Source organism: Leiobunum rupestre, chromosome 1 (assembly GCF_980474605.1).
Source record: "Leiobunum rupestre chromosome 1, qqLeiRupe1.1.hap1, whole genome shotgun sequence".
In the NCBI taxonomy this organism is placed as follows: domain Eukaryota; kingdom Metazoa; phylum Arthropoda; class Arachnida; order Opiliones; family Sclerosomatidae; genus Leiobunum; species Leiobunum rupestre.
Window position 1 is genome coordinate 3808526 of NC_143384.1, and position 72089 is coordinate 3880614.

The 72089-nt window shown below is 34.6% G+C and overlaps 1 protein-coding gene across 1 annotated transcript; it reads right to left on the reverse strand.

The window, feature by feature from the left end:
- Window positions 1-8222: 8222 nt before the first annotated feature.
- Window positions 8223-46811, reverse strand: LOC149960424 (uncharacterized). Its single transcript, XM_090175891.1, has 3 exons — window positions 46695-46811; window positions 8313-9888; window positions 8223-8252 (listed from the first exon to the last, which is right to left on the reverse strand). Exons 2-3 carry the CDS (start codon window positions 9876-9878, stop codon window positions 8223-8225), a joined length of 1596 nt encoding a protein of 531 aa, XP_090032017.1. The 5' UTR covers window positions 9879-9888; window positions 46695-46811.
- Between the last annotated feature and the right edge of the window lie 25278 nt (window positions 46812-72089).

Sequence of the window (72089 nt, forward strand, 5' to 3'; positions counted from 1 at the left end):
TTCTTTTAAATTCAGTATTTGGGTTCTTTTAAATTCAGTATTTGGGTTCTTTTAAATTCAGTATTTGGGTTCTTTTATATTCAGTATTTGGGTTCTTTTAAATTCAGTAGTTGGGTTCTTTTAAATTCAGTATTTGGGTTCTTTTAAATTCAGTATTTGGGTTCTTTTAAATTCAGTATTTGGGTTCTTTTAAATTCAGTATTTGGGTTCTTTTATATTCAGTATTTGGGTTCTTTTAAATTCAGTATTCTGGTTCTTTTAAATTCAGTATTTGGGTTCTTTTAAATTCAGTATTTGGGTTCTTTTAAATTCAGTATTTGGGTTCTTTTAAATTCAGTATTTGGGTTCTTTTAAATTCAGTAGTTGGGTTCTTTTATATTCAGTATTTGGGTTCTTTTAAATTCAGTATTTGGGTTCTTTTAAATTCAGTATTTGGGTTCTTTTAAATTCAGTATTTGGGTTCTTTTAAATTCAGTATTTGGGTTCTTTTAAATTCAGTATTTGGGTTCTTTTAAATTCAGTATTTGGGTTCTTTTAAATTCAGTATTTGGGTTCTTTTAAATTCAGTATTTGGGTTCTTTTAAATTCAGTATTTGGGTTCTTTTAAATTCAGTATTTGGGTTCTTTTAAATTCAGTAGTTGGGTTCTTTTATATTCAGTATTTGGGTTCTTTTAAATTCAGTATTTGGGTTCTTTTAAATTCAGTATTTGGGTTCTTTTAAATTCAGTATTTGGGTTCTTTTAAATTCAGTATTTGGGTTCTTTTAAATTCAGTAGTTGGGTTCTTTTATATTCAGTATTTGGGTTCTTTTAAATTCAGTATTTGGGTTCTTTTAAATTCAGTATTTGGGTTCTTTTAAATTCAGTATTTGGGTTCTTTTAAATTCAGTATTTGGGTTCTTTTAAATTCAGTATTTGGGTTCTTTTATATTCAGTATTTGGGTTCTTTTAAATTCAGTATTTGGATTCTTTTAAATTCAGTATTTGGGTTCTTTTAAATTCAGTATTTGGGTTCTTTTAAATTCAGTATTTGGGTTCTTTTAAATTCAGTATTCTGGTTCTTTTAAATTCAGTATTTGGGTTCTTTTAAATTCAGTATTTGGGTTCTTTTAAATTCAGTATTTGGGTTCTTTTAAATTCAGTATTTGGGTTCTTTTAAATTCAGTATTTGGGTTCTTTTAAATTCAGTATTTGGGTTCTTTTAAATTCAGTATTTGGGTTCTTTTAAATTCAGTATTTGGGTTCTTTTAAATTCAGTATTTGGGTTCTTTTATATTCAGTATTTGGGTTCTTTTAAATTCAGTAGTTGGGTTCTTTTAAATTCAGTATTTGGGTTCTTTTAAATTCAGTATTTGGGTTCTTTTAAATTCAGAATTTTGGTTCTTTTAAATTCAGTATTTGGGTTCTTTTAAATTCAGTATTTGGGTTCTTTTAAATTCAGTAGTTGGGTTCTTTTAAATTCAGAATTTTGGTTCTTTTAAATTCAGTATTTGGGTTCTTTTAAATTCAGTATTTGGGTTCTTTTAAATTCAGTATTTGGGTTCTTTTAAATTCAGTATTTGGGTTCTTTTATATTCAGTATTTGGGTTCTTTTAAATTCAGTATTTGGGTTCTTTTAAATTCAGTATTTGGGTTCTTTTATATTCAGTATTTGGGTTCTTTTAAATTCAGTATTTGGGTTCTTTTAAATTCAGTATTTGGGTTCTTTTAAATTCAGTATTTGGGTTCTTTTAAATTCAGTATTTGGATTCTTTTAAATTCAGTATTTGGGTTCTTTTAAATTCAGTATTTGGATTCTTTTAAATTCAGTATTTGGGATCTTTTATATTCAGTATTTGGGTTCTTTTAAATTCAGTATTTGGGTTCTTTTAAATTCAGTATTTGGGTTCTTTTAAATTCAGTATTTGGGTTCTTTTAAATTCAGTATTCTGGTTCTTTTAAATTCAGTATTTGGGTTCTTTTAAATTCAGTATTTGGGTTCTTTTAAATTCAGTATTTGGGTTCTTTTATATTCAGTATTTGGGTTCTTTTAAATTCAGTATTTGGGTTCTTTTAAATTCAGTATTTGGGTTCTTTTAAATTCAGTATTTGGGTTCTTTTAAATTCAGTATTTGGATTCTTTTAAATTCAGTATTTGGGTTCTTTTAAATTCAGTATTGGGATTCTTTTAAATCCAGTATTTGGGTTCTTTTATATTCAGTATTTGGGTTCTTTTAAATTCAGTATTTGGGTTCTTTTATATTCAGTATTTGGGTTCTTTTAAATTCAGTATTTGGGTTCTTTTAAATTCAGTATTTGGGTTCTTTTAAATTCAGTATTTGGGTTCTTTTAAATTCAGTATTTGGGTTCTTTTAAATTCAGTATTTGGATTCTTTTAAATTCAGTATTTGGGTTCTTTTAAATTCAGTATTTGGATTCTTTTAAATTCAGTATTTGGGTTCTTTTAAATTCAGTATTTGGATTCTTTTAAATTCAGTATTTGGGTTCTTTTATATTCAGTATTTGGGTTCTTTTTAATTCAGTATTTGGGTTCTTTTAAATTCAGTATTTGGGTTCTTTTAAATTCAGTATTTGGGTTCTTTTAAATTCAGTATTCTGGTTCTTTTAAATTCAGTATTTGGGTTCTTTTAAATTCAGTATTCGGGTTCTTTTAAATTCAGTATTTGGGTTCTTTTATATTCAGTATTTGGGTTCTTTTAAATTCAGTATTTGGGTTCTTTTAAATTCAGTATTTGGGTTCTTTTAAATTCAGTATTTGGGTTCTTTTAAATTCAGTATTTGGGTTCTTTTATATTCAGTATTAGGGTTCTTTTAAATTCAGTATTTGGGTTCTTTTAAATTCAGTATTTGGGTTCTTTTAAATTCAGTATTTGGGTTCTTTTATATTCAGTATTTGGGTTCTTTTAAATTCAGTATTTGGGTTCTTTTATATTCAGTATTTGGGTTCTTTTAAATTCAGTATTCTGGTTCTTTTAAATTCAGTATTTGGGTTCTTATAAATTCAGTATTTGGGTTCTTTTAAATTCAGTATTTGGGTTCTTTTAAATTCAGTATTCTGGTTCTTTTAAATTCAGTATTTGGGTTCTTATAAATTCAGTATTTGGGTTCTTTTAAATTCAGTATTTGGGTTCTTTTAAATTCAGTATTTGGGTTCTTTTAAATTCAGTATTTGGGTTCTTTTAAATTCAGTATTTGGGTTCTTTTATATTCAGTATTTGGGTTCTTTTAAATTCAGTATTTGGGTTCTTTTAAATTCAGTATTTGGGTTCTTTTAAATTCAGTATTTGGGTTCTTTTATATTCAGTATTTGGGTTCTTTTAAATTCAGTATTTGGGTTCTTTTAAATTCAGTATTTGGGTTCTTTTAAATTCAGTATTTGGGTTCTTTTATATTCAGTATTTGGGTTCTTTTAAATTCAGTATTTGGGTTCTTTTATATTCAGTATTTGGGTTCTTTTAAATTCAGTATTCTGGTTCTTTTAAATTCAGTATTTGGGTTCTTTTATATTCAGTATTTGGGTTCTTTTAAATTCAGTATTTGGGTTCTTTTATATTCAGTATTTGGGTTCTTTTAAATTCAGTATTTGGGTTCTTTTAAATTCAGTATTTGGGTTCTTTTAAATTCAGTATTTGGGTTCTTTTAAATTCAGTATTTGGGTTCTTTTATATTCAGTATTTGGGTTCTTTTAAATTCAGTATTTGGGTTCTTTTATATTCAGTATTTGGGTTCTTTTAAATTCAGTATTCTGGTTCTTTTAAATTCAGTATTTGGGTTCTTTTATATTCAGTATTTGGGTTCTTTTAAATTCAGTATTTGGGTTCTTTTATATTCAGTATTTGGGTTCTTTTAAATTCAGTATTTGGGTTCTTTTAAATTCAGTATTTGGGTTCTTTTAAATTCAGTATTTGGGTTCTTTTAAATTCAGTATTTGGGTTCTTTTAAATTCAGTATTTGGATTCTTTTAAATTCAGTATTTGGGTTCTTTTAAATTCAGTATTTGGATTCTTTTAAATTCAGTATTTGGGTTCTTTTAAATTCAGTATTTGGATTCTTTTAAATTCAGTATTTGGGTTCTTTTATATTCAGTATTTGGGTTCTTTTAAATTCAGTATTTGGGTTCTTTTAAATTCAGTATTTGGGTTCTTTTAAATTCAGTATTTGGGTTCTTTTAAATTCAGTATTCTGGTTCTTTTAAATTCAGTATTTGGGTTCTTTTAAATTCAGTATTTGGGTTCTTTTAAATTCAGTATTTGGGTTCTTTTATATTCAGTATTTGGGTTCTTTTAAATTCAGTATTTGGGTTCTTTTAAATTCAGTATTTGGGTTCTTTTAAATTCAGTATTTGGGTTCTTTTAAATTCAGTATTTGGGTTCTTTTATATTCAGTATTAGGGTTCTTTTAAATTCAGTATTTGGGTTCTTTTAAATTCAGTATTTGGGTTCTTTTAAATTCAGTATTTGGGTTCTTTTATATTCAGTATTTGGGTTCTTTTAAATTCAGTATTTGGGTTCTTTTATATTCAGTATTTGGGTTCTTTTAAATTCAGTATTCTGGTTCTTTTAAATTCAGTATTTGGGTTCTTATAAATTCAGTATTTGGGTTCTTTTAAATTCAGTATTTGGGTTCTTTTAAATTCAGTATTCTGGTTCTTTTAAATTCAGTATTTGGGTTCTTATAAATTCAGTATTTGGGTTCTTTTAAATTCAGTATTTGGGTTCTTTTAAATTCAGTATTTGGGTTCTTTTAAATTCAGTATTTGGGTTCTTTTAAATTCAGTATTTGGGTTCTTTTATATTCAGTATTTGGGTTCTTTTAAATTCAGTATTTGGGTTCTTTTAAATTCAGTATTTGGGTTCTTTTATATTCAGTATTTGGGTTCTTTTAAATTCAGTATTTGGGTTCTTTTAAATTCAGTATTTGGGTTCTTTTAAATTCAGTATTTGGGTTCTTTTATATTCAGTATTTGGGTTCTTTTAAATTCAGTATTTGGGTTCTTTTATATTCAGTATTTGGGTTCTTTTAAATTCAGTATTCTGGTTCTTTTAAATTCAGTATTTGGGTTCTTTTAAATTCAGTATTTGGGTTCTTTTAAATTCAGTATTTGGGTTCTTTTAAATTCAGTATTTGGGTTCTTTTAAATTCAGTATTTGGGTTCTTTTAAATTCAGTATTTGGGTTCTTTTAAATTCGGTATTTGGGTTCTTTTAAATTCAGTATTTGGGTTCTTTTAAATTCAGTATTTGGGTTCTTTTAAATTCAGTATTTGGGTTCTTTTAAATTCAGTATTTGGGTTCTTTTAAATTCAGTATTTGGGTTCTTTTAAATTCAGTATTTGGGTTCTTTTAAATTCAGTATTTGGGTTCTTTTATATTCAGTATTTGGGTTCTTTTAAATTCAGTATTTGGGTTCTTATAAATTCAGTATTTGGGTTCTTTTAAATTCAGTATTTGGGTTCTTTTAAATTCAGTATTTGGGTTCTTTTAAATTCAGTATTTGGGTTCTTTTAAATTCAGTATTTGGGTTCTTTTATATTCAGTATTTGGGTTCTTTTAAATTCAGTATTTGGGTTCTTTTAAATTCAGTATTTGGGTTCTTTTAAATTCAGTATTTGGGTTCTTTTATATTCAGTATTTGGGTTCTTTTAAATTCAGTATTTGGGTTCTTTTATATTCAGTATTTGGGTTCTTTTAAATTCAGTATTCTGGTTCTTTTAAATTCAGTATTTGGGTTCTTATAAATTCAGTATTTGGGTTCTTTAAAATTCAGTATTTGGGTTCTTTTATATTCAGTATTTGGGTTCTTTTAAATTCAGTATTTGGGTTCTTTTAAATTCAGTATTTGGGTTCTTTTAAATTCAGTATTTGGGTTCTTTTATATTCAGTATTTGGGTTCTTTTAAATTCAGTATTTGGGTTCTTTTAAATTCAGTATTTGGGTTCTTTTAAATTCAGTATTCTGGTTCTTTTAAATTCAGTATTTGGGTTCTTATAAATTCAGTATTTCGGTTCTTTTAAATTCAGTATTTGGGTTCTTTTAAATTCAGTATTTGGGTTCTTTTAAATTCAGTATTTGGGTTCTTTTAAATTCAGTATTTGGGTTCTTTTATATTCAGTATTTGGGTTCTTTTAAATTCAGTATTTGGGTTCTTTTAAATTCAGTATTTGGGTTCTTTTAAATTCAGTATTTGGGTTCTTTTAAATTCAGTATTTGGGTTCTTTTATATTCAGTATTTGGGTTCTTTTAAATTCAGTATTTGGGTTCTTTTATATTCAGTATTTGGGTTCTTTTAAATTCAGTATTTGGGTTCTTTTAAATTCAGTATTTGGGTTATTTTAAATTCAGTATTTGGGTTCTTTTAAATTCAGTATTTGGGTTCTTTTAAATTCAGTATTTGGATTCTTTTAAATTCAGTATTTGGGTTCTTTTAAATTCAGTATTTGGATTCTTTTAAATTCAGTATTTGGGTTCTTTTATATTCAGTATTTGGGTTCTTTTAAATTCAGTATTTGGGTTCTTTTAAATTCAGTATTTGGGTTCTTTTATATTCAGTATTTGGGTTCTTTTAAATTCAGTATTCTGGTTCTTTTAAATTCAGTATTTGGGTTCTTTTAAATTCAGTATTTGGGTTCTTTTAAATTCAGTATTTGGGTTCTTTTATATTCAGTATTTGGGTTCTTTTAAATTCAGTATTTGGGTTCTTTTAAATTCAGTATTTGGGTTCTTTTAAATTCAGTATTTGGGTTCTTTTAAATTCAGTATTTGGGTTCTTTTATATTCAGTATTAGGGTTCTTTTAAATTCAGTATTTGGGTTCTTTTAAATTCAGTATTTGGGTTCTTTTAAATTCAGTATTTGGGTTCTTTTATATTCAGTATTTGGGTTCTTTTAAATTCAGTATTTGGGTTCTTTTAAATTCAGTATTTGGGTTCTTTTATATTCAGTATTTGGGTTCTTTTAAATTCAGTATTTGGGTTCTTTTAAATTCAGTATTTGGGTTCTTTTAAATTCAGTATTTGGGTTCTTTTATATTCAGTATTTGGGTTCTTTTAAATTCCGTATTTGGGTTCTTTTAAATTCAGTATTTGGGTTCTTTTATATTCAGTATTTGGGTTCTTTTAAATTCCGTATTTGGGTTCTTTTAAATTCAGTATTTGGGTTCTTTTAAGCGTTAAAACTTCCCCGTGCCAAAACGCTTCACGTGACGCGTGTTATAATTGAGCTTACCTCATAAACAGATACTCTTACGGTACGATTCGTTTCGTTCATTGCTTCTTAATAACTAGAAAACTATCGCATATTAATAGTAGGAAATTTCAGAAATCAAGCACAACGTGGATTTATATTTCCGCGTACCTTTGGTGCCTACTTCGTATTCCCACTACACCCCACTTATCACAATCACTGCAATACAGGCTGCGGATCCCGTTACAGCAATCCGCAAACCGAAACTTTAATTACAGAGAAGTTATAAAAGTTCAGTGTAGTGGGAATACGATGTAAACGACGACCTTAATCAATCTGTCAAAAACTTATAACAAGCTGAGTGTAGTGGGAATACGTCGGAGAAAAAAATATGATTTTAAACATGTTACAGCTGTAAATCGCCGATCTTTGACGGGCCCTAGCGGCCAAGATTTTGATTTTTGGAAGTTGTGCCCGGCCAGACTTTTGTTCACCATGGTCAGAAGCAGTGCCGTAACTAGCCTTTCGTGGGCCCTGTGCAAGGTCTTAATTTTGGGCCCCCATTTTATAGAAATCACAGGAAGTCAATTTATGGGCCCCCATATGGGTCGTGGGCCCTGTGCGGCCGCACCTGTCGCACCTGCCTTGTTACGGCACTGGTCAGAAGTACCATACATACCCAAATTTTAGCAAAATTGGCCGAAGGACATTTTTCCATAGGCGCTGTGCGGGTTCCTTTACAATAGGTGAATCCGCTCTTTATCTCGCTACTTAAGTCTTAAGGGCTATTGCCAAAAATTTCTTTCAACATATTGAACAAAGATAATAATTTTAGATATTTTATTTAAGTAAAAAAACTGAAAACAAACGAGTTTCTTCAATCGCCGAGAAAAATAATTTATCTTCACCAAGAAATTATTTACGAAATTAGAATGTAAATGGACAGAGTAAAAAACTAAACGAAAAAGCAAAGGTTAGAAAAAAAATAGTGGCTTAGTTTTAAAATATACGTTCAAGATTTCGCTGATACTCTGTCAAGTGTCTTACTGAAATATTTGAGGAAATTCAAGTCGCTAAGATCAAATACAGACCATATCGATTTTATTCAAAATAAGTTTTATTTCTCGAAAAACGTTTTTTAAATTAGTTTTCAAAGATGGAATTTCAGTTTGGAATTTCTGCCTTTCCACGGCGAGTTCCGCTTCTTTCCGCTGGCTTTCATCCACTGTGTGCGCTAATTGTTGCAGAGCACCTTCGTAAGCGAGCTGGGATTGGAAATCTTTCGCCTTCAACCGTTTCAAAATTCGAGTCTTCTCTAATTTCCGATTCAAATAGGTCAGAGTGTCGGTTTCTAGCGCCAAAGAGGTCTCAGTTATTTCCAAATTGACCGCTAGGTCGTTGAATTCCAAAACTAGAGCCGACAGTGTAGCCATTTTAGTGTTCAGCTCTTCGATGTCGGTGGTATCCAAGATTCGTGAACAAAGTTCCTGATTCATCGACCCCATTGTGGACAACGGGTACTCTACAGTCACGTCACTGTCCGAATCGTCATGGGAATTGTCGTGTTTATTTACCTCTAAACGTCCTTCATTGGTTGCACCCTTTGCAACTGGTGTTGGATTGGCTGCTTGTAGTGGCATCAACAGAGCTTTTATATTATCAATGAGCTTTATTTCCTTTTGAACATTGAAGCATTTTTTGTTCAGAATGTCCATCGGTTTATTGCCTTCTTCATCAAGGGCATCCGTGTTAGCTCCATTCTTCAGTAGAATCTCTACAATCTGTTGATGACCACCTTCGCAGGCCAAATGCAACGGTGTCTCTAGTTTCTTTGTAGCAATATTGACATTTGCGCAGTGTTCAATGCACTGATTTACTATGTCTCCATTACCATTTATGACGGCGTAGTGCAAAAGTGTGTAACCGTCGTTATTCTTTTCGTTTGGGTTGACCTTGTTTAGTATCAGGAGTCGTACCAGGTTTTCGTCATTTTTTCGCGCCGCCACGTGGAGTAAGTTATCACCATTGACCTTAATGTTTGCGTTGCCTCCTTTGTCGAACAGCAGAGTGACGATGTCCGTGTGACCTTTCTTCGTAGCGAGATACAGCGGATTCCTCTCGTGATTCTTGTGTTCGTAGTTGACATACGCACCCTTCTCTATTAATAACTGAACAATATCCCGATGACCTTTTTTCGTCGCTGCGATCAGCGGACAGTAGAGGCCATCCTGACATGTTTCATCTAGCGCCTTTTGCCCCAGAAGCGCCACGCATTCGTCGTAGTTCCCTTGAAGCGCTGCGTGGTAGAGTCGAAGAGAAAGCGGGAATTCCTTTTCAATCACCTCCACTATTTGAGCTTGATCTAATGCCTTAGCTATGTCCAGAGGCGTTTCATTTCTTCTATCCATAATTTCCAGACTAGCTCCGTTGTGAAGTAGAAGGCGGACCACTTTTACGTGTTTCTCATTGACAGCCCGCATTAAAGGAGACCAACCGTTGATGTTAGTCAGCGTATTTAGTTTGGCTCCGTTTTCCAGGAGGGCCTTGCAAACGTCGTAATGACCTCTTCGAGCCGCCCACTGCAAGGGACTCCATCCGGATAAATCTGTCTCATTAACGTCGGCTTCATCTCGAATGAACTGCAGCACCTCATTTAGATCTTCTGGACCCCGTTTGATTATCTCTATCAAGCTCATCATGAGTTAATTTCTAAAGAAAACAAATAGATAAAAATGAAGTTTGAAAATGTTCATTAGAGCTAAGAATAGCTATTTTCCAAATACGTTTCGCGACGGAAATGCTTTAATTAACACGACTGTTATTATTACAACACAGTCAAACAATTTATTTTATCCCTTTTTTAGCGAATTGGCCAGAAATTTCACTCAAATATAAAATAAGTTAATGCAACCGAAAATGCAGTTAACAAATAATAGGTACCAATTAAAATAAAATTTACCCTGTCTCACCAATGAACATACGTAAAGCTATAATAAATATAACGTTACTTATGATAACACGCAATTTGTATGCCGGGGTTCGTATACGCTGTCCATAAAAACTTACTTCTCAATAAAAATTAAGTTACGCATTTACATATCTAGGTTAAATTTAGCCCCAGCTAATATATATATAACTTTCATGAAAATCAGACTTAACCTAAGAACCTTTATATTTACCTTTAATATTTACCAATAAAACCAAAGGTTGAAGTAAAAATAATCCTGACCTTCCCAACAATATTTAACTTAATTTTGATTAAAATATGAAATGCACAAAGCGAAAATACGAAAAACAGTAAAATGGACAAACCCCCAAATCTTAAGCTCAGATTCAAAGACATTTTATTGGGATAACGAGGCCGGTAAATGTACCGTCGAACTAGATATCGTTGAAATGTATAACCTTAATTGGGAAAATGTTGTGTGCGACATTGCGGAATCTGCAACGACACTGTATGTGAAACCAATACGCACAAATCCCTCGGATTGTGTGTAAAGACGACTATATTGGAGAGCATGGTGCCATCTATTAATGGCACAGAAACCTAAGTCATCATAGCGAAACACTAAGGTCGTCAGAGAACCATTGCAGAGTATTATAATTTATGAACTTTATACTCTAGTTCAGTGACGGCGATTCCGTAGGGGCTCTTTGGCTCGAGTCCCCACAGAAAGAAAATAGGGGAATCGGGGAATCAGGCAAAAATTTATAATCTCACTGCCTATATTTGGGTCCGAATTCAGTCTTTTTACAGATGTGAATTTGAGATTGCAGATGCGAGTACCATTAAGATGATATAACCGTAAAATTGATTAGATAGATTCGTCCAAACAGATCGCCGCGTCATGTACCCTATTTTACCTAAAATACCTTCGTAAAGTATGCAGAGGTGGGCAAACATTCTGAGCGTTCATTTTTGATAATCCTCTCGAAACGAGTGAGCACTTCAAATACGAAGGTCGGTTGGTCTTGTTAAGCGAGAAAGAGAAATTGAACCAGCTCAGGGTGATCGCCGATTAGTTCGCTCAGTCAGTGTTTGTTCACGGCGCGGTGATCGAGATCGGCCGATCGACGCGCTAGCCTGCTCAATTTTAAGCGCCGCTTCCCCTAGCGGCGGGATAATTCGTTCACTAGAAAGCTCTGACGGCGGGTGGAGTGTGGTCGCGCCGAGAGAAGCGGTAGTTTTTTAACATTGTAATTACTCATCCCACTGAACGACGGGTTTGACTGTTTCCCGGAATTCGCTCAAAGCGCTGTGAGAAAAAAGTTTCATTTCTAATAAATTATTTCATAAAAAGTGCATTGAATAAAAAAATCGACAATAAAATATTATTTGAATATTTTTTTCTCATCGCGCTGTGAGCGAATTCCGGGAAACAGTCTACCCCGTCGTTCAGTGGGTTGAGAATTAATGGGAACGGAAGCTAAAATTCAAAATAGCGAAACAATAACGTCGTCAGAAAGCCATTATAGAGTATTATATATAGACCACTTTTACTCTACTTAGTGAACTTTAACCAAAATTATACACCCCATATAAAATATATTGTAAACAATTACTATAATTGAAGTTATTGACCAATTTACACACGAGCCAATCAACGCGAAGCGTATTTTTATGTCCCGCCTTTTGGGTGAAAATGTAGCTTCAGCATCTTGTTTTGATTTGGACGCTAGCGACATCTGTTGAAAAAATAGCTACTTAACTTAGAGCCGACACTTGCTTTAAGCCTAGACGTCACCAACACTAGCAGAAAATAAACAAAGCAGCTCATTGTTTACCATTTGGTATTCTAAATACTATTGGTTTACCATTTGGCATTCGTATTAGTCTTTGGTAACCATTTGGTATTCGAAATACTATTTGTTTACCATTTGGCATTCGTATTAGTCTTCGGTAACCATTTGGTATTCCAAATCCTTTTGGTTACTATTTGGCATTCGAAATACTATTTGGTTATTGTTTTTTATTCGAAATACTCTTTGGTTACGATTTGGTATTCGAAATACTATTAGGCACTCGAAATACTATTTAGGCATTCGAAATACTATTAGGCACTCGAAATACTATTTTGGCATTCGAAATACTATTAGGCACTCGAAATACTATTTAGGCATTTTAAATACTATTTGGCATTTAAAAGTATTTGGTATTTGATTGGTCAAATGGAACTATTTTTTCATCCGATATAGTCAATTAAAACTATTCGACGTTTTAAGTATCCGTTTTGTAATTTGATATGGCTAGAAAAATTACTTTATATTTGATTCGATCCCCAATAAATGGTATTTGCACACCTCTAGTAATTTAGAATAAACAACTATAAATTAAAATACTTAAAAATAGCTATATAATAAAATACTTAAAAATAACTAAAAATTAAAATACTTAAAAATAACTATAAATTAAAATACTTAAAAATAACTATAAATTAAAATACTTAAAAAATAACTATAAAATAAATAACTATATTATGAATAACTATATTATAAATAACTATAAAACAAATATAGTTAATTTATTTTAGTAATTTTATGGTATGAAATAATTAAAATAAATATACCATAAAACAATTGAAATATATACACCATAAAACAATTGAAATATATACACCATAAAATAATTAAAATAAATAAATTATAAAATAATTAAAATAAATAAATTATAAAATAATTTAAATAAATTTACAGTAAAATAATAAAAATTAATATATAAAAAAATTAAAAAAAATTAAAATTAATATACAAAAAAATTTAAAAAAATTAAAATTAAAATATACTGCAAAATAATTAAAATAGATATACTATAATATAAATAAAATAAAATAAAATAAAATAAAATAAAATAAAATAAAATAAAATAAATAAATATATAAAATAATAAAAATAAATATACAAAAAATATAAAATTAATAATAAAATTATAATATAGAATAAAATAATTAAAATAGATAAACCCAGAATGTATTTATTTATACCTCGGGAGAATGTCTATGTCGAGACGTTTTTAGCCTTTCTCTCAATCCACCCGTTGGTCCCCCCAGCACGCTCATCCGCTTCAAATAAAACGAATAGTCCCGGTATTTCATTGGCTGCTTAAAATTTACTTCACCTAACGGGAAGGAAATCAAACGCCGGTGACGTTTTGTCTTTCCCCCGCCCTGAGGCGCCCCTATGGTAGGGCCGGCCCTGGAAAGAGACTTTGGGTGTTTTTCCTATTACCGAAGGGCGATTGGGAACACAACACGAAGGAATTTTGGGTATTTTCAACAAAAAATATTGTTACGTAAGTACTTAAAATTAAAATTAAAACTTTAAATCATAATAAGAAAAATGATTTATATATATTACTTAATCAAATACGATTCAGCGTTAACCAATCATCAAGGGTTCGAATTTCCCGCCGCGAAATTGGTTTTAAAAGACAACCAATCTTAAATCCGACAAAGCTTAACTATTCACATAAACTATTTTACATTTTTTTTTAAAATAGAGCTAATACCCAAGGCACCACCTTCGACAACATAAACAATGTTGCTTGTGCGTTATCAAGTAACAGGTGTCCGGGTTACAATGCGTAGAAGGGTGGTGGCAAGCCCTTCATGCCACGCGAGACAACCGTTGAAGTATTTGAGGGGTTATTTATGGAAATTGATCTTTAATTTGTAACCCAAGCATAAATTAACTCTAATTTTTCAATATTTAAATAACTTTCAGTAAATTGAACTCATTATGGTCAAGTTTCGCGCCATAGAAAACCATGTTTTTTATATCGTAAAAGTAGCCGACTTTAAGGTCCGGAGGTGGCGCTCCCCGACGGCCGACGAAGACAATAAAAACACACTTTCGATTCGCCCCAAAACACGGATTTTACATTATTTGGGCAGGCCGCCTGGTGCTAGCGAAGTGAGCATGGGCAGTGGACCATGACTAAGCCTTGGTTAAAAACGTATTTTAGTCCCTGGTTTAACAGTTTATAGCCTCGTGAACTAAGGCTGAACTTTTCATTGTGACAGGCCCGTAAAAATAAATGTTGCCCCCTCAAATGAAAATTTTATTTGCCCCCCACCGGCCCCCTCAATCTAATCCATTCCCTCTTAAAGAATATTATCTGCCCCTTCATCTTTATTAGTTTTTTAAACTTCTATTCGTTGAAATTTTCCTTTTGGACCACTTGTCTTTGTTTAAGGTTTAGATCGTTATTTATAGGTAACTAAGTTGCAGAATGGTCTGTTTCAGAAAGGAAGGTTTTTTTGTTGATCACCAAAAATATTTCACGGCGCCACTAATTTTCGAAATTAGGTAACGAAAAAATGTGCCCCCTTACAAAAAGCTGCTGCCCCCTTAACGAAATTTTTCTGGCTACGGGCCTGCATTGAGAGCCACCGTAGTGTATCAGATAAAGATTGTTGTTTATCATAAAATACTATCTAATAAATATCTAAGCATTAACAATACTTTCACAGAGTTGATATGATTTTATTAATAATAATTCATTTAATTAGTAACGAAAATAAACATTTTGTTAAGTTTTAGCGAAATTGGTGGTGGGTACGTAGAAATTAAATATTCCAGCCGCGAAATCTCGGAATAAATAAAAATTGAATTTGCTAAGCGATCTAAATTGTCAGGATTTAATTCGAAAACCACGCCGCAGTTAAGCGCATAATCTCAAATGTCGAACTACAACGAACACGACAATACTAACTCCGCCAGCTTTATTTTACCAAGAATAAAAAAGGCGTTAAATTAAAAAGCAGAAAATACTCACGAAACAAAAAGAAAACTCGTTAACCCTAAATCTTGGTTAAGAAAACAGCAGTCGAAGACAATAGAAATCAGCACAACTCTTTAGCTTAGTTTGGAAAAAAGCGTGAACTAAATTGGAACTTCTGAAATGAAACTAGTCAGCAACAGCCCCGTTTGGTCACTGCGAAGAAATCCCCTTTCCGAGAGAGAACGACAGAAAATTGTTTTTGGTTTCTTGCCCCCTTAGCCCCTCCCTAGCTGAGGCAGGGGGGAATGAAATATTGAGGGAGAGAGATCTGGGCGATCTGTGAGGCGAGGATTCTCCATGGGCTGGAGTCTGCGTAAGTGACCCAGGGTGGAGGGGTTTGTAAAGTACGCTTTTCGACGGCTACATCTGGCGTCATAAAGTGGTTTTGTTCCCTTCGTTATTTGGGGGAAGGGGCGGGGGGCGTGGTCCTCTACGTTTCGGCGATCACAGGGCTGTTCAAGGTCCGTCGAGAAAAATACACTATTGAGGACTTTCGTCAGGGCTGCCAGTTACGAAATTTGGCCGCCCGATGGGCTCCTTTTGAAAATTACAATTATATCGTTGTCTATCGTGCGTATTTTGAGCCTAAAAATGTTTTATTCTTGATTTCTTGCCAAGCTATTTGGCGAGTGTCTGACACTAGATATGAAGCTACGAATTTAGATTTCCGAAGTGATAACTTTTAAGACGGTAAAGCTGCAGCCTTTTTAGGGATTTAGGACTTCGTCATGTGATGTTTGACTGACAGAAATATTCCTAGCCCTTGCTCAAAGATATCAATTCACAAAGGCGGGGGAAGATGGCGATCAAATGCGAGTCGGGGCCTTATCGTGGAGTGATTTAAATCTGAGAGAGGGGGTTACATACGGGGGAAACAAAATAAAAAAATGTGGAGATTCGAATTCAGAATGGAAACCCTCTAATCAATCTCAAAATCTTTATTTAACACTTAATTTTATAAAAACACTAAAATACAAAAAAAATAACAAAATTCGGGGGGATTGAGGGGATAATTTTAACTTGACAATAGTGATGGTTAGGCCATCTCCACTATGGTTCTATCGAGGGGCTAACCACTCCCCGTAATCGGTGTACAAGCCTGTACCTTTGACTGCACTAAAATGATTACGTAAATGAGTACAGATTTAGCACTACCAAAGGCTGTACTCATTGGTAATCGGTGTACAGATTTTCAGAGAGTGGTTAGCCCCTCGGGTTCTATTCGCTTTTCAAATACGAGGGGGAATTTAAGCACTAAAATATACACTCTTTGACCATATATTCATTAAATTTTTATCTCTTACGGTTGTCTATGGGATCAATTCCAACGTTTGTAAATTCTGGCACTCTATGGCTCTACGGAAGCGGGGGCAAAAACAAATACACACTAAACACTAAATAATAAACACTACAATTAAAATATTACAATTAAACGTTCTACAATCAAACTCTGAAATAAAGCAACTAACTCAAATAATATTAGCGAGGGTAATACGAACCAAAAATGACAATAATCCTAACGATCTCAGCCTCGTGGGGACCTGTGTATAACCTCTTTCTTGGACAATAACGAGGGATTAAGCCCCCTTTCCAAAAATAATTATCTGTGTTTTCACCGGATATTTCGTATTTCGACCCTGGGTACTCTACAAGGGGGGATTATGATAAATTTATACTTATCACTGGATTCGTGGCTGTTCTTCGATTTACGGGATTCCGGGTTACGGGGTTCCGGATTACGCAAGACACACGCCCACGTGGTTTCTTGGAGGGGCTCGATGGGGGCTTCTAGTTTCGCGGTGACAGTTCCAAACTGTCACACTTACGGCACGGATGCCCGGATGACGGTAGGGATGTCCGGATGACGACGACGAACTTCTTACAAGCGGCGTAGGTACTTCGGGTTTCGGTCTGAAACGTCTGGTGAGGCGAGGGAATCGGTCTCAGTCATCTGGTTTTCTTCTCTCGGAATGGCTAGATATTGGCTGATCAACAGGTGATTCGAGGGTGTTGAGGGCATTTCATTTCCCAGACTTATTACTGCTCGCAGTGGCGTAAATAGAGGAGACGGCTCGAAATGTATTGCACTTTGGTCTTGTGATCGAGAGAAAAACACTTTCATTAGCGAGGGATTAATATTAACGTTTCCGAAGGCAGGGATTTAGTTAATTTATATTGAGGGAATGGTTTCATTAATTATCTTAATTTTATATTTTATCGTGGGGGTTGATCGAGTTCTATAAGACTTATAACCTATAATTAATTTGTATGTATGGTTCAAAAGTTATTTAAATTTTTAGTTTATCATTAAATTAAATTTATATTTAACACTGGGATTGGTTTCATTAAATAGGGCTCGGAATTCTAAGATATTTGATGTAGGGGGCTTTAAAAATACTTAACAATAACTGTCAATTAAGAGGGTCGAGAGTGCGAGGAAAAATGTAATAACTAAAGTAAATAAAACACACGAAAGTAAAAATAATGTATGCGGGGGAAAGTGAACCTGAAGGGTTACAAAGCTTATTTACGCTATCGTTTTTTGTGAGCTACCTTGTAAAAACATATTAAAACAAAGATTCTGACGTCTTCCTCTTTTCTTGCGTTCTTTATAGCGTTGCTTGAAAAGCGAGCGGACTAACATTGCTCATGGATATCGCCGAACCCGTGAAGGCGAGAAAAGAAACGGACGTTTCAACAGAGAGGAGATGAAGCATCGTGTTCGTAACGTGAATTTGGGCGCAGCATCCATGTCGGCGCGAATCAAATGGTTTTAATAACTTGAAACTTAATGCCGGAACTGAAATTATGGCAGGTCCGCCTTGTTCAACCTAAGCTTCGGCTTCCTCCTTTGCCTGCGGCATTCTGGATAGCTGACACCCGGGTTGTGGATTACCAATCTCACCAAGCCCCTATTTTAATATTTCGTCTATACTGGACCATTAATATGAATTTAAGGGCCGGGCTGTGACTGTAGGTAGCGAAAAGGTTATCGTCCTATTGGCGCGATAAGTAGTGACGAAAGGGACCATCAACCGGACCCCTGTGCCCATATGGCCCAGGGTGGCCACTTCCGTCGTGCACCACGCAATTAATTAAACTGCCGTAACTATTTAAGGTTAGTGCGATCTTTACCTAACTAATCTCAACAACAAGAAATAACAACTGTTTTTGGGGAGGACTTAAACGCAGCGTCGACGCAAACTATTTTGTAAACCTCCAACGCCCTTCAGAATCCAAGAATAATACTTCATCACCAGAATCACAAGATATATTAAACAGGAGTAGACACGCCTCGAAAACGTGTACGGGAAACTTGTAGGATTAAAGACCGAGCCTTATCCTGTAAAAACTGCACTCCTACACGTCTTCGGGGAGTCTATATCTCTCTATTAATTAATATCGAATTTTAATAATCAATAAATAATAACCAGCTAGGCTAATACCCAAGGCACCACCTGACGCCCAAGTCATCTAGCGACTTATAATGCCTTTAAACAGGTGGCCTATTTACAATGCGTAGGAGGGTGGTGGCAAGCCTTCATGCCACGCGAGCCAACAGCTCCCTACACTTATATTACCGTTAACCTATACAAGTTTTTATGGGACGGGGAAACCGAAGATCTCGGTGGAAAACCCCTTTAACCAGTGCGGAGAGAACTTGCAAACTCAACGTAGAAGGAGTAGTTCCGAGTTTACACCCAGTGCCACAAGCTGGGATCGAACCCGGCTCCTCTTGGTGCGAGGCGAAAGCGCTAACCACTCCGCCATCCCACTTATTTTAAAACTGACACATTAGAACTTTGTAAATTATTTTCGTCAAATTTCATTGGCTGGAAGCAAAATCCACGTTACTTTTTTACGGTCATTAATGAGAAATATTGGTTTAAAAATTTAAATTTTTAAGGTGCGCGCATTTTACAACGTGTACACCTCGGCAAACATTCAGCCGACGGTTTGAACTCGGAAGGAGGACATGGAATTTCCGTCCGCTTCAAAGGTTCCCTTTAGAGACCTCGGAACTAACTGATAACTCGATTGTTCCGATAAAACACTTCAACCGCATTCCCCGAAACGCTTTAGATAGAATGTTTGTTTTGCGATAAAATGTCACCGCGAAATAAAACTGTTGTTGGCATCGATGTAGAGGTACGTGCAATCTTTGGTGACCACATGAAATATAATTTCAAATAAATTAATCAAAATGAAATACACAAAATTACCAATTTCCAAATTCCATTTGCGCGATAAAGCCGCAGATTCTTCATTTTTCTTACTGACCACTACACCTCTCAAACTTTTGTACTTTAATACAATGAAACCAGCGTTGATTTCCAGCTCTAATAAAGCCGTATAGGCTTGTTCTAACTGTTGTCTTCAACGCAAAACGTATTTGAATTGCATTAATCAACAAAGGTTAGTTGACCGTAAGGGCGGGTGTTTTGTCTATGGGCGGGTATCTTAAGTTTGGGTCTTCTTCGTGCGCATAGAAAACGTAACAATATGACGCTCGTGGAAACTACGGCTTATTGTTCTTCACAAATTACGCAATGCACAAATTGGTGGTTCGACACCCCTCTACTTCGGAATGAAGAGTAACAACTATAATAGGACCATAAACATTATGTAACCCTTCAGATTCACTTTCCCCCCACATACTTACATTCCCCCCCCCCCCCCGCACTCTGACTACCGATTCTCAAAGCCCCCGAGTCAGACCAATTTGGTTTTGAACATATTGTTTTGTATTAATTTATTCAATTTTAATGGATATTCTTGACCCCTCGTAACGTACCATATACCAAACGTCATATAATTTGAAGTTCTAATACATAATAATAACCCCCGCGACTTAGAAATGATTAAATTTAACTTAAACTTAAGAACTTAAATAGTTTATAACTGGTACATAGGACTCCCGTAAAATTTACATAGCTCATAGGATCTGGTCTAACCTACCTTTAAATATAAAAAATAAGTTAATCAATTAAACCGTTCTCTTAAAATAAATTAAAAACTAAATTCCTGCCTTCAGCAATACTAAAATTAGAGCCCTCACATTATAGAGCTAATTGGCGTATTACCGTGGTGCAATACCTTCCGAGCCATCTCGAACCAGATTTTCCCCAAAAACTAGACCAATAATATCCCCTCAGCTAACAGCGATACCATGGAAAACTTATCATGTTCGCGAGCCTCTGACCCACTACCAGGTGGAAAGATCCCAAGAAAGCGCCATAGGGTCGCGAGGGCACCTGGACATTTCCGCTTGGAGACAGAAAATCAGGAACCTCGAGACTATCTAGCAACCCCCCCCCCCCCGCCCCGCAATCCCAAGCGACCTTTCGTAAAAAGTAGCTCGGCCATGGAACAAACTAACGCTAGGGACGGTTTACGGACACAGATTTGACCTGCAAGCGATGGCAACCCCGATCGCGTTTTTGGCCCCCCGATCATAATTTGGTGATTCAAAGAGGAAATTGTTACGATCTTGACGCCACCTACAATTTCGTTCGGTAACTGATATACGTGATCGTGCCAATGTGGTCTAACAATTCGTCTGCTTTGTGAAGCTTAACAACCATAGTCTTTTGAAGTTTAAACAAATAAGTACACATTTATTCAAATCGATAGTTTTATGATCTATAATTTCGGTGTTTATTAAGAAGTTGGTATTATGGTTAGACCAAAGATATGTGTGTATAGTGGCTGGAAAAGTGAAATCGGCAAGCGCATAAAGACTACATGATAGATTTAGATTTCATAGCTTTTCCCAAGCCAAAACGAAGTTACAATAAATGTAAATTTTTATATCGCAACTGAGCTTTGTTATCACAGTCCTCCGTTCAAAAACAAACTCAATAACTTTTTCGGAGCCGCACCGAAAGCTCGCTAGGGAGCGTTGTCAACGAATATTTTTCAAATTTGCTATCTTATGAACCGTCCCTAGCGTTAGTTTGCTCCATGGCTCGGCAATTCCTTCTTCTAGTAGAAAATTACAGAGGTAAAACGACTGCAGAGGAAATATATAAAGTATTACCTTTTCGACCGGTAGATTTGAAAAAAACTTCAGACTATACAATTTTATTGGGCCATTTAGTTTGGGCAATGAACTTAGGCCAACTAATTGGAAAGTGTGAACAGAACAAATTGTAAAGGCACTACAATTTTTTCTTTTCACACTTTCTAATTAGTTAGCCAAAGTCCGTCTGCTTTAACAACTATTCCAGCCTTTCAATGGAGAGGTTAAGAAGAGAAAGTGACCCCGAACGCGTGAAAATATTTTTATCTCGTCCGAATACCTGTGAAAGCGGACGATATTTTGTTCAATGTTTCTTAATAATTTTTGCCGTCGTACGTGTAGGCCACGTTACGCGTTCCCGTTCCCGTATACGTTAGGTCTTCTTAACCTCTATTGAAATTAAACCTAATGACGTTCGAACGGGGAGAAAAATATTCTTTGGCGTTCGTTTCCAGTTTGCCGTTCAGTTACGCATTGGGTAGGTCTTCTTAACCTCTAATTTAATTCAGCTTACGGACAACACAATCATTTTAATTTCCGGAAACATGGCTGGAAAAATGTCAAAATATTAAATTACAATATATAGAAGAGCTCTATTTATATCAAAGCAATGAGTGCGTGTGAGAACAATGCTAGGGGGTAGTCGTTCGTAAATATTTTGTACACCTGATTACTGATTTTCGTAAAATAATCGGTGATTACCAGTATTTTTCGGTGATTTCCAGTGATTATTATAAGTTAATTCCCGTGATTACCTATGATTTGAACGCCTGATTACTTAAGTGACTACCCCCTTGAAGAAATGTGACTATCTCGTACCAGCCATGACTTTTAAAATAAAACAAGTTCGCCAAGAAGGCGATGATATTATTTCATTGCCAGGTGTCACACTTAATTGTTACTGCAGGTCATACGTTGTAAGCATCGCGTATTACTCCGATAAGTGTCACACTTATTTGTTACTTCAGGTCATACGTTTTAAGCATCGCGTATTACTCCGATAAGTGTCACACTTATTTGTTACTTCAGGTCATACGTTGTAAGCATCGCGTATTACTCCGATAAGTGTCACACTTATTTGTTACTTCAGGTCATACGTTGTAAGCATCGCGTATTACTCCGATAAGTGTCACACTTATTTGTTACTACAGGTCATACGTTGTAAGCATCGCGTATTACTCCGATAAGTGTCACACTTATTTGTTACTTCAGGTCATACGTTGTAAGCATCGCGTATTACTCCGATAAGTGTCACACTTATTTGTTACTACAGGTCATACGTTGTAAGCATCGCGTATTACTCCGATAAGTGTCACACTTATTTGTTACTTCAGGTCATACGTTGTAAGCATCGCGTATTACTCCGATAAGTGTCACACTTATTTGTTACTACAGGTCATACGTTGTAAGCATCGCGTATTACTCCGATAAGTGTCACACTTATTTGTTACTACAGGTCATACGTTGTAAGCATCGCGTATTACTCCGATAAGTGTGACACTTATTTGTTACTACAGGTCATACGTAGTAAGCATCGCGTATTACTCCGATAAGTGTCACACTTATTATTACACCGAGAAGTGTCACACTTATTTGATACTTTTGGTCATACGTAGTAAGTATCGCGTATTACTCAGATAAGTGTCACACTTATTTGATCCTTTTGGTCATACGTAGTAAGCATCGCGTATTACTCCGATAAGTGTCACACTTATTATTACACCGATAAGTGTCACGGAGCGAGACCATGAGTCTTACTAAGAGCCTATACGGCTCGTGTAAGACTAACAAGTTTGCGAGCCAAAATATACCTCTCCTCGGAAGCATTGTCCCTAGTGGTATTAATTTCTCGACACGACCCCCAAAGATATCTCCGCAATTCAGAGTTATTTACGAAAAACGTATTCTCGGTTCAAACCCGGCCCGGTATAAAATTTTAATTTTAATTTAAATAATTGAGACGAAACAATCGAGTTTAATTTATTCAGAATATTATAAATTAAGTAGTTTCAACAGCGAGTTAGATTCACTAAAACAATGCACAATTGAATTTAACCCTTTTTACAGTACATGTTTATCAGTTGAATATAATACTAAGCAAATTTTAATGAAAGAAACATCTACAGATTTGCATTTTTCTCGCTTACGAAATACTTGCCGCATCTTTAACGCTCATTTTATTTCAACTTCCAGTTGACGTTGTGACACATACCGCATGAAAAAGACCAATGCCGTCCAATTTCCAATATCATATAATGACTCGCACACCCAAGAAATCATTGACTGCGTTAGAAATCGTAGATATCCAAATATCCACACCAAATATATTTACAAGAAGCAAAAACCTTACCATCAACAAAGCACAGAGAGCCACTTGACTAACCGCCAGCTCTTAAAGCAATTAACGTTAAATTATCTCCTTTGAATTAACACAACTATATATAGGTCGTTAAGAATACCCGTAAATAAATAACAAAAAAAACTAACAAAGTGGACCACCCACAGGGTCTACCCTTTAAACCTCTAATCTCGGCTGACTGCGCTAAAACAAGATTTAACCTTTAAAAAAAACCAGATTAGGCCTTCATAAATTCATTAATAAAAAAAGACTTTATTACCTATTATGCTTACGATGCCTGTCTTAATTTCAGTGAATCTAAGCAGCTATCGGTGGTTCTGTGGTAGAGCGCTCGACTGCCAAGCCGAATGGTCTGGGTTCGAAACCTGGGTGGCGCATTTGTTTTTAATCAATAGAGAAACGCTAAATTAGAATTTCTTCGATGCAATAATTTCAATTTCAATTCTATTTCAATTAAACCAAAATTTTGTACTCTATTAAATACGCTTCCTATAAATCTGAAGGTCTAATTTTCAATAAGGCGTAACAAGTGTCGGTGGTTCTGTGGTAGAACGTCCGCCTGTCAATCAGGAGGTCTCGGGTTCAAATCCCGCCCGATGCGATCGCAAATTGATACTAAGACGAATACCGTGTACAACTGGTGGAAACCCTGCCATTGGACGTTGAGAGGTAGCATTACACTCAGCACTTGGTCCGTCCCAAAGTCATTAAGAAGAAGTTGGAGAGAAAACGCCCATATAAACACAACAGACTCAACATGCACAACCATCAGAACACAAACACAACAAATTCAACACTCAGAACCTACGCATAAACATTACAAAAACCCTTTGAGAAACTGCGTACGCAGGGATTACACTTTGCACCGAAAATACGAACGCGTTCGCAGGCCTGACAGACCCACAGACCCACAGACCCACAGACCCACAGACCCACAGACCCACAGACCCACTGACCCACAGACCCACAGACAGACACGGTGGTTGTATAACCCCTCCTAGGGGACTTTGTAAATATTTATAAATTATATTAATCTTATATTTAATTAAATATTTATAAATTATATTAATCTTATATTTAATTAAATATTTATAAATTATATTAATCTTATATTTAATTAAATATTTATAAATTATATTAATCTTATATTTAATTAAATATTTATAAATTATATTAATCTTATATTTAATTAAATATTTATAAATTATATTAATCTTATATTTAATTAAATATTTATAAATTATATTAATCTTATATTTAATTAAATATTTATAAATTATATTAATCTTATATTTAATTAAATATTTATAAATTATATTAATCTTATATTTAATTAAATATTTATAAATTATATTAATCTTATATTTAATTAAATATTTATAAATTATATTAATCTTATATTTAATTAAATATTGTAGTATTTTAATGTAAAATTTGATCGTGATCAGGAATTGAACTCCGATCGCATTGTAACAATGCGGATAGTTCACCGCCGAGCCATTGACTTCCTTGGGGTTAATATTAAAGTAAAGGAACCATTAAGGCGGGTTTTTTACTAAACGGATCAATACAATATCTGTGGACATTGTTTATTGAACTTTGTTTTTTAATTTTTGTGAACTTTTTAAAGTCAAAATATTTTACGTATGAAAATTTAAAGGTCAAATCTTGTTTTAGCGCAGTCAGCAGATAAAATGGTTAAAGGGTAGAACCCGTTAGTTTTTTGTAATTCATTTCGTTTTTTCAGTCTTTTTTTATCTATTGCGTGTGTTAAGCGTATTAGTATTCAAGGGCAAAACCGTAAAAGTTTGTTTATGAAGAAAATATCGAGTTGTTTACATAGTGGTCTGGGTTTTTAACTGGGTCGTCATTACTTCGTAATTTATTTTAAACGTTTTCTCGACTGATTAAGATGTTTAATGCAGTTTATCAATTGGGTTTGTTTGTTTTATTTATAAAGAGCCCTAACAGTTCCGCCTACGGTCATTTATTATTCAGTCAAGGGGCTTTCTGTGCTTTTTGTGAATGGTAAGTTTTTTGCTTCTTGTTAATACATTTTTTATTGGTGTGGATATTTGGACATCTACGATTCCTAATGCAGTCATTGCTTTCCTGGGTGTGCGAGTCATTATGTGATATTGGAAATTGTACGATATTGGTCTTTTTCATGCGGTATGTGTCACAACGTCAACCGGAAGTCTACGAGTCGTCCACTACCAGTTATCGAATATAGCTATTCTACGGTATCTTCATCAAGGGCGAGTGTTGAAACAAAATGAGCGTTAAAGATGCGGCAAGTATGTCGTAAGCGAGAAAAATTCAAATACCCTCTGTAGATATTTCTTTCATTGAAATTTGCTTCGTATTATATTTAACTGATAAACTTGTTCTGTAAATAGGGTTAAATTCAATTGTGCATTGTTTTAGTACGTCGAACTCGCTGTTGTAACTACTTAATTTATAATATTCTGAATAAATTAAACTCTGTTGTTTCGTCTCAATTATTTTAATTAAAATTAAAATTTTATACCGGGCAGGGATTGAAACAAGCTTACGTTTTTAGTAAATAACTCTGAATTGCGGAGATATCTTTAAGGGTCGTCTCGAGAAATTAAAGGGATCCATCACTTACAACAGGGGGAGGCATAGGGGTAACATAAAATCCAGACTTGCAGTGTGCTTGAAAAACATATTTTTTGTGACCCCTATGCCTTCCCCTGTTGTGAGTGAGGGACCCCTTTAATAACACTAGGGACAATTCTTCCGAGGAGAGATATATTTAGGCTTGCCAACTTGTTTATTATGTGTAACACAATGTAAATTTTTTGTAAATCTTTTTATTAAAAAACGTTTTTATTATCCATGAGACCTTTTCATTAAAGACTCAATTTTTAAATATTTCGATACCATGGACTTATTAGGTTTTTAAATTAGTGACTATGTCAATATTTGGGAATACCAGATAAAACTAAAAACTTATCTTGTTATATCTTCTAATCTTTTAATCGCTTTAAATAAATTGAATTTTCTTTATCTTGTAATACCTTGTACAGAGTGTAGTACCGTTTAATACTACTGAATATTACGCGTAATATTTCATAGATTTATATTTTAATAAAGATTCAGATTTTTAAGTTTATCGTATTATGTGTGATACCATAAGTCTATAATATGAGGTTTCCTATATTTTACGCGCGAATGTTTTAATGAAAGCTATTCACAAGAGAAGCTGCGCTATAACGGCCTTCGTTACCGTTTTGCTGCCACTTGCTCCCGCGTCTTACGTAGCCTTTGACAGTACCTCGCTAGGGGGCGATTTTATTCCTGTGAAGGCTTCACTGTGTGAATCGCTCTCACGAGGAGTGTACCCGAGGTGTTAATAACCGATTGTGATGAAACCCGGGGGGTATGTATTCCTTGGGGTAACATAAATTTTCACCAAGGTAAAAGTTACGCTGGGCTTTCGTATTGCTATGGCAACCGAAAAATATTTTGGCAACTGAAAATGAAAAATCTACATTTAAAAATGCATGGGATTTTTTCGGTTTCACTGGGAAATTGTTTCAGAAATAAAACAAAAAATAAAATTTTCAAATCTCAACTAAAATGCTCAATTTGAACTATTTTGGGTGAAATTCATCAATATTTGCAAAATTTTACATAAATAAGGTGTTGTCAAATAATTTTTTTATTTGTAATCGACAAAAATTGGATAAATTGACCAAAATTGGGTAAAATGAGCTAAAATGTTTAAAATTGGATCAAATCGTGTTAAACCAGCTAATATCGTCTAAAATGGGGTAAAATGATCAAATTTTGGGGTAAATTATAAAATTGAGTAAAACATCCAAAAATTAATAAAATTGTGTTAAACCCACTTATATCGGCTAAAATTGGTAAAATGATAAAATAATCAAAATTCAATGAATGGTGGGATACGATAATTAAGCCATCTATAGATGAAGTCGACCTTCATGATAATTTTAGAATGAACAAGATGTCACGGACATTTAAGTACACCAAGAATGTATTGAAGTTACTAAGAATATTGGACTACAGGATTCTGATTCCCATCCTCGCAGCCTTTGTAGCTTAAATTCGTCTGCTTTCCCATTCAATACATTCTTGGTACACACAATCCCCCCGATGTATTAACTATATTTCAAATATTAAATTTATATTTGAACAACTTTTCGATAATCTTGTAAACCCAAGAGGAATTTTATCGAAAACGAATGTTTAGAGTTACCTAGTTTTGGAAATAAGCTAAGGAAACGTGAACACGTTAATTTCAATTAATTTCTAGACAAATCGAATTTTTCGAGTTACCTGGTTTCGGAAATAAGGAAGACCTATTGGTACGAGTTATTAGTAAGTTTTTTAATTTTTTTAATTTCTTAAAATTTGTTTAGGATTTAGCTTTATTATCCCTTTTAATTATGGACTAATCTACCTTTTCGCGTATTTTATCATCCTTCTCACAGTCCATAGGTGGTTTCTTCTTAACTTACCTTCTTCCTGTCGTACAACGTGCGTGAAGAGGGCGTTAAACGTGCGTAAAACGTTGAGTGTCACACTTATTGTTACTTCTGGACATACGCTGAAAGCTCGGCGCGAACGGCCTTGAAAAATGCGAGAGGGAAACTGGCGTTTAGATCTCTATACACTCTTTTTCGCGGTCTTTTCGACCCCTCTTTTTGGCCGCCCGCTAGTCGGCCATTACTTGGTACCACCGGTGGGCGGTTGTTCGTCTAGCTTTCGAACAGCGCGCCATCTACCGCTCTTCTCTGGAGTTTACATTGATAAATGGTAAATACATTTTATTATATTATTATTATTATATTATATTAGAAAACAATGTTAGCATACATACTTCTTTATTAAGTAAGATGGTTAAAAATTAAATGTAACTTCACTGAAACGTTTTTTAAAGAATTCGTTAAATAAATAATTTTTAACTTTTAAGCCTTTGCTGAAGTTATTTATAATGTGCAGATATTTTTGAAACCCAATTTCAAAGAATAATTATTAAATCTGTTGAGAAGATAAATGACATTTCAAGCAGACCTTCAGATACTAAAACATACGAAGTTATAAGTTTAAAAACATCCGCAGGATTTTTTGCTGAATAAAGTAATGTCAAATTAACCCGACGTCGGTAGGCAGCCATATTGTCCTAAATTTTCATTTCCGCTAAATATCGGAAGGTAGCGCTACGTTAGTTGCGCGTGACAGTTCTAGGGAAAATTATCTATACGAACTTTTGCTTGCCTTACTAGTCCTTCTGGGTGTTATTTGCCATGGTCCCAGGACAAGGTTCGTAAAAGAAAAGCACTATGGTCCCAGGATATGGAGAGTGGGGGTTAAGGGGGGTAAACTCAACATGAACGCGCCCAGCAAAATTCCCAAAAAAAGAGTGTATAGACACGCGGATTTACAATGTCGGAAGTTGCGGGGGTCCGTATACGCTGTCTAAAAAACCTCACTTAGAATTAAAATTAAGCAACGTAATTGCAAATCTAGGTTATATGGAAACCACAGCTATTCAAAAATATAACTCTCATGAAAATCGGACTTAAATTAAGAAACGTTATGTAGACTCTTAGGCGAAAATATAAAACCGCTAAAATTGGGGTCCCGTAAATTTACCTGAAAAATATCCTTAAATTTAAAATTTACTGATATAACTAAAGTTGTAGATCCGCTGAATCCTTACCTAAACAAAAATATATTTTTTAACGTTATTGGACTTAATTTTAAATAAAATATCAACCACACAAAGCGAAACCACCAATAATAGTAAATTGGGCATTTGCCCAACTTCTCGGGCTCCGATCCCAAAGTTACGAAAATCCCGTCGAGCCTATAATAGTGCCTATCGATTGAGATATCAATCGCCTTTGTACTACTAACGTACCGCGAGCAATCGTGTGTACGGCAGCGGGGGCGGCGGCGCCTACACAGTAGGTGATCGCAATACACACAAATCCCTAAGGATTGTGTGTAAAAAGGGCACATTCTATCAAATTGTAGAAATGGTGACTCCATTTTTAATGCCGAACCAAAATAGCATTAGAAAACCAGTTCCTTTTGATAAACAAGTTTGGCGAAACATGACCGGCTTGGATGGGTGTGCGTAAGGTGCCAGTGCTCAAAACCCCGCGGTTCCCGAAAAATTGGGGCCCCGCGAAATTGGAATTATAGTACGCGCGTTAAAACAATTCAAAAATTCATTGATTTCATATGTTAATAAATATTTAATCCAATATGATTTTGTAGTTTCTTTAACAAAAAGTAGTATTCATTAAAAATCGTCTAAAAAGAGGGGCCCCGATATTGGCTTACGCACCAGGCCCCGCGAAACACCAAGCCGCCCTGTGGCGGAATGCGCCGAATATCGCGTATTTGCAAATCAGTTTGGGGTACATAAATGCTCCGTACATTAATTCTTGTATCGGTTTTGTAACGTTATAGTTAAGAATAATGAAGGAAAAAATTGCGTTCCCTCAAGAAATCTCGCGCGGTTTTGAAAGTAACAAGATGTCACGGACATTTAAGTACACACAATCCCACTGATGTATTAACTTAATAAACCCAAGAGGAATGTTATCGGAAAAGAATTATTCGAGTTACCTGGTTTTGAAAATAAGGTGGCGAAACGCGAACAATTAATGTAAATTAATTTTTAAAAAAAACCAAGTTTTTCGAGTTACCTGGTTTTGGAAATAAGGTAGCGAACAAGTTTTTCGAGTTACCTGGTTTTGGAAATAAGGTGGCGAAACGCGAACACGTTCATTTAAATTAATTTTTATAAAAACCAAGTTTTTCGAGTTACCTGGTTTTGGAAATAAGGTAGCGAAACGCGAACGAGTTAGATGGCACCTATATCAATTGGCACGAAATTCAAATATGACAATAGTGCCTACGCGGGTGGTGGGGTACATTTAATTGAAAATCGACCAAAAACACTACAGTGGGCAAATGCCCCACTTCTCGGGCTCCGATCCCAAAAATTACGAAAATCCCGTCGAGGCTATAATAGTGCCTACCGATTGAGATATCAATCGCCTTTGTACCACTAACGTACCGCGAGCAATCGTGTGTACGGCAGCTGGTCAAAAAATATTTAGTGGCACACTTATGCTTAACTTCTGGGCATAACAAATATTTAGGGTCACACTTATTTTTTACGCGCCTGTTCATACGTTATTCTTATTGCAGGCAGGCTTTCAATGGAATGCGAATATAGCTTCAGCGCGTAAAGAATTCAGGTATGACGTGAAATGGCTAATTAACTCACTTAAAATTAACTTTTTCCAACGCGGCTGCAACCTAAGCTGGAATAGGCCTAGAAGTAACAAAACTGGTGATTTTTGATCAAATCTTACTTACCTACTTCCTGTCGTACGACGTGCGTAAAAAGGGCGTTAAACGTGCGTAAAACGTTGGTGGTCACACTTATTGTTACTTCTGGGAACACGTTGAAAGCTCGGCGCGAACGGCCTTGAAAAATGCGAGAGGGAAACTGGCGTTTAGAACTCTATAGACACGCGGATTTACCATGTCGAAAGTTGCGGGGGTCCGTATACGCTGTCCAAAAAACCTCACTTAGAATTAAAATTGAGCAACGTAATTGCAAATCTAGGTTTAAGGGAAACCACAGCTATTCAAAAATATAACTCTCACGAAAATCGGACTTAAATTAAAGAACGTTATGTAGACTTTTAGGCGAAAATATAAAACCGCGAAAATTGGGGTCCCGTAAATTAACCAGGAAACTATACTTAAATTTAATATTTACTGATATAACTGAAGTTGTATATCCGCTGAATCCTAACCTAACCAAAAATATTTTTTTAACGTTATCGGACTTAATTTTAAATAAAATATCAACCACACAAAGCGAAACCACAAAAAATAGTAAATTGGGCATTTGCCCAACTTCTCGGGCTCCGATCCCTAAATTACGAAAATCCCGTCGAGGCTATAATAGTGCCTATCGATTGGGATATCAATCGCCTTTGTACCACTAACGTACCGCGAGCAATCGTGTGTACGGCAGCGGCGGCGGCGGCGGCGGCGGCTACACAGTAGGTGATCGTAATACACACAAATCCCTAAGGATTATGTGTAATCACTCGTTCGCGGTTCGCCACCTTATTTCCAAAACCAGGTAACTCGAAAAACTTGGTTTTTATAAAAATTAATTTAAATGAACGTGTTCGCGTTTCGCCACCTTATTTCCAAAACCAGGTTACTCAAATAATTCTTTTCCGATAACATTCCTCTTGGGTTTATTAAGTTAATACATCAGTGGGATTGTGTGTACTTAAATGTCCGTGACATCTTGTTCCATTTATACCCTCTAGTACTTTTTTCTCCACAATTAAATTTCTAAGCCTAATGGTATCTTCGTCTGAGAACGACACTTTATTCGACTTCGCGAAGTTCACCTTGAATTTGTAAATAAACTAAGAACTTCTCTTGACCCTCATGTTAGTCGGAAAAAACCTACCAAAAAGAAAAATTACCCCCATGCTCATCCGAAATCAGTGTTGAAGCGTTTTCATTGTGTTGAAATGCGGATTTCCCGAGCAAACCAATGAGCAAACACGGGTGGAAAATTCGATCTAGGGAAAAAACAGCCGCGAGTGTTTCGCATTTGGCTAATCCGTTTCACGATTCTTCTTGAAGGGATGCACATTTCGGTTTCACCGTGAACATTCTCTTCCGCTCACAGTCCCAGATCTTTCAAATTTTGTTTCATACGTCACTTACGCGCTTTACTCTCGACTTAAAGTCATGGATGTATTTACGGGCCAAAAAAATGGAAGTCGGGTATATCAACATGAGGGGCATATTTATCTCAGAGATAATACTAAGAATGGAAACGAATATATGCGATGCTATTTTCGAACTGATTTTCAATGTACGCGTAGGAAAAGACCGCTTAGAGCTTACAAACAATAAAGGCCACACTCACCCGATCCCGGATAATAATATTAAAGAAATGAAATTCAAACAGGAATTGAGAACCAAAGTGGCATCGGAGATTAATAATTCGAATCGAAACGCGTGTTAAATTAATTTATTTAACAAATGATTTAGCTGGATCCAATGCACATGGTCGCCCTTAACGGACTGGCCCAGTATGTTCAAGATTAATGGATCGGGACGGTATCTGCCAACGTCCTTTCCGTGTGGGGCTGTTCGAAAAGAACGAATAACGATAACGAATCATTCAATGCGTCGCTAAAAAGGATTTCTACAAACAATAATACAATAAGCGAATGGCGATACATAGGTATAAAAAATAACAATTTACTAATACTAATAAAAATTAACAAATAATATATATATCTATCTTTATCTATCACGGGTCGAAATATACGATCAGGATATAACAGAATAGATTCTGTCAATCGTGTTTTTCCCCTCGCCTTAGTATATTTTTGTAAAGTTTAAAATTAATTGTAGTCGGCCGTAATTGTAGTGTTTCATTTTAATTGTAGTTATCAGAATTTAGTGTATATTGTTTATTTTATTTCCCCCCGCTGATCAGAACATCAGAACGAAAAAAAGTTGGGACTGATCCTATTGAGAAACGTAAGATAAACTTTTAATTAACCAATTAGTCAGAGTGTTTTAAGTTTTTGCGCGCGTTATAAGCCGGGAATTGTTAACGGTAAGGTGTTTTTGTTTTTTTCAATTACAATTTTCATTACCGTGGGTATTTGGATTGGCATTTTCTGGGGAGGAATGAGTAGAACCATTTGAGAGTATTCCGCGAACCGCCGATTTCCAATAACTTTAATAATAGTTTTTCATGATTCACGTAGTTTGGATCGGTTTGGATACCACTGATAAAACGGAAATACAATACAAAGTATAATCATATAAAAGTAAGTTTGATATTAAAATATAATAAGTATATAATAATATATAGCATAAATATTAAATTGTGACTATTTTCAATGTTTGTTATAACGTAGCCTACGTTAATCAAGGCCCGTGCGCCATGGAATTTTTGATTTGTTTTTAAGTTGCTGTATTCTTCCGCCGCGAGCGCTGCCCCTTGCACTTGTGTGACGTCATATATTTGAAAAACTACTTTTTCCCGCGGGGTTTGGAGGGAGGTCTGAGTTGGTTCATCTGCTATTTCGGTGTTCGGGTACGACCCTAAGTAACGAGTGCAGAATGGAATAACGTGGGTAATTTAATTATATGAATCTTTCAATTGTTTATATTCTACGGTATATAAAACCGTATTATTTAGGTTAATATTTATCAGAGAAGTACTTAAGGCCTGTAATATATAATCAAGCTCATGATGCATCAGACCGCCTTGAAATTAGGAAAACACTAAATTCAAAACCATTGTCAAGAAAAGTATTGAAAGTGTAAAAATGAACCACTACCAACATTACTTTAAAATAAACCATTTGAAAATAAAATTATTTGCCTTTTTATTCAATTAGCACTTCTAATACAAGTCTTAGACTCGTATTAATCTATTTATAGAGAGCTCTTCCCTTTTCCCTTTTATTTGCATAAAATGTTCAAAGACGTTTACGGTAGGCTACGCTTTTATCATGACCCCATTGGATTTTCCCGTCTAATGAAATTGAAATATAAGGATGACCCCTTGCACAGGTCCAGAGGAAAGAGCCATCTCGTGGCATAAAAGCGAAAAAACAAGACGTCACGTTTCTTAAAATCCTCCCCCTCCGAATAATCGCGCACGGGCTTTGATTAACGTAGGCTACGGTTTTAAACTGTACTTAGTCTGCGCAACTTATTTTTTACTAATTAAACGACTTTTATCTACTAATTAAATGAAACTACAAGCTTAACATTAAATCTAAAAATTAAGTTTATTATGTTCTTGAGCTATTCCAATCGGAAATCAAACTTGGCACAAATAGAAAAGTAATTCCTAAATTTGAACATTCGCTCGATTACTTTCAGGTTAAAGAGTGTTTTAGATTCCGGTTGAAGCCCAATTGTAATGTGATCTCACTTGGCCTTTTGGGGGCATTTTCTTGGTAATTGGGCGTTTAGTTTGCCATCGACATCCACCTCCAAACCTGGTTTTCTATTTTAAATCTGTCTCCATATTTTACGCGCGTGGGTCCCGTCTAGGAAGGTCCCTTGAACAAGGACTCGTGCTCCCTTCACGAGTCGTTTCCCTCGACCCCGAATTAGTTAACATATCTGTGGTTGACACCATTTTACCAAAAATATCTTTATACTCAGTTGTTACGGGTCGCAATAGTACAACAATTATCCACTTGAGGGATAACGATTTGGGTTCTTCGTTTTATTAAATAATTTCCCGTATGAAAGTTAGAAATTAGGTTGAGCTTGAAAAATATATTTGTCTGCTTTATCGATAAGCAGACCCCGGATTACAATTTCAGAGTCTTTGACATCAATGACATTGTTTAATTTCATTGGGTGTATTTCAAATAGTTGGATATCCCGAAAAAGGTCACCTTCCCGAAAACGTTGCGCGTTTATTCCCCAAAAAGTGTTCCAATGTTTGCTGTTCGCAAACATTTCTTTGTCCTTCATTACATCATCACTTATCTGTTCAATTTTGTATTTTAAACTTTTTATTATACCGAATCACTATTTAATTGTGATTCAATTGTGATTATATATATATATATGCATATAAGTTATTTCCTATATATATATACACTATTTATAATATGTATACATATGCGCATTAGTGATTTAAAAGAAATATAATAAGTAATAACCATTTGATAAAATGAAGGAAGATTTAGCGTTTTGAACTTCGAAGTCGAAATTGGAAAGATGGCTTTTATTTTATGTTATAGTTTTGAATATTCCGAGATCCGCGAAACTTGGACGCGAGAACTGCATTGTGGGATGTCGACGAAAGGGGAAAATGCCCCTTTGTTAGGTCCGAGGACGAGAGAGAGAGAGAGATTTTCTCTCCAGGGGTCCCCTTCCGTCCGTCCCGAGCTACGCTTCTAAACGCCCCATCCTCTTTCCAAACCTCCCGCCCTCCTCCTTTCGACGGAAAACCACGCTCGAGAAATAACCGAACCTGAGAATCTAAGAATGCGAAATTCTACTCAAAGATTTGCATTTTAGACCACAGAGTTGGTTTATATTTATCGAGATTTATTCGTAATTGTTGGGCTACAGACTTATGGTTGGAAATTTAAATTAATAAAATAAAATAAAACCTAATCAAGTTAAAATGGTAAGTATCGAACAAAGTGACGCGATGAGAAGGAAATTAAAATTTCATTATTTTAACCAAATGTAACCTACTTCTATTGAAATAATGCACTTTTGATACTAATTTATCTAATCTCATAAAAACCAATGGGTAATAACTAAAAACAATTGGGATCAAGGCAGAATACAGGATTTTCGGCGGCCAAGAACTTTTAAACGAAACGCTTTGGGACCCACGCTCTTCAGACATTTTCAATTCAGTATGACACAAAGAATACGCCCTATAATTTATGGCAAAATCTCCCGTAACACCCTGTATATCAGGTACCACCTAAACTTTCGGGCCAAATAGTTTATTATAGCGGTGTCAATTTAATTCAGGTCCTAATTTTGTATGATGCAAAACACCTCCTCACTCCCCACCTAAAATAATTCCCAGAATTATCTCCTTCTTTTTTCGGGGAAAATTGACCGCAGTGGAGTTATAATAAAAGTATTATTTTATTATTTAGGTTAATATATTTTTATAAATACAAATTCACGAATTTAGTAAATGTTTTTTCTACATTTTGTAAATTTAAATAAAATTGTAGATGGCGTAGTACGATTGGAACAGCCGTTAAAGGTGCAACGGTCAGCGGCATCTGCTGATTTTTTTCGGTACTAATAGTTCAAAATGCATTCCCTTACTTAAAACAATTAGGTGAACGCGTTTGTTGGACTGATTGACCTATAAAGTGGCTTTTCTAAAAATCGTGTGAACTGATTTAAAAAAACAACATTCAGACCGTTTTTAATTGCTAGTTTTGAATGAGGTATTCGGGGTTTAGCAAATAATTCTCATTGTTTAAATAAAATATCATATTTTGCGGCTTCAAAAATTGGGAAGAGAGTTCTGGTAAGCTGCCCATTTTATTGGAGGATGCGTGTCAAAAAGCATTACTGCTTATGTATCGCAACATCAAATCCCCTTCACTCATAAAACAACTACAAAAATATGCAGCCATTTATTTTGTACCGAGTCATTATATTTTGTCATTAAATTTGAGTGGAGACGGGGACTCAAAACGAGTGAGCCGCCTAGTATTTATTCCGAGCCCTAGCCAGACACGAGTCCTACACGAATTTTTTAGGTAACAAGAGCCCGAAACGAACAATAATTTGTTAGCTTAAGAAAATTGAGCTCGAGACGAGACGAGCAAAATAATGAAAAACAAATGAGACCGAGGTGAGTCCACATGAGAAACAAATGAGACCGAGGTGAGTTCACATTAAAAACAGATGAGACCGAGGTGAGTTCACATGAAAAACAGATGAGACAGAGGTGAGTCCACATAAAAAACAAATGAGACCGAGTTGAGTCCACATGAAAAATAAATGAGACCGAGGTGAGTCCACATGAGAAACAAATGAGACCGAGGTGAGTCCACATGAGAAACAAATGAGACCGAGGTGAGTCCACATGAAAAACAAATGAGACCGAGGGGAGTCCACATGAAAAATAAAGCTTAACACGAGTCTGAGATGAGCCTGTACAAAATTTTCCAGAGACGAGCACTTGAACCTTTGGGTATATATTTTGAGATGAGCCCGAGTATATATATATATATATATATTTATATATACAGGGTGTTAACTAAAAAACGATACAGAGCCAATTACTTAAAATGTGTTTTATGTAAGAATTTGAAATTTGCAGGTTACATAGATTGCGCAGGGGGACAAATGTCAATGAAAATGTCAATGACCTTGAACCAGGTCTTCAAGGTCATTCAAATTTAATCTCGAGAACCATTAGGATTAGAAGAATGGTTCCAGTATAGCCGGAAAATAATAATTTTATTCGATTTCTCGACATAGGTCTTGTTAAACATGTTTGTGAAACATTGATTTTTACACAGGGACAAAAAAGACTTTTTCCGTCATCAGGTGTGAGTGAACTAAGTTAAATTTTCTCGTAACTTCCCGAATCTTCGCATCCCATGAAATTTTAAACAGCGCCAATCTCAGAGGTTGCTTACCCCATCTAGTGGCAGAAAATAAAAGCACAAAAACCAACAGAATCGTATACAAAACGCTCCCCCTATAAGAAGTCTCAATGATACATAAATTATTAAATTAATTCAATGTGCATCGACCGAACTATAAAGTATAAAGCTATAAGGCTAAGCATGAAAACACTTTTGAATTTAATGGCGACGCATAAAGATTTGAAGTGAAGTCACATCAAATTTACAAGAGATAAATCCGTTCTTGATCTCCCTGCTTAAGTTTTAGGGGCTTTTGCCAAAAATTACTTTCAATGTATTGAACAAAGATAATAACATTAGAAGTTTTAATTTAGAAAAATATAATTAAAACAAACGCGTTTCATCAATCGCTGAGAAAAATAATTTATCTCCAACTAGAAATTAATTAGGAAATTAGAGAGTAAATGGACAGAGTAAAAAAGTGTACAAAAATGCAAGGATTAGAAATCAAATAGTGAGTCACTTTTAAAACATGTTGAAGATTTCACTGATACTCTATCAAGTATCTTCAGGAAATTCAAGCCGCTAAGAACAGATACAGACGATATCGATTTTGTTTAAAATTCGAGTTATTTCCCGATAAACGGATTTTAAATTAGTTTTCAAAGGTGGAATTTCAGTTTGGAATTTCTGCCTGTTAACCGCGATTGCCGCTTGTTTTCGCTTACTTTCATCCAATGTTTGCGCCAATTGTTGCAGAGCAACTTCGTAAGCGAGCTTGGATTCTAAATCTTTGGACTTCAGTTGATTCAAAAATCGAGTCTTCTCCATTGTCCGATTCAAATAGGTCAGAGTGTCGGTTTCTAGCGCCAAATCGGTCTCTATTATTTCCAAATTGACCTCTTGGTCGATGAATTCCAAAACTAGGGCAGTCAGTGTAGCCAGTTTGGTTTTCAGCTCTTCGATGTCGGTGGTGTTCAAGATTCGTGAACATAGTTCCTGATTAATCGACCCCATTGTGGACAACGGGTACTCTACAGTTACGTCACTGTCCGAATCGTCATGGGAATTGTCGTGTTTATTTACTTCTAAACGTCCTTCATTGGTTGCACCCTTTGCAACTGGTGTTGGATTGGCTGCTTGTGGTGGAATCAACAGAGCTTTTATATTATCAATGAGCTTTATTTCCTTTTGAACATCGAAGCATTTTCTGTTCAGAATGTCCATCGGTTTATTGCCTTCGTCATTAAGCGCATCCGTGTTAGCTCCATTCTTTAGTAGAATCTCTACAATCTGTTGTTGACCACCTTCGCAGGCCAAATGCAACGGTGTCGCTAGTTTTTTTGTAGTCAGTTTGATATTGGCGCTGTGTTGAATGCACTGATTTACTATGTCTCCATTACCATTTATGATGGCGTAGTGCAAAGGCGTAAGCCCTTCACTGTTTACTAAGTTTGGGTTCAACCCATTTTGGAGTAGAAGAAGCACCAACTCTTTGTGGTCCTTTCGTGCCGCCCCGTGGAGCAGGGTGTCACCATTGACCTTAACGTTTGCGTTGAATCCTTTTTTCAACAGCAGTGTGACAATGTCCGTGTGACCTTTCTTCGTAGCGAGATACAGCGAATTCCTTTCGTCATTGTCTTCATAGTGGACCTTCGCGCCTTTCTCCAGTAATAGCTTTACAATTTGCGTATGTCCTTTCTTCGTAGCTGCGGTCATCGGACAGTAGAAACCATCCCGACTTGTTTCGTGAAGCGCCTTTTGCTCCAAAAGCGCCACGCATTCGTCGTAGTTCCCTTGAAGCGCTGCGTGGTAGAGTCGAAGCCAAAGCGGGAATTCCTTTTCGATCACGTCCAGTATTTCAGGGCAATCCAATTCCTTAGCCAGGTCCCCAGGTCTTTTATTTTGGTTGTCCTTAACTTCGAGACTAGCTCCGTTGTGAAGAAGTAGACGGATCACATTTATGTGTTTATAACAGATCGCTCGCATTAAAGGAGACCAACCTTGGTTGTCCGGCGTATTTACTTTGGCTCCGTTTTGCAGGAGGGCCTTGCAAACGTCGTAATGACCTTTTTGAGCCACCCAAAGCAAGGGACTCATTCCATATCCATCTTTCATATTGACGTCGGCTCCATTTCGAATGAACTGCAGCACCTCATCCAGTTCTTCTTTATCTTTCCTAGTGGCCTCTGTCAAGCTCATCACAAGTTGATTCCTAGAGAAAACAAATAGAAAAATTGATTAATGCCGCGTTATTATCTGAAATTAGTTAAGTCAGTCACCGTTTCCTTTCGGGTTTTATAACATATCTCAGTTTGAAATTGGTAAATAAAAGTAACCAAACCGTGCTTTAAATGGGGCTACAAATCGTCATGTCAAGTGGAAATTCATTTTTTTTTCAATAACCAGTTTAAGATTTAAAGTTCGAAAATGGATTAAGAGCTAAGAAAAGCGATTTTCAAAGTGCCAAATACGTTTCGCGATGGTGATGCCATAATAGACACGACTGTTATGGATATCATTTCAATTATTGTTTTATGTCACCAAGGCCATTTTAATTAATATTCGGAGTCCAAATCTTCGTCATTAAATTTATATATTTCGTTGTTACTTTAAATATGATACAGAATTGGATTAAGAATCGAAATTAAGCCGCTAGGGGGCTATAAGAAATAATAAAATTATAATTTATGAATTGATCTATTTCTGAAATCATGCTGTTACTGTTAAATTAAAAAAAACTTTTTCACTTTCTTTAACTGCTAAATTTTTAAATTTAATATTTATTAATAAAATTTAGTTTGGATGTAAACATTTGTTACATACATCATGTACTTTGGACTAGGAAACATGTAAAGCAAATTACCCAAGATATATAAAACGCGGCTTTAGGCAATATCTCACAGAGGAGCCAGAACAGCGGGCACGTGGCGAAAGCGGTTATCATAACCCGTCTTCTTTAAAGAAGCACTGAGGATTAACTCGGACAATCACTTAACGCCTTCCTTGTCTAATAGTTTTCTTTTCTCGGCACCGTGGCCTCAGTAAAACGTTGCGACTCATTTTTGTTCGCCAGTATTTATGTAATTTAGCCGCTTGAAGGTTGGCGACATAATTTTTAGCTTTAAATATATTTTAGGCATTAACATTAAAATTGCTTTTGGGAAAATGTTTTCCGAGCCCAAATAAAACCGGGGGAACAGTATGGAGAAATATTGTTTGCTAAGCGTTTTCTTTTCTGGGTTGGTTAATTTAGGTTTAGCCATAACATGTTACCCTTCAACCCGCCTTTGACAGGACAAATTCTAGGGGTCCGACATTCATGCAAATCCCGTACATTCTAGAGAAAAGGATTTTTTGAAATCTTAAAATCAGCCTAAGAAAAAGTAAATCAACACGAAAATCGCGCTCTGAAATCTCAAAATTATTTCCTTATTTCCGAAATCAGGAAACAGCCTTTTTTGAGGTAACCGTCGAATTCGGTCCGGCAAAGGTTTTTCTGAATGATTCTGGTATTTCCGAGGGCGCTGATTACGAATCTGCCGGGTGCCCGAGCGAGAAAGTTGGGCATTTTAAGTTACGACGTCATCAAGATGGCCGCCGGTAACACAACACTAAACGGGGCGTATCTCCAGAACGCCTTGTTCGAATAATACTTTTAAGGTGTCATTTGATATATTAGACTTTTTCATATCATAGTTGTAATTGTAATAAATCGTCAATATCTATCACCTGGGGGCAGTGTGATATTTGTATAGGCCCTTAATGTTGATTATATTAAATAAATATAATATAAGATATTAAAAATAAATATAATATAAGATATTAAAAATAAATATAATATAAGATATTAAAAATAAATATAATATAAGATATTAAAAATAAATATAATATAAGATATTAAAAATAAATATAATATAAGATAATAAAAATAAATATAATATAAGATATTAAAAATAAATATAATATAAGATATTAAAAATAAATATAATATAAGATATTAAAAATAAATATAATATAAGATATTAAAAATAAATATAATATAAGATATTAAAAATAAATATAATATAAGATATTAAAAATAAATATAATATAAGATATTAAAAATAAATATAATATAAGATATTAAAAATAAATATAATATAAGATATTAAAAATAAATATAATATAAGATATTAAAAATAAATATAATATAAGATATTAAAAATAAATATAATATAAGATATTAAAAATAAATATAATATAAGATATTAAAAATAAATATAATATAAGATATTAAAAATAAATATAATATAAGATATTAAAAATAAATATAATATAAGATATTAAAAATAAATATAATATAAGATATTAAAAATAAATATAATATAAGATATTAAAAATAAATATAATATAAGATATTAAAAATAAATATAATATAAGATATTAAAAATAAATATAATATAAGATATTAAAAATAAATATAATATAAGATATTAAAAATAAATATAATATAAGATATTAAAAATAAATATAATATAAGATATTAAAAATAAATATAATATAAGATATTAAAAATAAATATAATATAAGATATTAAAAATAAATATAATATAAGATATTAAAAATAAATATAATATAAGATATTAAAAATAAATATAATATAAGATATTAAAAATAAATATAATATAAGATATTAAAAATAAATATAATATAAGATATTAAAAATAAATATAATATAAGATATTAAAAATAAATATATTTAAATTATTAAAAATAAATATATTTCAATTATTAAAAATAAATATATTTCAATTATTAAAAATAAATATATTTCAATTATTAAAAATAAATATATTTCAATTATTAAAAATAAATATACTGTGAAATATTAAAAATAAATATACTGTGAAATAATTCGCTATTCGAAATACTATTCGCTTTTCTAAATACTATTCGATTTTCTAAATACTATGCGCTTTTCTAAATAATATTCGATATTATAAACTATAAATAGCTATTAAACCATTATACTATAAAATATTAAAAAAATACTTCAAAACATTTAAAATAAATATACTTTAAAATAATTAACTAAATATACTATAAAATATTAAAAAAATACTTCAAAACATTTAAAATAAATATACTTTAAAATAATTAACTAAATATACTATAAAATAATTAACTAAATATACTATAAAATAATTAAAATGTACTATTTAATAATTAAAATGTACTATTTAATAATTAAAATAATTAGAATATACTTTTAAATAATTAAAATAATTAGAATGTACTATTAAATAATAAACATAATTAGAATGTACTATTAAATAATTAAAATAATTATACTACAAAATATTTAAAATAAAAGTACTATAAAATATTAAAAATAAATGTACCATAAAATATTAAACATAAATGTACTATAAAATATTAAACATAAAAATACTATAAAATATTAAAAATACATATAATATGAAATATTAAAAATAAATATACTGTGAAATATTAAAAATAAATATACTGTGAGATATTAAAAATAAATATACTGTGAAATATTAAAAATAAATATACTGTGAGATATTAAAAATAAATATACTGTGAAATATTAAAAATAAATATACTGTGAGATATTAAAAATAAATATACTGTGAAATATTAAAAATAAATATACTGTAAAATAATTCACTATTCGAAATATTATTTGCTATTCGAAACAATATTCGCTATTCGAAATATTATTCGCTATTCTAAATACTATTCGCTACTCTAAATAATATTCGATTTACAAAATACTATTCGCTATTCGAAATACTATTCCTTATTCGAAATGCTATTCGTTGTTCAAAATAATGTTCCTTTTTCGAAATACTATTCGCTAATCGAAATACTATTAGGTATTCGATCGGTCAAATGTAACTATTTTGGACCCTGAAATAATCGATGTGTCGACGTTTTACGTATTCAAATTACTATTCGCAATTCGATATACTATTCGCTATTCGAAATACTATTCGCCATTCGATATACTATTCGCTATTCGAGATACTATTCGCCATTCGATATACTATTCGCTATTCGAAATACTATTCGCCATTCGATATACTATTCGCCATTCGATATACTATTCGCCATTCGATATACTATTCGCCATTCGATATACTATTCGCTATTCGAAATACTATTCGTTATTCAAATTTTCGAATTACTATTCGCTATTCGAATTTTCGAAATACTATTCACTGTTCGAAATACTTTCCGCTATTAAATACTATTTGCTATTCGAAATACTATTCGCTATTCGAAATACTATTTGGTATTCGATATACTATTCGCCATTCGATATACTATTCGCTATTCGAAATACTATTCGCCATTCGATATACTATTCGCCATTCGATATACTATTCGCCATTCGATATACTATTCGCCATTCGATATACTATTCGCTATTCGAAATACTATTCGTTATTCAAATTTTCGAATTACTATTCGCTATTCGAATTTTCGAAATACTATTCACTGTTCGAAATACTTTCCGCTATTAAATACTATTTGCTATTCGAAATACTATTCGCTATTCGAAATACTATTTGGTATTCGATATACTATTCGCCATTCGATATACTATTCGCTATTCGAAATACTATTCGCCATTCGATATACTATTCGCTATTCGAAATACTATTCGCCATTCGATATACTATTCGCTATTCGAAATACTATTCGCCATTCGATATACTATTCGCCATTCGATATACTATTCGCTATTCGAAATACTATTCGTTATTCAAATTTTCGAATTACTATTCGCTATTCGAATTTTCGAAATACTATTCACTGTTCGAAATACTTTCCGCTATTAGAAATACTATTCGCTATTCGAAATACTATTCGCTATTCGAAATATTTTTCGCTATTCGAAATACTATTCGCTATACGAAATACTATTCGCTATTCGAAATACTATTCGCTATTCGAAATACTTTTCGCTATTCGAAATACCATTCGCTATTCAAAATAATATTCCTTATTCGAAATACAATACTATTTGGTATTCGATCGGTCAAATGTAACTATTTTGTCACCTGAAATAATCGATGTTTCGACGTTTTACGTATTCGATTTGATTTTTAATATGGCTAGAAAAATTTATACATGATTCGGTCCCCAAAAAATGGTATTTTTACACCTCTATTAAATTACTTAAAATAACTAGAGGTGTGCCAATACAATTTTTTTATTAAAATAAATAACTATAAAATCAAAAACCGTAACGTCAATAACTATTAAACAAATACTATAAAACAAATATACTATGAAATTATTAAAATTAATAAAATATGTACTATAAAAGTGGTGAATTTGAGTAGGATCCGGAAATGCACTCGAGGCACATGCCTCAAAGTTCACCTTGGGGTGTCGGAGTGGTAAGCACTTTCGCCTCGCCGCAAGAGGACCCGGGTTCGATCCCAGCTTGTGGTACTGGGTAAAACTTGGAGCAACTACATCCGCGTTAAGTTGGCAAGCTCTCTGCACACTGGTTTAAGGGGTTTTCCTGGAGCTCTTCGGTTTCTCCTTCGAGGTTAATGGTAATAGTAAGTGAACGGAGCTGTTGGCTCGCGTGGCAGAAAGGGCTTGCCACTTCCCCTACGCTTCGTGACCCGGCCAAGTGAATTAATGGCTCTAAAAGTCGCTTGATGCCTTGGGTATTAGCCTTAACTAGCTGACCTCTACGGTTATCCATTTCACAAAAGTGTAAACTGCCTACAGCGCTCGATTCTGATCTGTCATTTACTTGAAAATTTTCCCAAGCGATATTTTCCCGTGAGATGGTTCTCAACGCCTCATCAGAAGGAAACTCGTGGACAGAAACAGTGCCGGACCGATGCAAGTTTTAGGATGGAGCGAGATCCGATTATGGCGGCCGATCTGTTTGCCCTATGGCAGGGCCGGCCCTGGAAAGAAACTCCAGCTGTTTGCCTTTACAGAAGGGCGATAGGGAACGCAACACCAAAGACTATATAACGCTTCGCTTACTAGACAGGCGCGTTCCTAGGAAAAACCTGTTAACACCTCAGTAGCACTGTAAAAGCTGGGTTAATATTTGGACGCGCGGTTAAAGGCGCCACTAGTGGCACAGCTCAAGCTAATGGAAATTTTGGGCCATCTTCGAGATGGAGCCACAATCGGTATGCAAATTGAGTCATAGAACACACCTGTCTAGTAAGCGAAGCGTTATATAGTCTTTGCACAACACGAAGGCACTTTTGAAAGACAACCAATCTTAAATCCGACAAGCCTTAACTATTGTCTATTCACATAAACTATTTTATAATTTTTTTTTTAAATAGAGCTTATACCCAAGGCACCACCTTCGACCACATAAGCAATGTTGCTTGTGGGTGATCAAGTAACAGGTATAAGCATAAATTAATATTTAAATAACTTTCAGTAAATTGAACTCATTATGGTCAAGTTTCGCGCCATAGAAAACCATGTTTTATATATCGTAAAAGTAGCCGACTTTAAGGTCCGGAGGTGGCGCTCCCCGTCGGCCGACGAAGACAATAAAAAACACACTTTCGATTCGCGCCAAAACATGGATTTGAAATTATTTGGGCAGGCCGCCTGGTGCTAGCGAAGTGAGCGCGGCCAGTGGACCACGACTAAGCCTTGGTTAAAAACGTGTTTTAGTCTGGGCATGCAGGTAGAAAGTACTTTCTACATATAACAGTTTTTAGCCTCGTGAACTAAGGCTGAACATTTCATTGGAAATCACCGTAGTGTATCAGATAAAGATTGTTGTTTATCATAAAATACTATCTAGTAAATATCTAAGCATTAACAATACTTTCACAGAGTTGATATGATTTTTTTAATAATAATTCATTTAATTAGTAACGAAAATAAAAATTTTGTTAAGTTTTAGCGAAATTGGTGGTGGGTACGTAGAAATTAAATATTCCAGCCGCGAAATCTCGGAATAAATAAAAATTGAATTTGCCAAGCGATCTAAATTGTCAGGATGTAATTCAAAAACCACGCCGCAGTTAAGCGCCTAATCTCAAATGTCGAACTACAACGAACACGACAAGACTAACTCCGCCAGCTTTATTTTACCAAGAATAAAACTATAACCCCCCTTAGAAAGCCGTTAAATAAAAAGCAGAAAATACTCACGAAACAAATAGGAGACTCGTTAACACTAAATCTTGGTTAAGATAACAGCAGTCGGAGACAATTGAAATCAGCACAACTCTTTAGCTTAGTTTGGAAGAAGCGTCGTCAAAATGGGAACCTTCGCAATGAAACTAGTAAGCAACAGCCCGGGCTGGTCACTGCAATGAAATCCCTTTTCCGAGAGAGAACGACAGAAAATTGTTTTGGTTTCTTGCCCCCTTAGCCCCTCCCTAGCTGAGGCAGGGGGGGATGAAATATTGAGAGAGAGAGATCTGGAGGATCTGTGAGGCGAGGATTCTCCATGGGCCGGAGTCTAAGAAAGTGACCCAGGGTGGAGGGGTTTTGTAAGGTACGCTTTTTGACGGCTACATCTGGCGTCATAAAGTGGTTTTGTTCCCTTCGTTATTTGGGGGAAGGGGAGGGGGCGTGGTCCTCTACGTTTCCTCACAGGGCTGTTCAAGGTCCGTCGAGAAAAATACACTATTGAGGACTTTCGTCAGGGCTGCCAGTTAGGAAATTTGGCCGCCCGATGGGCTCCTTTTGAAAATTACAATTATATCGTTGTCAATAGGGCGTATTTTGAGTCTAAAAATGTTTTATTCTTGATTTCTTGCCAAGATATTTGGCGAGTGTTATCTGACACTAGATATGAAGCTACAAATTTAGATTTCCGAAGTGCTAACTTTTAAGACGGTAAAGCTTATTTACGCCATCGTTTTATTGTGAGCTTCCTTGTAAAAACAAAGATTCTGACGTCTTCCTCTTTTTTGCGTTCTTTATAGTGTAGGTCAGCAGCGTTTATTCCCATTCGACCGAAATCCGATTCGACCGAAAGAATTTTAAAATGTAGCCCAATTGGCGGGGTGATTTTTTATTTTATTTATAAGGTATGTACTATCGAAGATCCATGTTTAGGTTAGGTTAGGTTAGGTTAGGTTAGGTTAGAGTTGGTTAAGTTTACTATTTCAGTTTTGGTTCAGTTACTTTTCTTGACTAGGTGAAGATAAAAATTAATACCCTCCTTTATTAGCTATCCGCTCCATTGCAAACGACTTCAGTAACTAAATTGAAAACATAGCAAAAGCCAATTTATGTAGCAGCGTTCGGTCGAATGGGACACATAAAAACCGCACGTTTCGGCGGAATTCGGTCGAATGGGACACCTCAAAAACCGCCTTCGGTCGAATGGGATTTCGGTCGAATGGGACTAAAGCGGTCAGCAGCGTTGCTAGAAAAGCGAGCGGACTAAAAGTGCTCATGGATATCACCGAACCCGTGAAGGCGAGAAATGAAACAGACGTTTCAGCAGAGAGGAGATGAAGCATCGTGGTCGTCACACGATTCTGGGCGCCGCATCCATGTCGGCGCGAATCAAATGGTTTTAATAACTTGAAACTTAATGCCGGGACATAGCCAAGTTTTTTCGACGCGGAACTGAAATTATGGCTGGTCCGCCTTGTTCAACCTAAGCTTCGGCTTCCTCCTTTGCCTGCGGCATTCTGGATAGCTGACACCCGGGTTGTAGATTACCAATCAAAACAAGCCCCTATTTTAATATTTCGTCTATACTGGTCCATTAATATGAATTTAAGGGCCGGGCTGTGGCTGTAGGTAGCGAAAAGGCTATCGTCCTTTTGGCGCCTTAAGTAGTGCCCATTTGGCCCAGGGAGGCCACTCCCGTCGTGCTACCACGCAATTAATTAAACTGCCGTCAACTATTTATGATTAGTGCGGTCTTTACCTAACTAATCCCAACAACAAGAAATAACAACTGTTTTTGGGAAGAACTTAATCGCAGCGTCGACGCAAACTATTTTGTAAACCTCCAACGCCCTTCAGAATCCAAGAATAATACTTCATCACCAGAATCATAAAATATATTGAACAAGAGAAGACTCGCCTCGAAATCGTGTACGGAAAACTTGTAGGAGTAAAGACCGAGCCTTATCCCGTACAAACTGCACTCTTACAAGTTTGCCCCACACGTCTTCGGGGTGCCTTTTCCTCTCTATTACTTAATATCGAATTTTATGATTGACACATCAGGACTTGGTACCGAGGGGCTATCCACTCTTAGAAAGTCTGTACACCGGATTACGCTTAGATTAGCACTTCCAAAGGCAGGGACTTCAAAGATTACGCGTAATCCCATTATTAGAGTCAAAGGTACGGCTCTGTACACCGATTACGGGGAGTGAGCAGCCCCTCGCTTGGTACATTATTTTCGCAAAATCTCCGAATGTTTCATCGGATGTAAGCAAAATCCACGTTCCTTTTTTAATGTCATTAATGATAAATAGTGGTTTCAAAATTTTAAAATTCAATTTTTAAGGTGCGCGCATTTTACAACGTGTACACCTCGGCAAACATTCAGCCGACGGTTTGAACTCGGAAGGAGGACATGGAATTTCCGTCCGCGTCAAAGGTTCCCTGTAGAGACCTCGGAACTAACTGATAACTCGCTGGTTCAGATAAAACACTTCAAACGCATTCTCCGAAATGCTTTGGATAGACTGTTTTTGTTGCGATAAAATGTCGCAGCGAAATAAAACTGTTGTTGGCATCGCTGTAGAGGTACGTGCAATCTTTGGTGACCACGTGAAATATAATTTCAAATAAATTAATCAAAATGAAATACACAAAATTACCAATTTCCAAATTCCATTTGCGCGATAAAGCCGCAGATTCTTCATTTTTCTTACTGATAACTACACCTCTCAAACTTTTGTACTTTAATACAATGAAACCAGCGTTGATTTACAGCTCTAATAAAGCCGTATAGGCTTGTTCTAACTGTTGTCTTCAACGCAAAACGTATTTGAATCGCATAAATAAACAAAGGTTGGTTGACCGTAAGGGCGGGTATCTAAGTTCGGCTATTCTTGATGCGCATAGAAAACGTAACAATATGACGCTAGTGGAAACTACGGCTTATTGTTCTTCACAAACTAAGCAATGCACAAATTGGTGGATCGACACCCCTCTACTTCGGAATGAAGAGTAACAACTATAATAGGACCCTAAACATTAATAGTATTAAATTTATTTTTATATTAATCTTATTTCTTTATTTTTTAACCTCTTGAAACTAATTAACGCGATTATAAATGAGAAAGACTTTGGGATGCCAATAGGCCTTTCAATGAAACCTGTTCAGCACTCGCCAAGGAGTATTAACATTCCGCGCCTGGACTAACAGATTCCTTTTTGTATAGTCTTTGTCACTTGTGGTCGCTTGGTGCCTGAAATAAGGAAATATTTTTAACGCTGTAAACGTTAGGCCTAAGTTGGAATTCGGGATCATAGATATAGATAATAAGTTGGGATTTCATTATTCTAAAATGCCTAAAAAAGCTACGTGGGTTAAAGGAAACACTTGTTGCATTACGGATTGTGAAAGTAATACGTTGAGTTCTAATGGGATCAGTTTTTCTCGTTTTGAATTTTCCTTCAATATATTCCTAGATTTGAGCATTAACTGTATTTTGCTGGTTTTGGGGTTTTATTACCGTCTAGTGGCTCCATATCTTCTCTATTTAACTGAAAACTAGAAATTATTAAGTTATTTACATTAGATTTATTCCATTTAATTAAAATTTTAACTTACCCAACGTTAAATATCTTAACGAAGGACCACAGAGAACGGTAACGCCGCTAACGCGTGTGCCGAGGCTTACAGTTTAAAGCAAAATCTTGGATTGAAGTTGGCTGTTTCAAAGAGGGTTGGCTGTACAACTACCCGATGAAATCTGGTAGCCGTGTAACAGGAATTTTAAAACAATAACTTTAATAAACAGGAGGGCAATACTTACAAATTACAATAATCTTACTAAATTTCGCCGCGACTGGTAACATAAATGTACTATTTATTCTCCAAAATCGCGGGAAGGAAACTTGGGCGCGTGTGACCCGTTGGAAGTGAGAAAAAGATCTATTTTTTCTTTACTAAACAAAAAAGAAGGTAGTGCCCGAGAACGACCGTTACAAAGGTGGGGTGGTTAGCACTTTCGCCTCGCAGCAAGAGGAGCCGGGTTCGATCCCAGCTTGTGGCACTGGGTGAAAACTCGGAACAACTCCTTCTGCGTTGAGTTTACAAGTTCTCTCCCCACTGGTTTAAGGGGTTTTCCCCCGAGTTCTTCGGTTTCCCCTTCCATAAAAACTTGTCTAGGTTAATGGTAATAGTTAGTGTAGGGAGCTGTTGGCTCGGTCTCGTGCCATGCAGGGCTTGCCACCACCCTAATACGCATTGTAACCCGGCTACCTGAATTAAGGGCTTCAAAAGTCGCATGATGACTTAGGCCTAAGGTGGTGCCTTGGGTATTAGCCTAGCTGATTAAGGATGTAAATAGGGGGGGGGGGGGGCTCAGTAGGTTTTCCGAGAACGGATTGACCAGCGAAAGCGGGCTAAAGTGCATAAGACGGTGGAAAAAAGGGGGGTTACATTCAAATCAAATCAAATCAAAAAAGGTTTTATTAAGAATCGTAAAGGGGGGGGGGGGCTCAGTAGTTTTTCCGAGAACGGATTGACCAGCGAAAGCGGGCTAAAGTGCATAAGACGGTGGAAAAAAAGGGGGGTTACATTCAAATCAAATCAAATCAAAAAAGGTTTTATTAAGAATCGTAAATAGGGGGGGGGGGCTCAGTAGGTTTTCCGAGAACGGATTGACCAGCGAAAGCGGGCTAAAGTGCATAAGACGGTGGAAAAAAAGGGGGGTTACATTCAAATCAAATCAAATCAAAAAAGGTTTTATTAAGAATCGTAAATGGGGGGGGGGGGCTCAGTAGTTTTTCCGAGAACGGATTGACCAGAGAAAGCGGGTTAAAGTGCATAAGACGGTGGAAAAAAAGGGGGGTTACATTCAAATCAAATCCAATCAAAAAAGGTTTTATTAAGAATCGTAAATGGGGGGTGGGGGGGGGGGGGCTCAGTAGTTTTTCCGAGAACGGATTGACCAGCGAAAGCGGGCTAAAGTGCATAAGACGGTGGAAAAAAAGGGGGGTTACATTCAAATCAAATCAAATCAAAAAAGTTTTTATTAAGAATCGTAAATAATGGGGGGGGGGGGGGTGGGGGGCTCAGTAGTTTTTCCGGGAACGGATTGACCAGCGAAAGCGGGCTAAAGTGCATAAGACGGTGGGAAAAAAGGGGGGTTACATTCAAATCAAATCAAATCAAAAAAGGTTTTATTAAGAATCGTAAATAGGGGGGGGGGGGGTCAGTAATTTTTCCGAGAACGGATTGACCAGCGAAAGCGGGCTAAAGTGCATAAGACGGTGGAAAAAAAGGGGGGTTACGTGCAAATCAAATCAGTAGAAGGAAAGTGAGGGCGAGGCTCCGATCCTAGGATCGAGGATCGAGGATCCAGGATTTTAGGGCTGAAATGGGGGTAAAATCGTCGAAAAGTCAATGTATTTATGATATTTCTCGCGACGATTTGTTTTCCCGTATATCAACATACAGGGTCTTTTTTTTTGCTCGGAAAAGTGTTTTTTTTCAAAAACTATTTATAGTACCGATTTCAAATTTGGAAGGTCAATTCTCTATACCGGGGGACATCAGTTTGAGAAATTTGACCGTTTTCGGTAATGTTTTTCACCAATTTTGAAAAATTATTTTTCGACCACTAGGTGCGAGATAAAAAATTTCTATTATAAAGTTGTAGGCCGTCATCGAAAACCCTTAAAAATTGTTCACTCGACGAAAAACAATTTATTTATCAGTGAAAATTCGAGCTTGAAAAATTTACAAGTTGGTGAAGCCAAATTACGATTGTTTGAAACGATAATTGAAACCGAATTACCTAATCCAGTTGAAACTTTGGTTAAAAAAACGACCGGATTTAAAAAACACGAGGCTATAGGTCAATCCTAAACATGCATTGGGTATTTAAAGGAAAACTTTGGGAGATTATTATCAGTGTTTGATAATATTTCGAACAATGCCTCGTTATTCAGTAGCTGAGCGTACCGAGATAGTTGCCATTTACTATGGAGAAGCAGCGCAAAACCTTAGAAGAGTGACTGAAATCTTCGCAGAAAGACATCCAAATGGACCACCATCTGTAAATACAGTAAGACGAGCAATTCACGATTTCAATCAATTTGGTAACTTTCAACCTAGGTTTCGCGGATTGGTTAACCGGATTTAGACTTCGAGAACAATGTACTCGCGTACTTTGTGGCATATCCTCGTCACAGTTGCGCTAACGCCGCTGCTGATTTGGGTTGTTCTGCAAATCGTGTGTGGAAAATTCTTCGTAAGAATCGCTATCACCCATACAGAGCTACGCTCCACCAAGGACTAATTGACGGAGACCATCAAAGACGTTATGAATTTAGCAACTGGTTACTAAATGCTGTCCAAGAAGATAGACAATTTTTGCGCCATGTTTTGTTCTCCGACGAAGCGTCATTTTCTAGAGATGGGCCCTTTAATCATCAAAACAGCCATCTTTGGTCTGACATCAACCCACATTGGGGTTTTGAATATCATCACCAGGTTCAATTTGAACGGGTCAATGTTTGGGTTGGACTTGTTGGAAACCGTTTAGTTGGTCCCATTTTCCTGCCGACGAACCTCAACGGCCAAAGGTATTTACATTTTCTACAGAACGAACTGAGTGACGCAATCGACGACCTTCCATTGGCTGAAAGACGTCAGTTGTGGTTTCAGCAAGATAGCGCCCCTCCGCATTTTTCCCGGCAAGTAACTGAGCACCTCAACAACGAGTTTCCTGAAAGGTGGATAGGGAGAAATGGTCCAGTGCATTGGCCAGCAAGGTCACCTGACCTAACACCGCTGGATTATTTTCTCTGGGGATTCGTTAAAGCAAAGGTATACGCCACGCCCATTGAAACTAGGGAGGAACTCATTAGACGAATAATCAGTGCTTGCCGAGACGTCACACCAGAAATGGTAGAGAAAGCGTTTGAGAACTTAATTGTCCGCGCACAAACCTGTGTTGCAGCCAATGGTGATATTATTGAAAATGTTTTGTAAAAATTTATGTGAATAAAATATCTGCATTTAAAAACCAAACGTGTACCTTTTTTCAAGTGTGAAAACTCTACTACGTTTGTATTAGACTTGTTCCCTTTTCAATTATCGTTTCAAACAATCGTAATTTGGCTTCACCAACTTGTAAATTTTTCAAGCTCGAATTTTCACTGATAAATAAGTTGTTTTTCGTCGAGTGAACAATTTTTAAGGGTTTTCGATGACGGCCTACAACTTTATAATAGAAATTTTTTATCTCGCACCTAGTGGTCGAAAAATAATTTTTCAAAATTGGTGAAAAACATTACCGAAAACGCTCAAATTTCTCAAACTGATGTCCCCCGGTATAGAGAATTGACCTTCCAAATTTGAAATCGGTACTATAAATAGTTTTTGAAAAAAAAACACTTTTCCGAGCAAAAAAAAAGACCCTGTATTGTGTCCAGGCCAACTTGTTCATTTATCTACGCTTATCTCGAAAGATACTTGAACGTATATCTTATCAAGCTTTATCGTACGGAATAAGTTGAAATGATGTAAAAATTGATAACCTAGGCGACGCGTGCGCAGATTATCCCGGGGGACGCGGTTAATTTGAATTTAAGAGTGTTTTGACGTCATGGAATATTCGTTGTTAAAGTAGAATGGAAATATTTTTAAACTTCATTTTAATATCATTGTAGTACGCTTGACACTTGAGCCTTATTTTTTTTTCCACCCATCTCCAAACTCCAAAAATTTATTGCTTTAATTTATTTATCGCTTCCGTAGGTATAAAATAAGATAAAAACCACTTACCTTTATTTTAATTACGGTAAATGAAAAATACTTAATTAGTGTACTAAGTTACGTTTAAAAGAACCTTTTGTAACAATTCCAATATGTAAATATAGGTATAAGGATTGAAAAAATACTTAAAGTGGTTTTACTGATAAACTCTAAAGGAATTTAACTTTAAAGGGTATCTTAGATTATTGTTTTTAATTTTATTCAAGTTGAAAACGTATTAAGAGTCCTTCAAAGTACTATAAAAGGATTTTATTTACGAACTTAATTCATATTTTCTTCAAACTTTCAATTCGCTTTTATTACTATTTAAATACGGTAAAATATAATTCTTATACACAAATATAGTCAGAAAGATACTATAAAACACTAAAATTAAAATTAAATTAAATTTGTGTGGATAAGATTTGTAAATATCATTTTGAAACTAATAACTTTCACGCTTTATTTAAGTCAAGCCAATAAAAACAATTACCTATATTTTAAATACGGTAAAATATAAATACATTTCCGATATGTAAATAGGTAGAATAACACTATGAAAAGTTCCTTTTTCTTCTTTTAATACGACAACACACAACTCTGATACGCAAATATATAAAGAAAATATAAAAAAAAATTACTCTACGTTCGATACGTTAAAATACATTTCCGATACACACAAATATAGATAAAGAAATACTATAAAATGTAAAAAGGTAGAAAAATACTACACATTAACCATTATGAATTTAAGCTTACAACATCCTTCACGTATAGAGCATAACATATATGTTCAGAGTTAACTTGTTTCCTCGTTATCTTTATCGCATGTGTTTTAAATAGCGTATGGAATAAGTTAAGAATGTACTGAAATGGTGTATGTTTAAACCTCGTAGAATAAAGAGTAAAACATATGTTCAGAGTCGGCTTGATTACTAAAGCGAATAACACAGAGACGTTTCAGGTGTAGTCACGTAGGAAGAAAAATACTACAACACTCTCTATACTCTACATTCAACACGTTAAAATATACTTCCGAAATGCCAATATAGGTAGTAAAATACTACAAAATCTCTATACTTTACCTTCAATACGTTAAATTACATTCCAATATGTAAATATAGGAGGAAAAATACTACAAAAGCCTCTTTTCTTGGCGTTCAATATGTTAAAATAGATTTCTGAAATGCAAATGTAGGTAAATACTACAAAATCTCTATACTCTACCTTCAATACGTTAAATTACATTCCAATATGTAAATATAGGAGGAAAAATACTACAAAAGCCTCTTTTCTTGGCGTTCAATATGTTAAAATAGATTTCTGAAATGCAAATATAGGTAGTAATTACTACAAAAGCCTCTTACTCTACGTTCAATACGTTAAATTAATGATATGCCTCCGATCGAATCGTTCATTTTTTCCTATTTAAATATACGCATTTAAATTAGAATTGCTTCTAGTGTTCGGCAGTCGATTAATTATTATCCACAAATTTTCCGATTTATTTAAAAAACGTTGGTAAAAAGAATATCATTTTAACTTATTTAATTGTGTTTTTTACCCAACCAAGCATTTATTTGAATAAAAGTGGTATTTATTTAAATAACCAATAGTTAAATAAAAATTGTTAAATGTTTAAATAATCGAAAGTGAACAAGTCTATTTTTTAAATAAAACAAACAGACTTTAGAGTTGATAAGATTTGTAAATATCATTTGAAACTAATAATTTTCACGCTTTATTTAAGTCAAGCAATTACATTTTTAAAAATGAAAGAAGTTAAACAATATAAAAATTTGTAAATATTTTTAGGTAATAAAGAAATTAAGAAATGTTTTAATTAAAATATCTTTCATTTTCTACTACATTTTTAAAAATGAAAGAAGTTTAACAATATAATTATTCTAATATAATTTCAAAATCAGGTATTATTTAAAGTACAAATGCATAATTTAGTGAAGCAATTCTTATTTAAATACTTTTATTTAATTAATTTGTGTATCTGAAATGTATTTATTGAAAAATAAGTGGGTTTTACTATTTATCACGGTTTTATATATATATATATATATATATATATATATATATATATATATATATATATATATATATTGGAATTGTTACAAAAGGTTCTTTTAAACGTAACTTAGTACATTAATTTATTTTGGAAGTTCAAAACGTATTAAGAGCCCTTCAGAGTACTATAAAAGGATTTCATTTACAAACTAAATTAATATTTTCTTCAAACTTTCAATTCGTTATAATTTGAATTTAAATGAAAACATCATGGATTATAGGTGCGTAATCTACTATTAGACCGAACTAATTAAAAAAAATACTTAAAGTAAGTGGTTTTACTGATAAACTCTAAAGGAATTTTGGAATTTTCTAGAATAGCAAAGTAAAACTAAAACGTAAACCAAGTTTAAAACGAAACTAATAACTGGGAGAAAGGTTGAAATAAGTAATTTTTTTTGATTTTTCGTTTTCTAATTTTTGAGTTCCCTATATTATTATAAACTAAATTAAATATAATTTTTGAAAATTTGTGATAAAAGATCTGCTCCTTCGTGTTTTACATATATTTAAAAACTCGAGATTTTAATGAATTGTTTTCAAAGCATGAAAAATATAGCAGATCCTTTGATTTTAATTGTAGTTAGTAGTTACTTAAAAAAAAGTCGCTAGCTGACTTGGAGCTGGTGTAATTAAATTTTAAAAATGTGTATTTTAAATTTTGTTTGTAAAAGTTTTTTTGAAAAAGTTTAGTATTATAGTTTAAATTTATTAAATAAAATAAAATATAAATTATACATTTGGTTTAGTATTTTACTATTGCAAGTAAAATTAATAGTAATTTCAATTACTTTTTTAGTTTTTTTTTGACAAATATGCAAACTATTTAGTTATTTCAAAAACAAATACGTCGAATTATTTGGTATTCGAAATACTATTGGTTAGTTTTTATATATTTAATTTTATTTTTCAGAACAATTTCTCTTTGTCTAGCTTCTTCTAACTTTAATTTAGATGGCCTTAAAGCCAAGTATTTAAAAAATTTTGTAATCAAGTAGATGGAGCTTTAAACAATTTTTCAGTCATGTAGTCAAGGAAATGTTCAAATATACGTGTATTTGGTCATTTTGATGGTCAAATAGCCCAGTATGGAACTGCGAGATGATAGTCAGACATTGAGACGCGGGTGGCGCCCGTGCCCCAGCGTCCGCGCCCTCGCCCTGATGGTGCCCCGAGCCTCCGTCGACGTCTGAAATGTGAAATGGGGCACCGACGGGGCTGGCGCGGACGCTGGGGCACGGGCGCCACCCGCGTCTCAATGTCTGACTATCATCTCGCAGTTCCATACTGGGCTATTTGACCATCAAAATGACCAAATACACGTATATTTGAACATTTCGTTGACTACATGACTGAAAAATTGTTTAAAGCTCCATCTACTTGATTACAAAATTTGTTAAATACTTGGCTTTAAGGCCATCTAAATTAAAGTTAGAAGAAGCTAGACAAAGAGAAATTGTTCTGAAAAATAAAATTAAATATATAAAAACTAACCAATAGTATTTCGAATACCAAATAATTCGACGTATTTGTTTTTGAAATAACTAAATAGTTTGCATATTTGTCAAAAAAAAACTAAAAAAGTAATTGAAATTACTATTAATTTTACTTGCAATAGTAAAATACTAAACCAAATGTATAATTTATATTTTATTTTATTTAATAAATTTAAACTATAATACTAAACTTTTTCAAAAAAACTTTTACAAACAAAATTTAAAATACACATTTTTAAAATTTAATTACACCAGCTCCAAGTCAGCTAGCGACTTTTTTTTAAGTAACTACTAACTACAATTAAAATCAAAGGATCTGCTATATTTTTCATGCTTTGAAAACAATTCATTAAAATCTCGAGTTTTTAAATATATGTAAAACACGAAGGAGCAGATCTTTTATCACAAATTTTCAAAAATTATATTTAATTTAGTTTATAATAATATAGGGAACTCAAAAATTAGAAAACGAAAAATAAAAAAAAATTACTTATTTCAACCTTTCTCCCAGTTATTAGTTTCGTTTTAAACTTGGTTTACGTTTTAGTTTTACTTTGCTATTCTAGAAAATTCCAAAATTCCTTTAGAGTTTATCAGTAAAACCACTTACTTTAAGTATTTTTTTTAATTAGTTCGGTCTAATAGTAGATTACGCACCTATAATCCATGATGTTTTCATTTAAATTCAAATTATAACGAATTGAAAGTTTGAAGAAAATATTAATTTAGTTTGTAAATGAAATCCTTTTATAGTACTCTGAAGGGCTCTTAATACGTTTTGAACTTCCAAAATAAATTAATGTACTAAGTTACGTTTAAAAGAACCTTTTGTAACAATTCCAATATATATATATATATAAAAAACCGTGATAAATAGTAAAACCCACTTATTTTTCAATTAATACATTTCAGATACACAAATTAATTAAATAAAAGTATTTAAATAAGAATTGCTTCACTAAATTATGCATTTGTACTTTAAATAATACCTGATTTTGAAATTATATTAGAATAATTATATTGTTAAACTTCTTTCATTTTTAAAAATGTAGTAGAAAATGAAAGATATTTTAATTAAAACATTTCTTAATTTCTTTATTACCTAAAAATATTTACAATATTTACAAATTTTTATATTGTTTAACTTCTTTCATTTTTAAAAATGTAATTGCTTGACTTAAATAAAGCGTGAAAATTATTAGTTTCAAATGATATTTACAAATCTTATCAACTCTAAAGTCTGTTTGTTTTATTTAAAAAATAGACTTGTTCACTTTCGATTATTTAAACATTTAACAATTTTTATTTAACTATTGGTTATTTAAATAAATACCACTTTTATTCAAATAAATGCTTGGTTGGGTAAAAAACACAATTAAATAAGTTAAAATGATATTCTTTTTACCAACGTTTTTTAAATAAATCGGAAAATTTGTGGATAATAATTAATCGACTGCCGAACACTAGAAGCAATTCTAATTTAAATGCGTATATTTAAATAGGAAAAAATGAACGATTCGATCGGAGGCATATCATTAATTTAACGTATTGAACGTAGAGTAAGAGGCTTTTGTAGTAATTACTACCTATATTTGCATTTCAGAAATCTATTTTAACATATTGAACGCCAAGAAAAGAGGCTTTTGTAGTATTTTTCCTCCTATATTTACATATTGGAATGTAATTTAACGTATTGAAGGTAAAGTATAGAGATTTTGTAGTATTTTACTACCTATATTGGCATTTCGGAAGTATATTTTAACGTGTTGAATGTAGAGTATAGAGAGTGTTGTAGTATTTTTCTTCCTACGTGACTACACCTGAAACGTCTCTGTGTTATTCGCTTTAGTAATCAAGCCGACTCTGAACATATGTTTTACTCTTTATTCTACGAGGTTTAAACATACACCATTTCAGTACATTCTTAACTTATTCCATACGCTATTTAAAACACATGCGATAAAGATAACGAGGAAACAAGTTAACTCTGAACATATATGTTATGCTCTATACGTGAAGGATGTTGTAAGCTTAAATTCATAATGGTTAATGTGTAGTATTTTTCTACCTTTTTACATTTTATAGTATTTCTTTATCTATATTTGTGTGTATCGGAAATGTATTTTAACGTATCGAACGTAGAGTAATTTTTTTTTATATTTTCTTTATATATTTGCGTATCAGAGTTGTGTGTTGTCGTATTAAAAGAAGAAAAAGGAACTTTTCATAGTGTTATTCTACCTATTTACATATCGGAAATGTATTTATATTTTACCGTATTTAAAATATAGGTAATTGTTTTTATTGGCTTGACTTAAATAAAGCGTGAAAGTTATTAGTTTCAAAATTATTTTTACAAATCTTATCCACACAAATTTAATTTAATTTTAATTTTAGTGTTTTATAGTATCTTTCTGACTATATTTGTGTATAAGAATTATATTTTACCGTATTTAAATAGTAATAAAAGCGAATTGAAAGTTTGAAGAAAATATGAATTAAGTTCGTAAATAAAATCCTTTTATAGTACTTTGAAGGACTCTTAATACGTTTTCAACTTGAATAAAATTAAAAACAATAATCTAAGATACCCTTTAAAGTTAAATTCCTTTAGAGTTTATCAGTAAAACCACTTTAAGTATTTTTTCAATCCTTATACCTATATTTACATATTGGAATTGTTACAAAAGGTTCTTTTAAACGTAACTTAGTACACTAATTAAGTATTTTTCATTTACCGTAATTAAAATAAAGGTAAGTGGTTTTTATCTTATTTTATACCTACGGAAGCGATAAATAAATTAAAGCAATAAATTTTTGGAGTTTGGAGATGGGTGGAAAAAAAAATAAGGCTCAAGTGTCAAGCGTACTACAATGATATTAAAATGAAGTTTAAAAATATTTCCATTCTACTTTAACAACGAATATTCCATGACGTCAAAACACTCTTAAATTCAAATTAACCGCGTCCCCCGGGATAATCTGCGCACGCGTCGCCTAGGTTATCAATTTTTACATCATTTCAACTTATTCCGTACGATAAAGCTTGATAAGATATACGTTCAAGTATCTTTCGAGATAAGCGTAGATAAATGAACAAGTTGGCCTGGACACAATATGTTGATATACGGGAAAACAAATCGTCGCGAGAAATATCATAAATACATTGACTTTTCGACGATTTTACCCCCATTTCAGCCCTAAAATCCTGGATCCTCGATCCTCGATCCTAGGATCGGAGCCTCGCCCTCACTTTCCTTCTACTCAAATCAAATCAAAAAAGGTTTTATTAAGAATCGTAAATAGGGGGGGGGGGCTCAGTAGTTTTTCCGAGAACGGATTGACCAGCGAAAGCGGGCTAAAGTGCATAAGACGGTGGAAAAAAAGGGGGGTTACATTCAAATCAAATCAAATCAAAAAAGGTTTTATTAAGAATCGTAGTGATTTTAAATGTTCGAGGGCCCAGTCTTCTTGCGACAAATAGCCCTCTTTACAAAACAAAATATCATTTACATCAAATGTTCTAGTTAGTTAAACAAATATAAACATTAAAATTGTTAGGATTACATTAAAAAAAAACTTAGTTAAGAGAACAGATAAGCCAAAGTATTACGTAAATAGCGCAGTTACAAATCAGTGTTAAAAAAAAACTCATATGGATCCCTTCAAATTCTTGGTACACTACTTATATTCGCGATATGCTATTTCTTTAAGAGTTTTTTTGGTTGCTGCGAATGTTTTAAGCTCTTTGATGCTGGGTACGTAGGCATTGTTAAAGAGCTTTATTCCGCGATAGAAAAGCGAATTTATCTTTTTAGAGGTTCGGCAGCGGGAAATTTTCAAGAAGTTTTCGGATCGTGTGACGGGTTTTACTTCGTTCTTTTCAAATAAGGATTCCGCCGTGGTCTCAAGATTTTTATAGATAAAAATTGTGCATGCGTAATTATATAGTTGCCATATGTTTAATAAATTGCTTTTTTGATATAGTATGTGCCAGCCAGTTCATGTTATAAATCCCTCTTAAGCTTAGTTCCCACTTGGCGAATTTTCGGTAGTTTCGCGACGAATTTAATTTTCGCCGTAGCTTTACTCTTTAGTTAATTTTATTCGCAAGCGGCAATTAGTCTCGCGAAAACTGAATTTCGCGCCAAGTGGGAATTAGGCTTAAACGTGCGTTTTTGAAGTATATTAATTCTTTCCTGGTTATTATCCGAGGTATTACCCCACGCAACAATACCATAATTAATATGATAATAAAAGAAGCTGTAATATAGTTGAAATAATATGTTTCTTGGGAATAAATCTTTACACTTATAGATTGTGTAGGATGAACTGGCTAGTTTTTTACATATGTAACTTATGTGCTCATTCCAATTTAGCTTATGGTCAAACCAGATACCTAGGTATTTATATTTATATACTCGTGTTATTTCGATTCCTTTTAGCTTAATTGAGCAAACTGAGTCCTGAATTTCTTTACCTACGTTTGAGAATACTATATATTCGGTTTTTGTTTTATTTAATTTAAGACCGTTAAGGTCAAGCCATTTATCTATTGTTTCTAGGTATGCATTTGCGATACTAAATAGATAATTCAGGTTTTTATTCTCTAAGGTCAGAATCGTGTCGTTAACGTATAGGTTAAAGAATAGCGGGGATAAGATCGATCCCTGAGGCAATCCCACTAATATAGACTTTGGGCTCGATAGAATTCCGTTGATCTTAGTGAGGCACGTTCTGTTTAATAAATAACTTTTTATCCAGTTCAGGGCGTTCCCTCTTATACCCATACACTCTAGCTTCTGCATTAGCCTTTTGTGAGGGACGCTGTCAAACGCCTTTTGTAAATCAAGAAAAACCCCAATTACATAATTTGATGAGTCTAACGGATTAAGTATATTTTGGTACACCCTTGTTATCGCTTGTTCCGTATTTTTACCGGCTCTGAAACCGAATTGATTACCTGATAGTAAGTTGTGCTTGTCACAGAACGAAGATAAGCGTAAGAGGAAGCACTTGTCGAATATTTTTGCAAATACGGATAACACCGAGATCGGCCGGTAATTATTGGGGGTAGTCGGGTCACCTTTTTTAAATATCGGAGTAATTGAGGCACTTTTTAATTTATCTGGATAGCAGCCTTTCGAGAATGATAGATTTATTAGAAATAATAGAGGGCCTAATAGGTGATTCATTGCAAACTTAATTGGTTTCGGGTGAAATTCGTCCAGCCCCGGAGAACTTGACAAAGTGAGTCCGTTTATAAAGTCTTTCAGTTCAGGCTCTGATATTTGAAATAAGGCACAGGTAGCAGAGTTTCGGACAATGTTCAGCGGCGCGTTACAGCTATTGTTAGGATTAATTATTGACGTAAAGTGTTGGTTCATAGCATCTGGGGAAATAGTGTCCGGGGTATCTTTAGTTTTTTTAATTTTACCGATAGCAGAGTTAATCACTTTCCACTTTTCTTTATTAGAATTCGCGTTAAGCAGCTTATTATAAATATAGGAACATCTAGCGTTTCTGATTTTGTTATTACATAGATTTCGAGCCTGGGTGTAAGTATTCCTATTTTCAGTAGAAGGATTCCGTTTGTATACTTTATACAGTTTGCGTTTTTTTCTAATTAGTACTTTAATGTTATCAGTAACCCAAGATTCCTGCGTAAGTCTTATCTCTTTGAAATTGAAGCTTGTTTTATACGATTGCGTAACGTTTTTATCAAAGAAGTCGTATGCTTCGTTCACCTCTTCAAGGGAGTATAATTGATCCTAATTCGTAGCGTTGATATGGTCAATGAACTTATTTAAATTTTTTAGAGAAAAATCTCGAGTTTTTAGTTTTTGAGGGGTTGTTGTGATATTTGTTTTATATTTGAAATATATAGGTAGATGGTCAGATATATCTAGATTTTTAAGTACCTCTGCTTCACCTGGAACATTTGTAAATAGGTTGTCGATACATGTACTGGAATTAGGCCTCGTAACTTGGTATATCATTTTTTAAGCCGTGGCTCAGAAGTAGGTCGGTGATTTTTTCCGGACAAGGGGTGTTCGAGTTAAAATTAAAATTGAAATCTCCGAACATAATTAACGGTGTTTTTTAAGGTTATATAAAATTTCCACCAGCTAGGGTGTGAGAAAAATTCCTACAATGACAAAGTAAAACGACCTTGGAGAATATTGGCGATAAAAAGAACGGAAAATATACAAGGTGTTTGAAATATTGCCGTACACAAGAAAACGAATTGAATTAAATGTTTATACAAAAATTAACCAAATTAATTGGTAACATTAATATCAAATTTATGTGTAAGGGAACTGTTGTGATTTAACAGACTTAATTACGACCAGGGTCGTAACCGGGGGGGGGGGGCGCTCGGACCTAGCCCTACCTGGAATTTTGAGATGAAATTGAAATCTGAGGAAAGTGCCCTACCCCGATATTTTGGTGATCATTAAAGTTTTTAAGTTGAACGCATTTTTATTTTAATATTATAATTAGCAATATAAACAAATATATTTATAAAAATATGAATAACTATAAATGGTAAATGTTTGTCAAACCATCGCAACCATAGGTTGCGTTCAGTAACCGTCAACAAACTCAACATTGAATGCGCATTCTCTGCTGTACGACTTTTTCCATTTCCGGCCTTGACGTCACGACTGCAATCAGATAGCTATCGAAATAAGCGGTTGGAAGAGCCGGTTGTTTTGTTGATAAACGCAATAGTGGCGTCACAGCACGCGGGAAGGCTAGTTGCCGACGACACGACAGACAATATTTGATAAAGTTTCCAACAATCGTAAAAAAGCGTTCAACAGACGTGGCGTCACGATTGCAAACGGAGATCAACCAATTTGAAGAAAATTTAAAAACTTACTTAGCTCGTACCGATAGGTCTTCGAGCAAACAAAAAGACGCGAAACTCGGATCAAATAGATCTTCGAGTGAAAAACTGAAGTAAAAAGAAATAAAATAGCCAGAATTTCCGACGGTAGACCGGTTTCGTCTTACAAGGAGACTACCCGAGGTATTACACACCGATTTTGTTCAAACTCGGGGCATTGGTAGACCTTCATGTAACTTGAAAAATCCTAAAGGGATTTTATTCAATGGGCAACGGTTTTGCCATGGCAACGAAGAATGTTTTTGACAACTTAAAATGGAAATTTTTCCATTGAAAATAACATGGGATTTTGACAGAATGTAAGGGTGAAACATTTTACAAAATTGAAAAAAATTAAAATACCAAAGTTATAAAAAACATTGATAAAAATTGACGAAAATAATCCAAGTTTGTCACATTTTTATCAATTTTTTAATTTTTTTTTCACAGGGAAATCGGTCAAAATCCAATGTTATTTTATGTTGTCAAAAACATTTTTCGTTGCCATGGCAAACCCGTTGCCCATTGAATAAAATCCCTTTAGGATTTTTCAAGTTACATGAAGGTCTACCAATCCCCCGAGTTTGAACAAAATCGGTATGTAACACCTCGGGTAGTCTCCTTATTAGTTGGAACTCATCACTACCGTGCGGGAAATCTGGCTCGCGACTATTAAACCGAAGAGAGAAACTAAGCCTAAACATTATAAATTTCAAAACGAGTTGCGTAGCAACGGAAAGCCGAATAGTGGGAGAGTGGTGAAGAATAGTAAATACAAATTGTAATGATCGACCTCGGGTAGTGTGGTTTCCATATTTCCGGTACACCGGGGTATAAACTCTGACACTTGATCGCATCTAGGAGTAGAGAAGCTGAATCCAAGGCCGGATGAGCTGGCCTATCTTTCTTCTTAAAAATCAATTGTGTTCATATATTTTGTTACCCCCTTATTCGCATTTACCCAATTTGTTCGTATTTAAGCATATAAAATTGCATTTCCTCAAATTTAAAAACGTTTCCTCAAATTTAAAAACATGTCCTCAACTTTAAAAACATTTCCTCAACTTTAAAAACATTTCCTCAAATTTAAAAACATTTCCTCAACTTTAAAAACATTTCCTCAAATTTAAAAACATGTCCTCAACTTTAAAAACATTTCCTCAACTTTTAAAACATTTCCTCAAATTTAAAAACATTTCCTCAAATTTCCCTGCATTTACCCAATTTCTACATGCGTTTCATTTCAAACGAAAGGTCAAAGGAACCCCATGATGTAGGTATATAAAGGTATCACTTCTTTTAATCACAAGAAGAAATTCGTGGTCCAACGCTCATTACACAGAGGTGGGCCAAAATTGTGAGATAATTCTGAAATGAACGCTCAGACTTTTTAATTTGAGTGATCAAGTAAGCTAGTGCTCAATACTGGCGATGTTATTTTCTCTCTCTTAAACTGAACCAGCTCAGGTCGAGCGCCGTGAAATTCTCTCAGTCACTGATCGCTCACGGTGCATCGAGCGAAATCGGTTGATCGACACGCTAGCCTGCTCAATTTGAAGCGTCACGTCCTCCAGCGGCGGGAAAATTCATTCACTAGAAAGCGCTGACGATGGACTGACAAGGAGAGTACCCGAGGTGTTTATTTTCGATTTTGTTCAAAGTCAGCCGTAATTTAGACCTATATGAGGTAGGAAATTTCCCAAAAGGAGGCGTTGCACTACCCATTCGTTTTGCCATGGCAACCGAAAATGTTTTGGAACACTTAAAACTAAAAATTCCCCATTTAAAAAAGCATGAGATTTTTTCGGTTTTACCTACGAAATGGGTAATTTGGACCACATTTAGGTAAATTTCATCAAGTTTGGGTAAATTGGAACCTTTTTGGGTTAAAATTGTAACAATCTTTGGGAAAAATAAGGAAAAAATCTTATTTTTGTTATAAGTGGTCAAAAAAAATTCGGTTGCCATGGCAAATCGAACGGGTTGTGCAACGTCTCCTTTTGGAAAATTTCATACCTCATATAGGTCTAAATTACGGCCGACTTTGAACAAAATCGGAAATAAACACCTCGGGTACTCTCCTTGTGAGTGAGATCGCGCCGAGAGAAGCGCTAGTTTTTTAGTTCCACATCTATATATATATATATATATATATATATATATATATATATATATATATATATATATATATAGTTATCAGGGTTGGTATTGCGGATATTTTACCAGACTTGATTTTAATTTAACCAAGGCTTACCTTGTTTTGGCCTAATTTTAACGCTCTTCGCGTGCGATTTGGGGCATAACTTTGAAACTTGATGCAGTTATTAGGATGGGTATTGCGGATATTTTACCAGACTTAATTTTAAATGAACGAAGGCTTAGCATTTTTACGCAGTCTTATCATTTTGGATCCGATTGACTTATAAATTCCGTTTCATTTTTAATCTATATTACTGCTATATCTCTGCACTGTGTGCACGTTTCAGCTCTGTCAGGTAAACAGGGGGCGCAACAGCTCCCCCTTTTCCGATTTTGAGCGTTGATTTACGCAGAGCACGAAAGTTCCCAAAAATCTCCCGGGTAAAGAGTTATTAATAGATTAGTTTCTATTGGATTTGACAAGACCAACCGACCTTCGTGTTTGAAGTGCTCACTCGTTTCGAGATGATTTTCAAAAATGAACGCTCACAATGTTTGCCCACCTCTGTTCCAGATCCAGATTTGGAATAATCGTCTGCAACAACTGCTAACAAATTATCAAACAAACAAGCTGTACCTTACTGGATAGCTTTCAAATACGGACATCTAATCCGATCGCACTAGAGTGAATGCGCGATAAGTGTGCGCAAATGAACATGCAAGTTCCTACTACATTATGGGGGAATGAACCGAAAGTTTTCATTTTTCAACGACCAGTTTTACAACACAAGGCCGCCGTTCCCCCTCTCCTTATTCCATGACAGCCTCACCGAGAGGGGAAAATGCCCCTTTGTTAGGTCCGGCGACGAGAAAGAGTTTATCTCTCCATGGGTCCCCTTCCCGAGCGACGCTTCCAAACGCCCCATCCTCTTTCCAAACCTCCCACGGTCCATCCTCCTTTCGACGAAAATCAACGCTCGAGAAATAACCGAACCTGAGAATCTATGAATGCGAAACTCTACTCAAAGATTTGCATTTTAGACCACAGAGTTGGTTTATATTCATCGGGATTTATTCGTAAGTGTTGGGCTACATACTTATGGTTGGAAATTTAAATTAATAAAATAAAACCTAATCAAGTTAAAATGTTAAATATCGGAGAAAAGCCTGCACGTCACGAATTCTGTAAATGTTTTCTATACATTTTGTAAAATTTAAATATAACCATTTTGCAGAGGGCGTAGTACGATTGGAACAGCCACTAAAGGTGCAACGGTCAGCGCAATCTGCTGATTTTCTTTTGAAATAGTTCAAAATGCTTTCCCTTACTTCAATCAATTAGGTGGACGCGTTCGTTGGACCAAGCACGTAGATATAGAAAGTCGAAGGGGGGGGGGGACGGGTTATAACACAACCAGATGAAATCGCGAGCGCGAAATTTTTCGTTAGCAATAACGCATATTTAAAGTACTGGCTAGACTCGGACGAGTGATATTGACATTTCCGCACGTGTATCAAACGAAGTTTTTTAATACATGTGCGATAAAATGATAATAAAACAAAGAACCAAATTGATATTGTTTTGTCCTAAGGGGGGGTTTGAACCCCTAAACCCCCCCTTATATATGTCTTTGCGTTGGACTGATTGACCTATAAAGTGGCATTGTCTGGACGCCCTCTTAGTTACTCTATATTTAATTCGGTATGTGTTGAGGTAACGCATCCAATTTTAAACGTCTAGCAAGAGGTTACTTACCGTTCCTGATTCATATGGTTTATAATATTTCCCTTATTCGTGTTATTAATAAATAGGGTTTTTTTTCAAATTGGAGGTTTTTTATATTTAAGTAGCAATCTGCGCTTCAACCTATTATGTTAAATGGTTTCTATTCCTTTATGTGAAAACTAATGGGTGGTCATCAAACAATTGTCAATTAATTTGAAACACTCGTTGCCTTCGTAAATTTACTTTACAAATTAGCTATTATACTAAAAATGTTAGATCTGATGTACTCGCATTCGTACGAGGAGAGGTACTATTTTGGTTTTCAAATGAAATGAAATTAAGAAAATGAACTGCATTGGAGCACCCAAGGGGGGTTTAGGCTCTATGTTTCATTAAAAGTCTTAAAAATTTCTCGACTTAGTTCATTAAATCAATCCGGGCCCCCTCCATAAAAAATCCTGAGTGCCCCACCGATGGACTGAAGGAATAATCGACAGGTTAAGCCACCCCTCTACAACGTGTACGGGAAACTTGTAGGGGTGTTGCCGTACCTTTATTGCGCACAAACTGCACTTGTGAAAGTTCCCATTAGACATTTTCTGCTTAGCCTGTCAAATGACCTTATTTTAAGATTCATGTCCTGCCACGTAAGGTAATACAGTGACGTCACTTTTGGGAAAAGCAATTAGCCCACACCTCTCAAAATCCTGACGCCGCCACTGCGCAAGGCTCTTTCCAATTTGAAAATATGTTCCGATTTTACTAGAGACAGATGCCGCCACGGTAGAACAATAAAGTTGATAAAGTCTCCTTATTCAACGAAATTGGTCCCGCGCCTGCCAGATTTAGTTGTACCTCTATTTATTCCCAACTCAATGGTAACACCGATGAAGCAGCTTCTTACCAAAGTTTACCAAAGCGTAATTGGCTCGGTTAATGGGCAATTATTAAAAAACTATTGTGCAGTGGGACTCGCGCAAAAAAAATGTGAGACTTAAATAAAATTACATAAGCTTTGCGAAAAAGGAAGAATATTTGGCTCACCCTTTAAGTCCGACAAATAAATAGCATTAAAATAAAGCCGAAATAAACAGCATACATTTTAAGTGCTACAAATTTAAGACCTATGGGCTATAAACACTTAATATTTTCCCCCCAAATAATTTCGCAAAACCCCTGGAACCATGACGAGGAACCTCAATTACTTCTACCGCGGGGGTCTCAGAAGAGGACCCCGCCCACCCTAATCGCAATTCTTTGTTATTAGAAATAAATATGGCTTATAAAATATCAAACCTTTAAAACATTGATATATCTTTCAATTTGTAAAAATAAATACTTTTTGAGGTTTGAGTTATGTCAGAAGTACATAATATGCTCTTGCGAGAGTATTCTTCTCCCTACACTGGAATTGTTTTTTCTAGTGTTGTAAGTCGGAAAATTTCCCGCTCGGAAAATTTTCCGGAAAATTACCGAGGCCTTTTTTCCGGCAAATTTTCCGTATTTTTCCGAAAAATATTAAAAACGCTTTCATTCCATGATTTGTCTAATATATTGTTTGCAAATTTAAATAAAGCGGCATTTTCACCTCATTTTTTCTAATCTAAAAGTAAAACTAAACCTATAGACTAGTTTAAACTGGTTGAAATGTAACACTATTAATGTTTTGTAGTATGTTTACTGATATTAGTCATTTTAAATCGATAAAAAGTTTAAAACATTAAAAACCCTTGAAAAGTAATTTATGTTTAAATTCTTTATTTTTCCGACTTGCGGAAAACTTTCAATTTAAATTTTTCTTAAATTAACAAAGTGTATTTATGAAGGTTAGTTGACATACTTCAAGCGAAAACACTTCTTTAGTCATTAAGAAAATAAATTTTTTTCACATTGAAATTAATTCAAACATTTGCAGAACAGCAGAGGCATAGATACTTCAAATTGTTAACACTTTTAACAATTAATTATTGCGTGTGCAGACTGACTTAAACGTCTATTATCATTGAAATTTACGTTCTGTAAGATTTAAACAAACTAAAATCGTTACTGACAAACAACTTCGCTTTTTTAAAGAAATCGAGTTATTTCTCGATAAACGTCTTTCAATTTAGTTTTCATTAACGGAATCTCCGATTTGAATTTTTGTACTTCCTCTTCGAGTTCCGCCTGTGTCCGCTCGCTTCCGTCCACTGCTCGCGTCAGTTGTTCCAGAGCGTCTTCGTATTTTGAATCTTTCGGCTTCAATCGTTTCAAAACTCGAGCGCTCTCCATTTTTCGATTCAAGTGTTTAAGAGTGTCTTTTTCTAGACCCAAATCGGATTCAGTTATCTCCAAGTTCACCGTCTTCACGTTGAGTTCCAAAACCAAGGCTGAGAGATTGGCCATTTTGGTGTTCAGCTCTTCCATGGCAGTGGTATCCAAGATTCGACTACTGAAATCTGGTTTCATCGAGCCAAGTGTGGACAACGGGTATTTGACCGTGGCGTCGCTAAACGAATCTTCATCAGAATAATCGTGATTACCATCAGACGAATCATGCCCTTTTTCTGTACATGGTTTATTGTTGGCACCCTTTGCAAGTGGTGTTGAATTGGCTGCTTCGCGAGGTAACAACAGAACTTTTATGTTATCGAGCATTTCTATTCTCACTTGAGCGTTGACCTCGATTTCCGAGCTTTTTCTGTTCAGAATGTCCATCGTTTTATTCCCTTTTTCATTAAAGGCATCCGGGATAGCTCCTTTTTTCAGTAGAAACTGTACGATCTGTTGATGACCACCTTCACAGGCCAAATGCAGTGGTGTCTCTCCCCCGTTTGTAGCAAAATTAACATCAGCACGGTGTTGAATTAGCTGATTTACTATGGGTACATTATCATTAATGATGGCGATGTGCAAAGGTGTGTACCCGACATGGTTTTTAACATTTGGGTTGACCTCGTTTAGGATTAAGAGGCGCACCAGGTCTTCGTGGTTGTTTCGCGTCGCCACGTGGAGCAAGGTGTCACCATTGACCTTTATGTTTCCGTTGCCTTCTTTATTCAACAGCAGACTTACAATGCCCTTGTGACCTTTCATCGTAGCGAGAAACAGCGGATTCCTCTCGTTATTGTTGTGCTTGTAGTTGATCTTGGCGCCTTTCTGGAGTAAAAGTTTCACAATTTGCGCATGCCCATTTTCCGTAGCTGCGATCACCGGACAGTAGAGACCATCCCGACTTGTTTCGTGTAGCGCCTTTTGCTCGAGAAGCGCCACGCATTCGTCGTAGTTCCCTTGGCGCGCTGCGTGGTAGAGTCGAAGC

Excerpts from the sequence above, each read along its gene's own strand:
- LOC149960424 (XM_090175891.1), bottom strand. The coding sequence starts at position 9,878 with ATGATGAGCTTGATAGAGATAATCAAACGGGGTCCAGAAGATCTAAAT. Across the intron at positions 8,253-8,312 it reads TGAAAACTAATTTAAAAAAC|CGACTTGAATTTCCTCAAAT; the intron begins GTTTTTCGAGAA and ends ATTTGATCTTAG.